General features: G+C 32.2%; 4 protein-coding genes and 3 long non-coding RNA genes across 25 annotated transcripts; 3 read left to right on the forward strand and 4 right to left on the reverse strand.

Annotated features, from left to right (window-relative positions):
- Positions 1-1,074: 1,074 nt before the first annotated feature.
- Positions 1,075-11,265, reverse strand: LOC100643007. The gene is made up of 15 exons (XM_048410078.1): positions 9,701-11,265; positions 8,815-9,556; positions 8,397-8,585; positions 7,825-8,060; positions 7,428-7,639; positions 6,790-6,866; positions 6,450-6,646; positions 6,110-6,270; positions 5,562-5,730; positions 5,096-5,289; positions 4,886-5,015; positions 4,610-4,799; positions 4,388-4,530; positions 3,527-4,047; positions 1,075-3,423 (listed from the first exon to the last, which is right to left on the reverse strand). The coding sequence occupies exons 1-15, from the start codon at positions 10,499-10,501 to the stop codon at positions 1,953-1,955; spliced, it is 5,433 nt and encodes a 1,810-aa protein (XP_048266035.1). The 5' UTR covers positions 10,502-11,265; the 3' UTR covers positions 1,075-1,952.
- A 3,051-nt stretch (positions 11,266-14,316) lies between these two features.
- Positions 14,317-15,845, reverse strand: LOC125385945. Its single transcript, XR_007225722.1, has 2 exons — positions 15,704-15,845; positions 14,317-15,607 (listed from the first exon to the last, which is right to left on the reverse strand). It is a non-coding gene; the product is annotated as an uncharacterized LOC125385945 (long non-coding RNA).
- Positions 14,985-21,773, forward strand: LOC100651693 (cytochrome P450 6B5). Of its 4 annotated transcripts, none has more exons than XM_012313557.3 (6): positions 14,985-15,399; positions 15,714-16,929; positions 17,287-17,857; positions 19,179-19,400; positions 20,414-20,665; positions 21,153-21,773. In XM_012313557.3, exons 2-6 carry the CDS (start codon positions 16,594-16,596, stop codon positions 21,317-21,319), a joined length of 1,548 nt encoding a protein of 515 aa, XP_012168947.2. In that variant the 5' UTR covers positions 14,985-15,399; positions 15,714-16,593; the 3' UTR covers positions 21,320-21,773. The 4 variants fall into 4 exon arrangements, with proteins under 4 accessions (XP_012168947.2, XP_020720866.2, XP_020720867.2 ...); XM_020865207.2 differs by having other exon boundaries at positions 14,985-15,337; XM_020865208.2 differs by lacking the exon at positions 14,985-15,399 and having other exon boundaries at positions 15,601-16,929.
- A 629-nt stretch (positions 21,774-22,402) lies between these two features.
- LOC100649222 (phosphatidylinositol 4-phosphate 3-kinase C2 domain-containing subunit beta) lies at positions 22,403-33,709 on the forward strand. 5 transcript variants are annotated; one of them, XM_048410073.1, is made up of 27 exons: positions 22,403-22,526; positions 22,643-22,806; positions 23,251-23,498; positions 23,583-23,792; positions 23,892-24,129; positions 24,224-24,274; positions 24,461-24,722; positions 24,805-25,025; positions 25,108-25,213; positions 25,294-25,452; positions 25,536-25,765; positions 25,838-25,937; positions 26,037-26,456; positions 26,542-26,743; positions 26,881-27,054; positions 27,123-27,383; positions 27,465-27,653; positions 27,769-27,994; positions 28,068-28,214; positions 28,300-28,548; positions 28,620-29,056; positions 29,129-29,285; positions 29,899-30,134; positions 30,249-30,449; positions 31,400-31,596; positions 31,675-31,922; positions 32,015-33,709. In XM_048410073.1, the coding sequence occupies exons 3-27, from the start codon at positions 23,251-23,253 to the stop codon at positions 32,186-32,188; spliced, it is 5,343 nt and encodes a 1,780-aa protein (XP_048266030.1). In that variant the 5' UTR covers positions 22,403-22,526; positions 22,643-22,806; the 3' UTR covers positions 32,189-33,709. The 5 variants fall into 5 exon arrangements, with proteins under 5 accessions (XP_048266030.1, XP_048266031.1, XP_048266029.1 ...); XM_048410074.1 differs by having other exon boundaries at positions 22,403-22,806; positions 23,895-24,129; XM_048410072.1 differs by having other exon boundaries at positions 22,403-22,727.
- Positions 30,246-31,156, reverse strand: LOC125385946. The gene is made up of 2 exons (XR_007225723.1): positions 31,025-31,156; positions 30,246-30,926 (listed from the first exon to the last, which is right to left on the reverse strand). It is a non-coding gene; the product is annotated as an uncharacterized LOC125385946 (long non-coding RNA).
- A 1,698-nt stretch (positions 33,710-35,407) lies between the features above and the next one.
- On the forward strand, positions 35,408-43,192 carry LOC100647988. 10 transcript variants are annotated; one of them, XR_007225718.1, is made up of 7 exons: positions 35,409-35,499; positions 35,580-35,684; positions 35,761-35,826; positions 35,923-38,105; positions 38,573-38,606; positions 38,694-38,899; positions 38,993-39,864. It is a non-coding gene; the product is annotated as an uncharacterized LOC100647988 (long non-coding RNA). The 10 variants fall into 10 exon arrangements; XR_007225716.1 differs by having other exon boundaries at positions 35,408-35,499; positions 35,580-35,826; XR_007225719.1 differs by having other exon boundaries at positions 35,408-35,826; positions 35,923-36,966; positions 37,042-38,105; positions 38,993-39,863.
- LOC100651931 (sialidase) lies at positions 43,031-59,084 on the reverse strand. 3 transcript variants are annotated; one of them, XM_012313553.3, is made up of 4 exons: positions 57,467-59,084; positions 56,849-57,382; positions 44,111-44,256; positions 43,031-43,402 (listed from the first exon to the last, which is right to left on the reverse strand). In XM_012313553.3, exons 1-4 carry the CDS (start codon positions 58,314-58,316, stop codon positions 43,187-43,189), a joined length of 1,746 nt encoding a protein of 581 aa, XP_012168943.2. In that variant the 5' UTR covers positions 58,317-59,084; the 3' UTR covers positions 43,031-43,186. The 3 variants fall into 3 exon arrangements, with proteins under 3 accessions (XP_012168943.2, XP_012168942.2, XP_003399212.2); XM_012313552.3 differs by having other exon boundaries at positions 56,849-57,298; positions 57,383-59,084; XM_003399164.4 differs by having other exon boundaries at positions 56,849-59,084.
- Positions 59,085-60,948: the final 1,864 nt, after the last annotated feature.

Consider the following 60,948-nt stretch of genomic DNA (forward strand, 5'->3'; position numbering starts at 1 on the left):
TCTGAACAAGCATTGATACAAGCTAAAATAAATTTTTCAACTGATTTATTACATTATTAATGGACCGTACTTTATATCGTATTTGTACTGTATTTTTATAGAATTACGATTTCCAGGGAAAGTTGTAGCTTCAAAAGTAAGACAAAAAGAAGAGATTGCCTTGCGGTACGTTGTTTTACGACACAAAGCCTCGTAAAGAGTTCGTACAAGCGCATAATGGCCGTCGTTTGCTCGTAAGTTAATTCTCGGCTGGACGTTATCCGGTAGTAGGTGATGTACGCGTGCGTTTATAGTGCCACGGGGATTACTTCCGTTCAGCATAGACACCAACCGCAGAAGACAGCCGCTTACGGTGCTTTTCATTACATCGCCTGCGCGATCGCCCGTGGCTCGTCCCGTTTACGCCTGTCACACGGGACCAGCGAAGTCTTCATACCGTAGACATCCCACGAATCGGTCAAATATCCGTTCGCTCCCCGTAAATTCATCGAAAGATCACGTCCTCGTCGTATTTCATGTTTACACAATTTTATCGGTTCCTTCGCGTAGATGCGGGTATATGTTCCCTTAGCTTCATTTGGTTTTTCTGAAGGGGAAATACGTGGGTATATTTCCCATATCAAATTAAAAAAAAAAACATATTTATAAGTAACAGTACAATGAAAGTAAATGAAAGTTGTAGCGTTTTAGAGTATGTAATTTTCAATCTATGGAAGATAACTGTTAATATGTTAATATGTAATATGCCAGTGGTCACGTTAAATATGTATAAAGTCGTGAAAGCGCAACTAGAATTCATTAACTAAACAGACTTTGAGTTGATTACATCATATGTTAGAATAGAATAAAATATAAAATAAATAATAAAATAATAATAAGAAAATAAATCTTAAAATAGAATTTTAAATCTTGCGACTGATTTGTCTAATACAGATTCAAATAAGCATTTTTTTTCTATTTGTTATAATAATAATTATAATATTCCAAATGAAATATTGAAGCATTGAAAAAATATTGAAACAAGGCTGTAAAAAATGAAATTTCGTTAAGTTAAAAAATTTCATAAGGAAGACACTTATTTAGCATAATTTTATTACTAGTATTCTTCGCATCCTTTACAATAAACAAATTCCATCAAATGTAAGAAGATAAGGAACGTCATAAATACCGAAGAAATACGGAATTTTCCAATATTACTATCTCATTCATTTACAATGCTAATATATTTATATTTAACGAATAATTTATTATACTCTACGGAAAATGGTCTCATAATTTGGTCTTGTCATTCGCAATGCTTTTAACATGTATTGTAATTCCACGATTACATTCGACCTATGTGTTTTGACGATAGATTTAAATACAGATAAACGATCTTGAGCTTGAAACCAGAAACAGGAGACAACTGCAGAGAAGATGTACAATCGGTCACAAAATTCTACATATCTTACTCAATTCTCATTAAGACATAAAATGAATTTGATCAATATATTAACATATATCTAGAAGAAATTAAAATAATAATAACATTTAGCTCACAAACTCTTGGGACGAAATTTTAATTTTAATTTTATCAACACCAAAAGTTAAGATTTTATTTAACTCGTACACGGTTTCTGTGTAGCTAATGTATTAGAAGCTTTATGTGATTTATAAGTAGCGGTGTACGTAGACTTCTGTTTGACTGTAAATCGTTCCACCTCTTTACACGCATAAGAATAAAACGATTGTAAAAATACGTTCTTTCTATTCTCTCTCACGGAACGATAATTAAATCTATCAATCATCAACTCCTCAATGATCCATTTTTCCTTTCAAATCCTCACTCCTTCCTTCCCAAAATCCAGTCCGCTTCGTTTTCCCCTTCCCTCTCAACCAATCCAAGCAGAATAATTTACTTCGTTATATTTAATTTATAATCATTTTTCTTACTCCATAACTCACTCATTTCATCAAGTCTCTTCTCTTTCCCAGCTCCACTCTGTCTCCTCCGATTTACTCCTAGGACCGCTTCTATAAACTTGCTCCTCCTCCGATGGCCAATTAGATCTCAGAGAATCCTCCTCAACATCCGATGACTTCACACTATTTTTCTTAGAACTCTTACTCCTCTCAGTTGAAACTGACTCCGTTTCTTCAGACCTCGAACTCATTCTCGTGTTATCATCAATATCACTACTACTATGAACCAGCATAACCGATTCTGACTCATCATCAGCAAACATGCCAGTGTCTTCATACTGTTCTCCACTAAATTCCTTTCTAATTTCTTTAGTCTCCTTAGTTTCGTCATCTTTCGATTTCATTTCTGTTTTAGATTGTTCCTTAGATTCTTTAATAATGTATGCAGCGCTATCTTCCTCAGACCTAGACTTCTGCATCTGCCAAGCTTTCTTAAAAGGATGCTCTCTCTCCTGCTGCACCAATTTTGGCCTTTCGGGAAGAAGATACTCAGGATCTTCTTCACTAGCCTGGCTTTTAATAATCGACTCTCTTTTATACAAACCAGAAGAAGACCTAAGCAAACCTTCACCCTCTTTCTTTCCAACAGTCAATTCAAACTCTACAAAGTCAAAATCTTCCTGAGGTAACCTAGAAAGGTCCTGAACAGATTTTCTCTTACTATCTTTTGTTAGAACGAAGTTATAAGTATCAATATCGTCGTCTTCTTCGATGGAAGTCACCTGACTACTACTGGTATAAGATTTTCTTGTGGAATCCCAAATCGCTTCTTCTTCGCTTTGGGTGTCTTCTCTTGGAGGTGGAGCCTGTTCACGATATTCTCTTCTTCGTCGAATATAGTCGTCTTCAGGTTCACTTCGTTCTTGAGAAGAACCTAATTGAGCAACACGCGAACCTACACTAACCGTCCAGGAATCCATATTGTCATCTCCTGTTGGATCTTTTAGCAATGCTAGCTTTCCCTCCGCTGAAGATCTTCGTAAAGAGATCAAGTTTTCTTCTTCAGATGCAGGATCTCGTGTCGCCAATTTTTCCATGAATTGCTTTCGACGTATTCTCAACTCGCTCTCCCAATCCTCTTCGTCGCTGATCCTTGGTTCTACGTGTCTCTTTTCAATTCTTCTCTGTTGAGGAAAATGTTCTTCTTCGCTTTCTGAAGAAAAAGTTTTTGAGACTCTTGGTTGTCTTTGTATAGGCTCGCGTTCTTCGGATTTTCTGGGAAGTCTTTTGGAATCTTTAGGTAGGTCCCAGGAACGATAATCGTCTGATTCCCTGATCACGGATCTTCCTCTGGACTGCGATCGCCTGTACCTCGGATCATTTTCGTCTTCTTCTTCATATTTGGTTCTTGGATAGTCTTCCTCGTCCTCGCTGTCCCGTGTGGATAATTTTTTAGTGTCGAGGCTTCTTGACAGAGAGCGTCTGCTTCGTTTAATTGATTCTTCTCGCTCTTGTTGTGCTCTAGAAAGATTTAGAGTAGAAGTTATGGTTTTGATCGTATATAACTGAATTTATATTGAAAAAAGTTCAATATAAAAATGTTTTCCAACAAATGAATAGTCACCTTAAAGCTTCGTTCTCCTGATAATCCCTTTGACTGCTTTTGCTTCTTCTTCCACGATCTCTATAGTCTTCAGCACTATTTGAGAATCTTTTGTTATCGTTCTTTAGCCAATGTGACAGATATTCGGCTTCAGATGGTTCATGACTAATAAATGATCGTCTTCTGCCACTTGACTTTTTTAAGATAGGCATGTCTACTCGTTCTTCGTCTTCTATGCTCTCATTGGAGTATTTTGCACCACCATCTACTATGTCTCTTTGCCAGTCCCAGCCTGTTGAAGTTACTTCTTCTTCTTCGAACATTTTCTTTTCATGGAGTTCTGATTTTGGAGCTTTTGAGGTTTTCGAGATTTCTGAGGTTGAAGACTCGACGATTGCTGATTTCTCTGATATTGATACTTCTGCGTTTAGGGAGTCTGTACTCTCCATAAGCACGTTCTTGATCTCTTGCATAGGAATATCGAAGAATAAGGTTAGGATGATAGAGATGATTATGACTGTTGCTGCTTCCAGAAGATCTAGCTGGAAAGGTACACTTTATTTTAGTATCCTAGTTATTTTAACCTATTAAGTGATTCATCTTTTAAATACAATAGTTCGGAAAATTCATGAAATTGAATGTTAATTGCAACAAATTAATTGTAATTGTTTGCAACAGAAAATTTAATGTTTTTTCTCCTTAAAGAAAAAGACATAAAGACGCATTAAGAAAGAAGAAGTCTCTATTTTTTTTTTTAATTTTGAAAGGAAATATAGAGATTATTATATCTAAGAGATTAGAGATCTGAGTGACGAGTTAATTCATTTTACTCGGTTAACAAGAGATGTGGATGCTGTTTTTCGAGATTCATGTTATACATACGCCTCTGTGAAGATGAAATTCGCTAGAGTGTCTGGTGGTCCCAACATTGTAGAAAAATACTGCGAATTGTGTTAGATATACAGCGTACGATATTCTGCTGAAGAGTAATAGCCAGTAGTTCGAAAGGAATCTATTTAATATACCTATAAATAAAAATTAGCACTGTTAATAAATAATCGAAATTGTGTGTTAACGCCTAATATTCAATAATTTAAGAAAGACCTCCGTGATTGGTGTAGCACGCAAAAATGAGCCAACATAAAGCCAAGGTCCAAAAGACTGGACTGATCACAACATAATTGGTTGCTTCTTCAGCATCGTACACATAGTCCCTTCTGGCTAAGTGCCATGGTGAAAATAACGACCAGGATCCCAAGGCCATCGCGATCAACCATCCCAAGATCACTAACACCTGAAATTAGTACGATACATCTCGTTTATTTAATGGATCACGGTATTTTGAATTGTAGAATAAATCTTATCAGCAGTCTACTATACCTTGTGGATTCTGACATCTCTTCCTGTGTGCCGTAATAACACACCAAGTCCTATACCAAATATATACGGCGTTGCTCTATGTAATGGTAATGCGTAAACTAAATTGGCAGTCCTGTAAAGGTGCTTCAATCTGAAACCAAGGGCTTGCGCTTAAAATGATTGAATATAAAATGAAGAAGCTTATATTGAAAATTGGCAAGATATACTTACGACATTCCATGGAAAACAACAACGGAAAGATAATTGCTCATCGTTGCTACATAACGGAGTGTAGCTGACAATAAGACGAAGAAAAATATTACAAGAATCCCAATGATAGGCCTGCATTCTAAGAAGAATACCAACATTGGGGCTAATAGTGACAATTGCATGTCTAAAGCCAACTGGTGGGTATGGGTTGCACACTATCGATCAAGAAAAATTTGTTAAATCGAATGAGGTTGACCGAAGTTAATCAAGTTGATGAAACACAAAGACTAATTTTATAATAGAATTCAAATTAACGACGATTGGTGCACTAGTAACATTGAAAGAACACAAGATCTAATTGTAGATGAAAACGAAGTTAATCTTCTAGAATAATTTGGAATGTTTTTGTTTATGATAATCGATAAATAGGATTATAATTGTGATTATGTTGCGAAGTCCTCGCACAGTTTCAAAACGACTTATATACCATCTCTTCGAAGGGGAAGAAATTTTGTATGTATAACAAATTCGTCCACGCGTTGCTTTTGCAAAGCTCTGCATTTGGTACTATGACGCTATTCCATTGTGGTCCCGATCCAATGTGCTCCATTATGAATGCGTACCAAAATACCACTGCGAGTAACGCTGGGGTGAGTCTAAAAAGTAGCATCGAAAGAATCAATATACTTTAATAAAAGAAATTAATAAAATGCAAATTCAAGAACTCGGCGTTAAAATTCAAATTGAAATATTTGATTTTATTATCCTTTTCTTATACAGTGAAATATTTGTAACGATTTTGGTTGAATAAAAATATAACTTGGAAGTCAAATACAACTTTTCAAAATTTTCTGAAATAGCGAAATTATATAGAAGAATATTTATACGCTGATATAAAGAAAAATTTCACTGTTAATAAATTAATAAATGAATTTATTAGTGAGAACATGAAATAAAATATCTGACATTGTTTTAATAGTCCTTTAATAATCTTTATAATAACTTTAATAATCAAATGAGTCAACCATAACTTACCTGATATATCTGGCAATAAAACGGCAAAACCATCGAATCTCGCCCCGTGTTATAAATTCGTGCGCCATGTTGAAAGCAGCTAGGACACCGCTAAGCAATAAAAACGCGTCTGTGTAAACCATTGACACCCTCATTATCGAGCTGATAGGAGAGTTCGCTACCTATTTTAACACCAGACATTAAACGCAAACTTCAAGGACACAGAAAACCAATGAAGAGAAATGTTAATTCTATTTCTTTAGTTCACAAAAACATGAATTTTCATAGAAATCCGCGGTATTATAATAAGGAATTATTTGTTTTAATACGTTTGAGCAAATATGTAAATCTTTATCCTTACCTCTGTGAGTTCGATTCGATTGGAAAATGGCAACATCGAAATCGGTATGATTTGATGACCAATGTAAAGCATAATCGTGACGAGTGTCCTTATTCCATGAATGCATGTAATATCGACATAGCTGGATCCTTTACTGAATAAAGATTTGAGGGTTCTCCGTAAGGAAAAGGACATTATTATTCTCTCCGAATAGTTTCCTGTAAAGACCAACGATCGTGTAATAAAAATTTGTGACATCGTACGTAGAATAAAATATTTGAAACGAAACTACTTAAATAAATTTAGAAGATTTTTTAAGCCCATTAACTTGCAGAAAATATAGAACGTTATGAGAACCTACTTTTTCCTTCCGACACCACTAAATAATCTCTCGTGGTTGCTACAGCGACGAGACAGACGATCATTGCGTAGAAATATCTGTAAAGAAGATTGGAAAGAAGAAAAAAGAAATTAAATATTTCACTTTATTATTGTTATAATTTTTAATCAGATAATATGAGAATTGAAGAATTTTGTAATATCTGAATTTTGTGAAGGAACCCACAATTATCAATAAAAAGAAAATTATTTTCATTTTTGCCTATTTTGAGAACGTAATGTAAAAATGGATTTCTGTAGTTTTAATAATTTTATAAGAACTTCTATAGGAAACATATTTATGAAATAATCTAGTAGTTCTAACGTTTTAATAAAATTGTTTTAATGGTCTCTCATAAGAATAGAGCTCGATTGTGAATTCCTTAAATTAATTTAATTCGATAATTAAAAATATACTGCGGATTTTTATGCAAATTTACACTTTTGTGAACTCAATTGGAGAAATGGAAGTTAAGCAGAGATTTATTTCACCCACAGTAAGTATAACGAGTATAATTTGATGATTTTTGAATGTTATATGCATTCTGTACATTTCTATACCTTTTAAATTTCACATAAATGCATAAAATCCGCCATTTAATTATAAATATAAATACATACAGAACACCGATCGTCTCTTTCGAATAGCTTCGTGATTTTTGTTTGACGTAGCACATGTTAGGATTGACATCTACCATGAATGTAATTCCTACGGTAGAGTTATAGTCGTTCAATGCTTCCTCGACAACGATTCGTGCGTCTTCAGCGGAACACGCCGCTGGAAGACACACTGCCCAGTTCACCGTCGTGAATTTTGGAATGAAGTGACCAGGCTGAAAAAGTGAACGTTCATCATAATAGAATTTCTCGAAAGTTTGATCATTCATTAATCTTCACGGTATGAAAAAGTAATACGAAAAAGTATTCACTGGTATTGAAAACAATGTGCTTTTGGTTGCAGCGAGAAGATCAATATCGTTGATAAAATGCAAACAAAAAAATAAAATCATTCACTTACATCATACATACTTCCTCTTATGAAAGAACGTGCCTGCATCATATTAACCGGAAGCTTCATGTCCGGATGAGATGGATACAAATCTATATTGGCCAAACAATATTTGCCCTGCACCCTTATCGTTTTTTCATTCAATTTCACGTGCGCCATCACACCCAAACACTCGTCAAAATCTCCAAGTTGGTTCACGTTCCCTCGCAATAGACCCGATGGAATTTTTGCGCTCGAATCTAACACTGATCCCATAGAGACAATGAAACACAAACGGATAAAATATTGACAATATGATTCGGAAAATTTCCAGACGAAAAATCAGAGGAAGAATAGACTCAAACACCATGTTCAACTTTAGATTAATTATTTCATTTTCGAAAATATAATACGTTGACTATTGGGCCGAAATCACGTGACTTTTTATTCTGACTGAAATATTTCTTTTCAAACTCGTCGACCATTCCGATGCCATTTGAGAATTATTCATGCGTGACGCCAACGTAATGTCATCAATACTCAACGTGGTCGAATAGATAAAATTTGTTAGAACGAACATATGGAAAAAAGAGGTGACTTACTTTGCAACGCCCATAACTTATAACCCCGTAATTGTCGTAAGAAGATTTTGCCATGCTGCTGACATTCGGAGTTCTCAACGGCCGTGAAATTTGGCACGAATGTCGGTACACGTAGTATCGCTTCGTTCAATCGAGCCAAAGTGAAAGAAGCTTCCACGTGCATTTTCGTTTTTACTTTCGACTCATCTTCTGCAACACAATATCATACTCATTTTACTCCAAAAATTCGACAAAGATTTCTTTCTGCGATGATTTTCTCCATGGACAACTGGATAAAACACGATTTACATTATACTGGATGAAACGATTTATATCGACGTAATTCCAATAACTACATTTGATCTTGTATTTACAAGTACTGTGTCTTCCGCAAATTCCAAAGAACAAATCACGACATTCAATCTTTCACGATACTCACTATCGGATCGCTTAACTTCTGTAACTTTAGCCGGAGCTTGAGCACTCGTTGTTTTCACTTTTGCCGGTTCCCGTGTTTTCGACACTTCCGGTTTTACCTTCGTCCTTTCTTCCGTCTTCACCGGAATCTTTGTCCTTTCTTCCGTCTTCACCGGAATCTTTGTTCTTTCTTCCGTCTTCACCGAAATCTTTGTCCTTTCTTCCGTCTTCACCGGAACCTTCGTTTTCTCCTCCGTCTTCACCGGAACCTTCGTTTTCTCCTCCGTCTTCACCAGAACTTTCGCTTTTTCCTCTGTCTTTACTGAAACCTTCGCCGTTTCTTCTGTCTTCACTGAAATCTGCGCTTTTTTTTCCGGCTTCACGACAATTTTCGATTCAGGAGATTCGATTTCAGCTTTCGTTATTTTCACGGGTTCCACTTTCTTCGTGGCTTCAACTAGCTTCGATGGTTCTTCCATCGACTTCTTTTCATATAATTTTTGAATCTTCTTCACGCTTTCCTCTGGTTTCTTCTCTACTTTTGGTATTTCCTTTGGTTTTTCTGTAACAATTGCTATTTCTGCTGACCTAACCTTATCTTTGTCCGCGTGTCTAACTTTTTCTAGTTTTCGTGGTGGAGGTAAAACAATTTTTTCTTCTTCGTCTTCGTCTTCGTCTTCGTCTTCGTCTTCGTCTTCGTCTTCGTCCTCGTCCTCGTCTTCGTCCTCGTCCTCGTCCTCGTCTTCGTCCTCGTCCTCGTCCTCGTCCTCGTCTTCGTCTTTGTCTTCGTCTTCGTCTTCGTCTTCGTCTTCGTCTTCGTCTTCGTCTTTGTCTTTGTCTTTGTCTTCGTCTTCGTCTTCGTCTTCGCCTTCGTTTTCATCTTCGTCTTCGTCTTCGTCTTCTTCAATCTTCTCTTGCTTCTTAGATTTCATTATCTCTTTCAATCCTTTTTCTAAACTCATTTTTCTCTTCAAATCCACTTTCTCACTTGTCTTCTCATCTCTCTCTATATCTTCTACAAGTTTCTTTGCAGCCAGTTTTCCATGAACATCTCTCCTATATTTCTTTCCATGTTTTTCTTCTTCATCCTCATTTTCGTCCTTTTCATCCTTCTCTTGTTTCTTAGATTTCAAACCTTTCTCCAAGCTTATTTTCTTCTTCGAATCCACTTTCTCGCTCTTCTCTTCATCTTCCTCGGTATCCTCTACAAGTTTCTTCATAATTACTTTTCTATCTTCTTCTTCATCACTATCATCATCATTTCCACTTTTTTCCTCCTCTTCCTCTCTTTCATCCTGATCCTCATCGTAACTCATAATTACTTCGTCAGTATCTTCTTCTATCTCCACGATCACTTCGTCATCCTCATCCTCTTCAAGACTCTTCTCTATCCAATCAGAGTCACGTTCACCTCCCTCATGTTTCATATACTTTTCTTCTTCTGTTACTCTATCGTCATCCGTTGACGTCAGCTCGACAGGTGGTTTCCTAGGAGCACTGGCAAGCCGCGAAGTGTCGTGCCACTTTTTGTTCGACGTGGCCGTGATCGTCCTCTCCTGGCATCTGCCAAAGATGGAAGTGCAGGTGGCGCGATGTGGTTGCTCCGTCGACGATGGATGATCTCGAATACGGAAGCCATAGCAACAACTATAGAGAAGCAACACCAGAGCCAGTAATCCAACGCACTTGCCCAAAAGGGCGGCAGCCATGTCACCGCAACCTTCGCATGGAAGAACCCACGATTCACCACTGGAAGCTTCAAAATTTGCTTCTTTTCTTCACTTATAATTACAGATACAAACACCTATTTCGTAACAGTTCTCTTTAATCTTCGCAAGTTTTTCAACCTTTTAATTTGAAGGATTTTTAAAGTCTTAATTGGATGAGTAAATCGCACACTAATTTTGACACAATTCTTCTAATGGCCACAGGTTGCTCAACTTTCTCGTTTTGAGGAGAAGGATTAGTAGGCAAGTAAATAAATTACTAGAGTTCCGCAACGATTCAACTTTTTTCGATAGACGCAGTAACGATCGTTTCTAATCGTCATCAATTTGCCAGTCTTTCGTATAAAAGTACTCGCAAACGAGCTTTCCTGTATCTCGTTTCAGACGACCAATTTTTCTGTTGATCGAAAGAATTTCCCCGAATTATCACCAATTCTCCAATTGCTCATGTCGAAGGACTATCAAAGAGATCTTTTTGTTTTTCGCCGCGAATGATTCTAATAGTCACCGACCTTTCCGTGTCTCGTCATAAGCGTACGAGTTTATTCGCTTATCGAAACGATTCTCTATAATTAACACCGATTTTTCCTTGTTTGGTCTCGAAAGACACGTTTTCCCGTTTATCTATGTGTAAACTTCCCTCTCCTTGCCACGAAGAACAGGTAACCCGGAGAGAGCTTCGAAAGACTATCGAATCATCCGGCTCGAAACGACGCGGCGGATCACGTCCCGGGCCAGCGATCTGCCTTCGTGAAAATTAGAACGCATGGCATCGTCCCAACCAGCTAGGAGTTTTATTTAGCATCAACATTTCGGAGTCTGCTGAGCCACGACGCGGCGGCCAGCGAAACTCTTCTGCACGTGCGCGAATAATGGTCGCCTCCGTGCGTTCCCTCGCATTTTCCACTCTTCAGAATAATCTACAGTTAACTGTTCCAGGTCGTAACTTAGTTATCAGTGCAGTTAGACAAAATTCTCAAAGGAGGAAGATGAATAGCTGAAAGAATACTTTTGTAGAACTTTTCATACAAGTGCAATGGTGCACATGCATACCACAATTGTATTATTTTTTTCAATAAATTGTATTATTAATAATAATATAAATAGTAAAAGTTCCAGGATGAATTTTGCACAGAAATGTTGATAAAATATTGTAACTATTTTTTTTTCGTTGTAAAGTTGATTAGTGTGGTTTGTGTGTGTTCGATTGCGCAATGGTCCTCTCAACTTGAAAAGTTAGGTTTCACCGAGGTTTCCCACCGTACAGTTCGAAAATAATGTTTCGTGGCGAGTCGAAGCGACGCCCACGATCAGACGAAGGTTACTCGAGATCGCCTTCGAGCATCTGGTTACAAATTTTGCGATAAAGTAGCGCGACGATGCGCCGTCTGGTATGCAGCCTTTGGGAGCCATCCAGATGTTGAGAATCGAGGATCATGAATTGATCGAAATTTAGATCTGACACTTGATGTATTAGCTTTTTTTGGTAGAAAAAAGGATAAGAAGTTTTGGAAAAATTTTAAAAGAAATTAAATCGCTCTTCTTCATTTTTTAATGATGGCTTGATGATGGGTTCAATTTATTGACATACTTGCATTGAAAAATTTTGCTCGAGTATTTGAAAGTATGCTTGACTTATTGTTAGAGAATTACATGTACAAAATATTTCGTTGTTCAAGCTAAGATGGGAAAAAATAAATAAACGAAATACGTTTCTCTTTTCGTAGAAAATTTTTTCTACGTATTTTTGTTCGAAATTATCTTCAATTTATTTCGAAAAATACAGAAAATTTTCGAAAGAGCTTAAGAAACCTATATGTAAATTATGATTCATGCTTGGTGTCTCCAAAAATTTTCTAAATATTGCTAGTTGCTAAATTTGTCACTCAATAATAATATAGACGCACATCCTTTAAATACGTAAGATTTAATTTGTTCAAAAAATTAGATGAGAGAGAGACAGACAGACAGACAAGTCGATGTCGTTATCTTAAAAATTGAATAGTTCTTAATAATTCTTAAACTCCAATATTAATTCTAACGATATTTACTCCATATTAGACAACTTGCATTTAGCGTACAATATCTTCACGATACACTTGTAATTCAAGCCAACTGTTACGTATTATGTTATATAATGCACTGTTGAGTACGATTTTCTAAATGAAATCGGGAAATATAATTTAACGCTACCTGTAAGAACAATAAACTATAAAAATATGTATTATATATAAATTTATAATATTGTAACGAAACTAATGTAAAAATTATTGTATTGTTGCATATCGTAACTTCTATAAAATTACGTTTGTTCTCCTCTATAATGGTAAAAGGTTACTATAATAAAACACAATATTATAATGTTTACTATTAAATTAAAATTATACGAATGATATATTTGGAATTTTCTAAGTTTCTTACATTTTTAGTAGCTTTTCTACTGTAATTAAAATTTAATTTTTATAAATAACAAGAGCGAAACTTCATAATGGAATTATACGTAACTATTGAAAGGATTGAAATACAGAGTACAAGAGAACAAGAAATTTTTTCAAACAAAAAAGAAGTAGCATAATAAATACATGCATGAAATAAAATACATAGAAAATTCTACTATTTTGAAACTTTTTAGTAACAAAATTCTGAGAATTTGAACTGAAACGAATAGCCACATCACGGAAAATAGATAAAACACTAATAAAATATGAATCTTCTTACTTATATATGATATAGTAGAAAACTAGACTGTAACTTATATCTTTTATCGATATCTTACCGACATTTCCCACATTTTTACGAATACAGGCGCGGTTTAGTCAATAAAATTGACTTGCAAATTTCGAAATCATATTCATTATTTGCAGCAAAACTTGTGAATTATATGCCGTCACTAGATTTATTTTATAACTCATTTGCATTGAGATTGCAGAGAAGATGACAAACCTATGTAAATCTTATACAACCTTGTTCGAAGTGTATAAAATGTAAAAAAAGGGTATAATATATTAACAGTTATTGATAAACATTTACCATATATAATCAACAAGTTAAATAAAAACCAAAACTCATTAATAATTTTATATAAAGTTAAAAAAAAATCAAAGATTATATAATGCGTAATACGAGTTCTGTATTATTTACATGACACGAATCGTGTGTGAAATTGAGCGCAAAAATTAAACATATTTACGATAGGATAGATTTGCTAAGCTTATGTACATAGTCCGTAATTTTTATGATGTAATCAGTCATGAAATGGTATAGATTCAATCTGTTTACGTGCAGAGCAAAATTTGTCATACTTTTAAGGGCGAATTTCAATTTCAGATTTATGAAACATACCAAAGACAACCAATTTTAACTTTTAAGAAACCAGAAATACACTTATTCAATTTCAAATTACTTTACATTCATTTCATAAATCGGAACATTCTTTCTATAAATATTACCCAGCAACAACTTGTTCATAAAACATACACGCATGAGCATTACATCTATGTAGAAACCTAATCTAATCTTAATTTACAGTATTAAAGAAAACCTATCATTTCGTCTAATAAATAATAATAACACGAGGAAACAAATTGCGAATGAAAAAAAGAATCGGCTGCATATTGTGGCTACGAGTTTTCATTCGTGTTGCTTTTAATTTTTTCTTTTTTTTTCTGGTAACCTAGTCGCATACATCATAAGGAGATAGAAGGTAGAGAAAGGCACGCAGGAAGGAGTCGAACCAGGTCCCCCATGCTCAACCATCTGTTTTCATTCTAAAAGCAGTGGAAGGAGAGATCACAATCTCGTAGTAAAAGTAAGATCTATTTTCATTTGTTACAGATTGTCGACAGACACGCGTTCAAAACGAAGTAGACTACGTTATCTCTGCATATAACGCATTCTGAAATTTCCGCATGACTTCACGCTTTCGCGGATTAGTCTTTCTCTTTTAGTTGCATTTCTTGCCACTTCGTATCATATTTTTACGTGTTCGTCCTTATATGATATCATTATGTGAGTCAGATTAAAGTAAAACGTTGAGTTATTTAATTTTATTTCATATTTTACATCCGAACGATAAAATAAGAGCTACAGTTAATAATCTCCCCTATATAAAATATGAAATATAAAATACAAAATAAATAACTTGATTAACTTGTTATATTTTTTACATTTATATATGACTTGATTGGTACTCGTTCAGTTGAAGATGCAAGATTGCATAAAATGCGTATGATATGCAAAATTACTAAATTTCATATAATAATAATAATAATAACAACAACAACAATAATAATAATAATAGTAATAACAAAATAATACAATATTATGGTATCAAAACACTGGAACATTAATTGATACTAAATCACTTAACGCTAAACTTTTAACAACTAAAAACACTCCTAAACACCAATTCCAAGATAAAGATGTTAAAATTACAAGAAAATCAAATTTTAAAAGAACAACGATATTAGCGAATCATAACCATGTTATATAACCATAAGAATTTCTCATATAATAACATCAAAATTTTAACCGTTATGACAGCAATATAATACAGAGTTTTTAAAAGATCATAATTGATAGCCTCGGTTTATTAACGGTGGCGATGAATAAAAAGTCTCGCGCAAACAGAAGCTATACAAACTTAAGATGATATCGATCATTTTTAAACGGAAATTCGTGCGTAAAAACGAGCATACATCTTGGGGCTAATTATCCGGGTAGCAGAGAGAGGGAACGAAAAGCTGTTGAAGATAAACGAGCGGCTCTCGACCGGAACACGAGTTTGGATACGAACCCGAGCCGGAGCAGGAGCACAAGGTCTCTATAAATGCGTGCGTGCGTACGTTCATGATTTCCAGTCGGTGGGAGGTTAGCTTTCGGTGAGAACGATAGGCGTCCCCTTCCCTCTTCTTCTTTTCTTTCTTTCGCTCTTCTTCCTTTTCCTATTCTTCTTGTTGTCCCCAAACTTGTGCAGTATGCCTTAACCTCATTAAATCCGATACATCGTACAATCGTTTATAGTTGCGTAACTTCGATAGTGAATTGTTGTGAATTTATGTGGTTGATTACATTCTTCCCGCTTAAAAACTAACGTTGTTTTGTATGCGTGAAATAGACAAAAGTGTAAAATTAATTCAAAGTGATAACCAATTGTAGTTTGTAGGAAATTTTAAAATTACATACGTTGTTTCAGTGATCATAGGAAGCATAACATCTCGATTCGACGTTCAAAATCGACGTGTAAGTCGATAAAATGCACACGCAGTAAAATTACAGGAATCGATTAGTGGAACGATATTAATATTCGAAATGGTGTTAAACGGAACGAATTAACGCTCGCTTAGCATTCGAACGTTGAATTCGACAGCCTGATAATCACGTGCTCGCACGAAACGTCAGTTGCGCGTGCGAACAGTGAACAGTTGAACGAGCGTTCATCACTGACATTTCACTGGGAGAAACAAGAGAGTGCAAATACTGCGTTCGTGAGTCAGTCGACAAGTGTACTTCTATAAACAACTCCAAGGATTCGATCGGAGTATCGAACTGCGTAATTTGAGAACTGCCACGACAAACGTCGAGTAATCCTTTGTTTTATACTATTGACCTCGCGACGATAACGTTGAACCGATATCCGCCGCTCCAGACGTAATACATTATGTATACGACTGTTGAATCAAAAAAGGGAAGAATCTTTTAACACGGTTCATAAAAGTATCGGAACACTTGCCATACACAATTGCTATGTATTATATTGTACGCGTTATGTGCAACATTTTCCTCATAGCTACCTCGTTACAATGCTAATGAGATTGTAAAATATGAAAGTATAACACACATAATACATTCGTAAAAGATTGCTACACCTATTTAAATGTTTGGTCTCGAATATACATATAGTGCACGAAAATTTATTTAAAAAGCAGAAAAACAACGAAGATTATGAGATGACATGTAGCGAATATATTGCTCAATTTTATAAATAAAGAAGGAACAGAAGAACGTCATAGTTATTGATTTGGAAAAATAATTTTATATTTGTATTTCGAAAAGAACTCTGTAGCGAATTCAAAATGTGGAGTATTTTGGAGAAATTTCTATTACCAGGATTATTGCTAGGTATTTTATATTGTTTTCTTACGTCGACATTCGATTTTTGGAAGAACCGTGGCGTCCCTTTCCGAAAACCTACAGTATTATTTGGAAATTTTGCGTCGTTGCTATTGTTCCAAAAATCGTTACCAGAAGGTATAAAAGATATGTATGAGTGGTTCAGAGACGAGAGGTATTTCGGAGCGTTTCGTGTTACGTCGCCTGTGCTGATCCTACGGGACCCAGACCTCGTGAAAGACATTTGCGTGAAAAGCTTCGCTTGCTTCACGAACCGTGGAATACCGGTAAACTCACAGGTAAAAGGAAAATGTTTTGTTATGTAAATTGGTCGTGCCCATAACGGGTTCTAACCATGATAAGTATTTTAAATATGAGAACAAATTTCGTTCTGCTAAAGCTAATAGAAAACTTGAATGAATTTAAAATTGAAAATTTAGTTATATTTAACGATAACAATACAAAATAGATTAGAATCTTATTATTGATATAGATTATTTGTAAAAAATGCAAAATTGAAGATCGTCGTACGTTGTAACAAGATATACACAGAATATTAGAATAGATCTGAAATAACCATAAAATACATAATATATATAAATACATAATAGAAAAACATAAATTACAATTAATTTCAATGAATAACCGTTTCCTAGGACTCGTTATCTGCCCACTTGTTCAACCTAGAAGGAAAAAGATGGAAGAGCCTGAGATCCAAACTGACCCCAGCCTTTTCATCCGGCAAATTGAAAAGAATGTTCTACCTGCTGGCCGAGTGCGGCGAGGAGTTTCAAAAATTAATCGACGCGTCCTCCGAGACCCATCGTCCATTTGAGATTCGCGAGCTAGCGGCAAAATTTACGATAGACGTCATTGGCAGCTGTGCTTTTGGCATACAAATAAATGCTCTCACCGATGAGGAATCCGAGTTTCACAGGGCTGCTAAGAAACTCTCGAAACCAAGTTACACAGCTACCCTCTGGAGAATGCTTAGAACAGCCATGCCAAAATTGTACAAATTTTTGGATGTTCAAGTGATAGATCCTGAGGTAAGCAAATTTTTCAAGAATGTAGTGTCGCAGATGATTAACGAACGAGAGGAACATGGTATTAAGAGACACGACTTTATGGACCTGTTAATTGAATTGAAAAATAAAGGAACATTGGACGAGTGTGGAAATGGACAAGTTTGCAATGACGAAGATGAGGAAATTACTGAAGAGATAGGTATGTTGTTAAATATGAAGATTAATGGTGTTTAAATTGTGGATGTTTATGTATTTATGGGAAATAAATGAATAGTATAGAAAATTAGATAAACACAATGTTTAGAAGTACAACATAAATATAGAAAATGAAATAACTTAGAAAGCTGATAAAATGCACGGAACACGCATTTCCTCAATTACGTTCATAAAAATGCACATTTGCATAAACATTCACAACCGAATGATAATAGGTAGAATTTGAAGACGAAAAACACAAAAACTCTTGCGAAATCGTAGCAAGTAGCAACAGGATAAACTGTCGTATGGGTGTATCGGCTTGCTCCTATCGTTTATATAGATTACTTTATACGAAGATAAATCGTACGCTTTACGAGAGAAATGTTGTCGTTCGCCTTAACATGTGGTCTGGTATGTGCTTGATACTGCTGCACCGTTTCACTGCGACACACATTTTTTTGGCAGACCAATGCCAAGTAACATGCACGTTTTTTGTACAACTATGCTTGTTAGAAAGTTGTTATATCAGTTAATATTTTTTGTATAAATGAACTTGGCACTATATAAAGAAATATCGATAAATGTAATGTATTCGCTGCTGTTAGCGTTTGCTCTATATTGGCTTCTATCGGTTCTGAATAACTTAATTGTATCAATGAAAGAAGAGAGTTACATAATTGATAAGAAGTCTCCTTCAGTCAATAAGTGAACTATTTGCTGTACACTTCCAGTACTTGTAATGACTAACCACAAACGATACCATTTTGTAAAAATTAATCAGGATAAGATTGACAGTAAATGCTTTATTCATATAGCCACTGCAAGATTCACGTAATGTCAGTGAAATGTAGCAGCTCCTTTAATGAAACGTTTCATTAACTACGTATAAGAGGAGCTTTATCAATTCGTAATTAAAATTCACAGTTAACGTTGGTTACATCACAGTGTTACGTATATCAATAGCTTATTTATTAATTTTCTAACAAAATTAGTATTGTCTAAAATAATTAGAAGATTTTATATTTGGAAAGCAATCCGAAATTACTTTGTTAATTTCTTATTTATTTTTTATTTACTTTGAAAATGTCTAAAATTATATTTTCCCTATACATACTTATCCATAAATATTTCAAAATACGTCGTTTCATAATAATCTAATTCATAATTATGCCGATTCACGATTCACAATTAGCGATCAAAAATTACAAAATAGCTTTCTTCTTACGATTAGGAGTGTCCATATTGAAAGTTTATCAAACTGGTGACCGATAAAGAAATTTTTTGTCCACATGCTTTATCATGTATAGTATCGTTATTTATAGAATTGGACGAGAACAGCATTGCAGCGCAAGCGTTTGTGTTTTTCGCTGCCGGTTATGAAACGTCCTCGAACACCATAGCTTTCTGTCTTCACGAGTTGGCGTTAAATACAGAAATTCAGGAAAAAACGAGACGCGACATACAAGACGCCATTGACAGCAGAAATGGCAAACTGTCTTACGATGCTATCCAAGACATGAAGTATCTTGATATGGTTATTGCAGGTATAAATGCATTTTCTTTGACCTGATTGCACGTAAATTGCATACCTTGAAATGTGTCATAAGATATTCTTGTAATGATTACTCCTATTATTTGCTGTGTTGATATAGTATGTTGCTTGTCATCATTAGTTTCTGAGAAGTCGATTTCTTCAAGTTACTTATCTCTTTGAAAAGTTCGGGAATATCTATCTCAAGATATTACTAGAATTTCAACAATTTCTCGATCTTTTAACAAAATGAATTAATTATTTTATCAAAGTTACTTTATAAAATATTACTAGTACAGAGCGTAACCATTATAAGTATGCTATAAATTTTATTACAATTATCCTTGTTATAATTACCAATTACTTAGCGTACAAAATTTGTTAAGATCAGAAAATTTAGGTGATAAAATAGGCAATAGATCTTTATAACAGATTTCAAATTTTATTTAGATTTTATATTCCATATAAATGTTTATGTATGCATATCTTCATCCTCATGATTGTAATCTTTTTGTGTTTTACTATGACCTTCAATTGCACTGTGTCATTGATTAAGTTCTTATTCCACCCACAGTGAGATATAAATAGAACGATTTAAAAAGAGACGAAGTTGGCCTTGTTTACTTAACACCTCCACGCGAAAAGCAATTGTTTTCGTCATACACGTTATTTCGTTCGTCATACACGTTCGTGCTTAAATTGAGCAGGATATTGATTTAACTGAACAAATGAAAAAAGTTTTTAAAATTAGGAGTTAAAAGAACCAATTGAAATAAGAAATATTAAAGAAAAAATTGTTTTTCCTTCAAGGATTTTTGTTAATTACGGAATATCAAAGTTATAGGTATAATACTGCAATTTATTATAATAAACTAGGAAATAAATGCTGGAAAACAAACTATTTTATTATAGAATTATTATTATAATAGGATTTCATTATTAAATGATTATTTATGTCCAAAATTCATCTAAGCTTTTAATGTAATATTACTGAAAACATAGTGTAATCTACTAAATTCTTCTCAGAAACGCTACGGAAATATCCTCCAGCTTCAATGCTATCCCGAAGATGCGAGCACCAATACCAAATACCAGGAAGTAAAGTTGAATTACCAGTAGGCATTCGGGTGATCATACCAATTTATGGATTTCACCATGATCCAGATTATTACCCGGATCCAGCAACATTTGATCCCGAAAGATTTACAGAAGAAAATAAACGAACCAGACATCCTTATACGTATCTTCCATTTGGCGAGGGACCTCGAAATTGCATAGGTATATTAAATATTATATTTCAGTTAACTTTACTATTTAAAAATAAGCTGAACATTCAAAACTGTATAAATAATATTTTTAAAAAATTATTTTTGAAATAGTGAACATCATAGACTACAAATATTTTAAGATGAAAAATTGTCCACTGTGTAAATTTAAATATGAAAAGCAATAAAAAAACTATCACAAAATTCCATATAAAAAGATATCTTTACTTATCAATAAGAAATTTAAAATTTAAATGCTTTTTTTACTGTTTGTCAACTCATTTAAGTCATTATTATCAATTATATAAATTATACATCAATTTTGCATTTATCACGCAATATGGTAGCATACTATAGTAAGATACTAACATGATTTATTGCGATCTAGCATAGATCACAACTTGTAACAAATCATTAGTGATGAATAACCTACAATACACTATATCAAATGACGTCAGAAAGATTACATTGTTATATTAACGGCACTGCATTTGTTTCAGGTATGCGGTTCGCATTGCTACAAATCAAAGTGGGGATAATTTCGTTTCTCAGAAAGCACAGAGTGGAAACATGCGAGAGAACGATAACGCCGATAAAATTTAGTAGACGAAGTCTCGTGACAACTAGCGAAAAAGGATTCTGGCTTAAAATCATACAATACTCTTAAACTTGCAAAATTTAAAAAAGGACACCACCAATGTCTGTTGTGTACTTAAAATACCTCAAAGAAATTATCAATATTATTAACTATCTTAGTATTAATGCGGCCAGTAGAACAATTTTAATCTCACTTTTTATATTTTATTTTTTTTTATTCTTATATTTCATGAATATTTATTAAAAATTATTAGTGTTACTTTCTACAATAGTTAATTTTCAGTGATATTTTAGGTTACCATCAGTAATATATTTATAATTATTAGTAATTATGAACGGGATAATTTACTTTGTACATTCTTAATGGGTCGTATTTATAGTTAGTGTTATTGCACTGTTTTTGAAAATGATATTGTTACACAAATGAAACCTTTATATTTTTGTAAACATTTTATGCATTAAACATTATAATGTATTAATATAATAAATATCATACGTGTATTAATACACGACAAATATCTGAATCCGTGTATGTGTTATTGTTATAGACAATAAATAACCGATGTGCGAAAGAGATCAAATGTTTCGTTTAGCAGATCGATTACAAATGAAGACCGATTTTGGCAACCTATATGCATAAAATCGGGATGCATGATCCGATGTATTAACACTATTTGACACAATTTGACAAATTTTCAATTTTTATTTTCTCGAAAATAGAGCACCATATGAAAAAATGTTATTCCATATTTTCGGCTTATTTTTTCCCACAAAATTATCCTCTTCTCTATTATACCACAACTACACATCTTGTATTAAAAAAGAATAAAATTAACGGACATAATCTTTCGCATAAGAAGGTTCACATAGAGTTATACATATTACTAACACAAACTTATATATACTTATATATACATATATATATATATATATATATATAGATAGATAGATAGATACTCCTAACTGTAAACAATCCTACGCGTTCCATGTATAAATCAGCTTTAATCAAATAAGGTTCGCCGTCCAGGTTAAATAGATTAACCATCCAAATAGTCGATACACCGGAAAGAGTTAATGTAACCTAACTGTATACCGTCACCACTTTCAATTACATCCGCACCATAACCAGTCTTTCGTTACATCGTATCGTTGTATTGATTGTAAGACGTATCGTGCACGTATATACGATACATTCATTGTATGTACATACGATACACTTATTGTGTCTTCTACTTCTACTCTACCAGTACATTGTCTATCCGTGGCAGCAGCTTCAAGTCAGTGCACTTTTCGATTTGTATACACATAGTATCTACGTGTGTACAGTTAGTACAGTAGGTCGTTTGTACACGACAGCTAATTATACGATTGAAAATGTCATTTCCTTGATTAGGTGACAGTGCTTTTTCTCAGACTGTATTGGTCTTTTGCTTGAAGATTTTTCAACAGCGAGACACTTCGCTGAAAATAATGCTAGGGTGAGCCGTAAATCTGTTTACCTAGACGCATAATACTCCTGGAACTTTAAATTGATAATGCAGCCCTTTAAATGATAAGGTCTATACCAACAATATGTTTCTTTCACTTTTATTAATTCATGTGATACATAATTGCAGCCAATATTGAGAAATTTCTTTTTTATATACTTTTTTTATCTTCTTCATCACATAATTTTAATACATAGAACTGCGTTATTAAGATACATATATGTGTAAATTAGTAAGATATATAATAATAACATAAAACTATGTTATTGTATTAATAAATTAATGTTATTGTTTAATTTAATTTCGTTAACAATGTATGAAAATACTTACGTGAATGCACTTCATGTATAGGTTAAAGTATATTTAAAATATATGTATTATGTTTATATTATTAGTAGCTTACTCATACTAGTTTGTCATATTTACATCTTGAATATATATACATATATATATTAATTTTCTTCATGCTTCCGTCATTCTATAATGTAGTAACAAGTTTTTAATTTAATTTTAGATGTCACACTACAGTAGAAATACAAGTACTCAAAGATCTGCGGTGATTGATTATGAACGTCAATTCCAAGAGGATTTAGAACTTGCTCAGGCAATGAGTTTGGAAAGTCTGGCACTAGAAAAATTTAAATTACAAAAGCAACGATCAGATTTTAATAATATTCAGCAACAATGTGTTCCACAGAGTGATGGAAACAGCACTGTGCATAGTAGTTCATCAGAAAGGGATAATACACCACAAACCGAAAAGTAAATGAAATTTGTATCATTTTTATTTTACCATATATTTATTGCACAAATTAAAATGAATTTATAATAACAAAAATTATGTAGATTTCAGTGTAGAAGTAGACCAAGGCCTGGTTCCTGTAATACTAATCAATCTAGAAATGCTGTGATATTAGCACCGCCACCAGTTCCATCTAGAAGAAATTCAACAACAGCCACCACAAGTCAAGAACATACTGTTGATTTGATTACATTTACAAGTCCAGTGAAGCAAGATAATTTAAATGATTATTGTTCACCTCCACCTCCACCTTCGTAAGAATACAATTAATCACTCTGACAAATTATGAATTTTATAAAAACATTGGAGAATTATTAGTTAATAGTTATTAATTAATAATTATTTTTCCATAGCAGAAAAGCGACTGTAGAGCCAAGATGGGAAACTCATCCCTCATTATTGAAAAAACAAGGGAGAGTGTCACGTAGCATTAGTTCTGCAGGTTATCATTCTCGAGACTTCCGATATCAATCACTTTCCCCAGGGCCTAGATCTTCCACTGCACCTTGTACACCAGGAACTCCAAAAATTAGTCCTGTTATGTCAAGATCTAGTAGTATTAACAGTAATGTACCTGATATAACGCCACAGGTAAATATCATAATATCTTCATCAGTATTCAGTGGTCAGTGTGGAATATGTTTTTTTTTTGTTGTAACAATAATTTTGTTAATGATTCTTGCAGCCTGCATGGAATCTTAATGATTTAAAAAATTTTTTTCTTACTCATTCTCAGGTATATATTATGTATAAATCTTACGTTCAGTTTAATATCTTCAACTATCAATTTAATAATGTCAGGTATAAAAATATTAGTTTTAAGTTTATCTGTAACTTATTTTTTATAGAAATTTTTTAAAAGACAAACATTCAATAATATTCATCATTTTTTTAAAGAATAAATTTTAATAATTTTTTGCAGATACCTCCATTACCTATGAATTATAGACCAAGTATTACTCCTTCTATATGTGGTGTCCAAAAACCTACATTTTGTATGGATGACGAACAGCTGAATGTATTAAAAGTGATAGAGAAGAAGCCAAATAATAATCTTATAGATTTGAGTTCTTTTGATCAAGTAGATGATAAAACAAATGTTCGGGTTAGTGTACTAGAAGCATTTGATCCATTACTTGTTAAGATTGAAGATCAGAATGATAGCACACAGGGACATAAAGATGGTAATATTTTGTTGAAATTTTATAAATAAAATAAAGTAATTGTATAAATATCTAATAATAATAATATGATGTGTTTAAGCAGAAATGCAATCGCAAGTGAGTGGATCAGTGTATGATCCATTCGATCCTTTCGATTACATGTATAGCACAAATGAAAGTGTTAATTCAGATCCAGTATATGTTGCTGTGGAAAAGTCTGCTAAATCTCCAGCAGTATCTCCAGCTGCGCCACCACCACTACCTCCTAGAAATTCATCAGCTTGGAATACTATTGAAAGAAGAAGGACTTCCTTAGATAGAAGAGTAAAATTATTTCAAATGTTTAATTACTTAAATAAATAATTAATAACTAAAGTTTTAATAATCTTCATCGTTTATATTACAGAAACGACAAACACGCTTGTATGAAAATGTAACAATGAGAAAAACTAGACCATCACTTTATGATTGCGATCTTAGAGCTTTCTATGACATGATCAAATCTGTTCGAAGTTAGTAAAGTATAAGTAAACAATTTAGTATTTTTATAGAATTTACAATACATGTATATTAATTGACAAAATATGTTTAGGTGAATTTCCGTTCAATGATCCCAGTACAAACATTGGACATGTAATCAGTCCAATGATGGAAAGTTTATATCCTGAAGGCACAAGTATAAAATTAGTTGTACATCCACAGTTAATGGATTCTGACGAAAATACTCCGTCCATTTCTTTTACATGCGATGGTAAGTTTACACACATAAAATTTATAATAAAAAAATTATGAAATAAATTTCAACAATTTAACACATAAAATATCTTTTTTCAGTAAATTGTAGTGTTGAGCATGTTATTCTTAATGTCGCTTGTTCCTTAGAAGATGAAGATATAGTAAATATAGAGAAATATTGTCTGAGAGTATGGGGTTTAGCAGAATATTTTGCATCTAATACAACTTTAGCTCAGTACGAATATATACATCAATGTATCAAATTAGAAAAAGACATTGAATTAGCTATCCTAACTAAAGCGCAAATAAAACGGTCTATAACACGAACAGTAAGTATTTTTTTGAATGTAAGGATATCTTAATTAATAATTAATGTTATACGTACACAATTTTGTTTAAAGCTTCAAGATGATAATCGTGATCAATGTCTCAAGTTAGAAGATATTCTTCCAAATGAACCAGTACAACCTATTTCGTACGATACACTTCTTATTTTATTAGGTATGAAAACAAAAAATAATTTTTATGAAATTAAATTTTTATGAAAAAAATGTGACATATTTAAGTAATAGTTACGCATTTTCATATAAAAAATTGTAGAAACTGTAGAAAAAGAAATGGAACGCGTGGAAACTGCTGCCATACAATTAGCAACTACTAATCATGGTTCCAGCCTTTTACCACAATTGCAACCCCGTAGTGTTGTCCAAGCAGTAAAAGCAGTATGTGCATTAATGGGAAACATAGAGACATTTGAAATTACCGAAGCTGTTGATAATTTCGTAAATGCATGTTGTCAATTTTTACCTCAAGTTCATACAACAAATATAGAATGCAAGAAACCAGAAATTCTGCATGAAGATGGTGATTATTCCGTAGTGACATTAAGAACAAAATTTCCAGATGTTATTGCATCTCATTGTCGAAAAATTCGCGATGCAATTCAAGATCTTGTAGAAACTTACTGTCATGCATTTAGGGTTGATTTTGAATTAAATAGCAGGGGAGAAGTTCCAACAAGTAAGAACATTAGAATTATAAAATTTCATTTTGACAGATAATGAATTATAGAAATGATTAATTTTATTATATTTTTGTATAATAGATACATTAATATCGTCTGAGGTATTAGATACCATCCTAGTTCGTGTTGGAGCATTACATAGACTGCCAGGATCATGGAAACATGACGATTATATCATCGCAGCTCAAATATTTCACGGAACAAGACCTGTTGGAAATCCAGTTTTATCTGAACCTATGGCAGTCAGTTCTAATTTTCATCCAAGAATTTTATTTAATTCATGGTAATAAAATTAAAAGCCACTATTAAATAACATTACTATTACTTTTAATTAATAAAAAATATTACTATTATTTTATTACTTCTATTACTATTAATAATAAAATTAACTATTAGTATATATTCTTTTTTGTATAAAAGGCTAGAATTTCGTGGGATAAGCGTATGTCAAGTACCAAGAGAAGCAAGATTAGTGTTAGTTTTATATGGCCGTACATTGCAACCTACTGATCATGAATCTAATTCATCAGCAGAAAATACCATGCAAAAAGAAGAATTGGGATGGGGAGCTATACAATTTTTCGATTATGAAGGGTAATTGATTACATCTATTAAAGTGAGAAAGTATTTTACTATATGTTTTTTTATATTTTTACTTACAGAGTTATGAGTCAAGGAAGCTTTTTCTTGTCACTTTGGCCAGCAATTGCTGATAAAAGATTAGGCCCAGCCCCAGCAGCTGGGATTCATCCTCATGGAGATACGCATGCTATTATTGGTGTAGAATTACCTGATTATGGTGGCAGAGTATTATTTCCTACAGAATTACGTGATTATGATGTAGAATCTCTTGATTTTAATTCATTGGATCAGAACACACAAGAATTGTTAATAGATATTACACAGCAAACTACATTTTCAAGGTATACATATATTTTTTAATTACAAATATTAATAATAAACTATCTATATATCTATTAATTAATTAATTAATTTTTTAATAGACCACTTGTTGAAGAAAGAGAAATTCTATGGGAAAAACGACATTATTTGCATAATAAACCTGAAGCTTTACCTAAAGTACTTTTGGCTGCACATAGTTGGGATTGGGCATGTTTGCCTGATCTTCATGCATCTCTTAGAATTTGGAGTCCTTTACCTCCTGTCCAAGCTCTGCAATTATTGTTACCTTGGTATATATATATTTTAATGTTTTAAATATATATGTTTCAATGTTCTAAATATATATATATATATATGTATGTGAGATTGTTGATAATTGTACAACTAATCAAAGATACTTTATAGTTTTCCAGATATGAAAGTTAGAGAAATGGCAGTTGGATGGATTCGAGAACTGAGTAATGATGAACTCGTAGATTACTTACCTCAATTATTACAAGCGTTGAAGCATGAAACATATGAAACGTCCCCTCTTACAAAGTTTTTATTAGAACGAGCTTTACTTTCTCCACGGGTAGCTCATCACATCTATTGGTTACTAACGCAAGCGTTACCAGGACAAAGTCCTCAAGTAATTCAGATTGGAATAATTTTCTTTTACTTTAGAAATTTAAACAAGTATATTTAGTATACTCTATTTTCAGAATTCTGCTGAAACTACACCAGAGGATGATAAAAATATTAGTTCAGCACGTTATCATAGAAGGTTACAATTGATGTTACGAGCGTTACTAGCCGTCATTGGGGATGCACTAAGAAATAGTTTTCTTACGCAACAATTACTCGTTAAAGTAAAATTTTTCCTTTCCTTCTTTCTTTAACGTATATTTTTGTATAAATTAGCAAATGTTAATGGTGTAACTCATAATATTGTAGAATTTATATGAAGTAGCGGAAAATATTAAGCAAACGAAAGAATCATTACGACTAGATGCGCTCAAAATTGGTTTACAAAATATACATTGTCAATTAATGGAAGATGATGGCACCTGTTTACCGTTGTCTCCTAGTAAACAAGTATTTGGTATAAATGTACAAAGTTGCTCATACTTTTCATCATTTACGCTTCCATTGAAAATCAACTTTATTAGCTGTGATGATGTAATTTGTCCAGCGATTTTTAAAGTATGTTCAGTTAACAAATACCTACTGTTATAATTTATTATGGTTTATTCTATACTAAAATAATCTTTAAGGTTGGAGACGATTTACAACAAGATATGTTAACTCTTCAAATGATGCGCATAATGGATAAACTTTGGTTAAAAGAAGGTCTTGATCTTAAAATGGTAACATTTGCTTGCGTACCTACTGGATACAAACGTGGGATGATAGAAATGGTTACAAATGCAGAAACATTGAGAAAAATACAGGTTGAGTTTGGCCTAACTGGATCATTTAAAGATCGACCTATTGCCGAATGGTTGGCAAAACATAATCCTTCAGAGTTGGAGTATGAACGAGCAGTAGAAAACTTTACTGCATCTTGTGCGGGTTATAGTGTTGCTACCTATATCTTAGGAATTTGTGATAGACATAACGACAATATTATGTTAAAAACATCAGGTCACCTGTTTCATATTGATTTTGGGAAATTCTTAGGTGATGCTCAAATGTTTGGAAATTTTAAAAGGTAAATGTATCCTTATTTATATGTATTCACTACTTATAAAATTAAATTATAATCTTTCATGTTTTTAATTAGGGATAGGACACCATTTGTATTGACATCTGATATGGCCTATGTTATAAATGGTGGAGACAAGCCATCAGCCAAGTTCCATCATTTCGTGGATTTGTGTTGTCAAGCATTTAATGTAGTGCGGAAGCATGGAAATCTAATTCTTCATCTTTTTGGATTGGTACGTCTATTCCTGTTATATTGTATATGTTAAGGATTTTGTGCCATTACAATTTAAAAATTTATATCGAAATATTATTAGACAGTAGTCTATTCGTTTACTATAAAAGACCTAATTGTTTACAAAATTGAATTAAAAAGGCAAAAGGATAGTTTGAACTTTTTTTGCTGGTAGTATAATTTAAACCATTACTAAGTTATGACAACAATAAAACCGCAACGGAAGGACCTATCCACGCGTTTTATCAGAAAGTGGTCCGCCTATCACGCTAAACTATATACAGTCCGTAGTTAATTAGCGTTTATCGTCTGAGGTTCCGTAATATCGAACAATGCAGCAGTTTTAATCATTTATACGTAAAGCAAACAAGCGACAAACAATATATTAATAACAAACGGTTATAATATTAACTTTAAAAATATCATAGAAGTTATTGTATCACAAATAATTTTAACAAACAAGAGCATAGGTGTTAAAAATGGATGATTTATTGTTTCAAAAAAATAACATGACTGATTTATATAAATCACATATTATACAACAAAAGCTCAGTGACATTGAAATCAAAGAATTGGTGAACAAATCTAAAATGAATAATTATACAAATTCACAGATGACTTCGTCTGGCATTCCTGGTGTGACTGTGGATGCAGTTAGTTACGTACAAAAAGCTCTTCTTCCAGAGCAAACAAATCCTGAAGCAGCTGCAACATTTGCCCGAATGATAGAAAGTTCACTTAAAAGTTGGTTTACACAGTTCAACTTTTTTCTACATAATTTAGCACAACTTAGATTTTCGGGCGACCATAATGATGGAGCATTATTATCTTTTATACCACGTACATATACGTAAGTTTGTTAATATACTTTTTAATATTTGCTCCTAAGTGTAAATTTAAAATTTAAAATTATACTTCTTAAAGTACATTGAGTGTTTGAAAAATGTCTATATGTTCACTGTAGAATGCAGCAGGAAGGTCAGTTAACAAGTGTTCAAGTGCATGGCTACCAAAAACGATATGATCCTGAAAAATATTATATGTATATCTTGCGTATACAACGAAAAGGTCATGCAGATCCTACTTATTTATTCCGATCATATAAGGAATTTTGTGAATTTTATCAAAAATTGTGCATTCACTTTCCTCTTGCAAAACTTGCTAGGTAAGTAAAGTATATTTTATTGCAATTTTATGTTATGACACGATTTTTATAGTATAAATTAAAGTACATATTACAGTTGTTAATCAGCAATAATATATTAATAATAATTTATATAATATCATATATGATTCATATCTGTAGAGATTAAGCGTATATAGTAATTTAATTTATCTACATCATGCAGAAGATTTTATGTCTAATAGTCTAGATTATTCGACATATTGAATCCAATGCAAATAACTTTTTACTTTATCTTATTTTTCTATTGTTAGGATGAAGACTTGGATTGTTTAATATCAGTGCTAATAGTTTTCTTGTTATTTATATTGTTATTTATGTTTTTCTGCGATTGTGATGCAGTTTGTGATATTCTTCGATAAAATTCAGGGGCAATCGATTTTCTAGACGAAGCTTTTTGTATCAATATTTGAGCACGGAAACGTTTAATAATACCCATTTTTAATTTGATGTTCTTTTCTAAAACAATGCAGAATTAAATGTTATGTGTATATATATTTTTTAATTTGATAATAATACATACCTAGTATAAAATGTATATAAGGCATAATACATACCTTTTTAGTATAAAATGTATATTCAAACACTTCAAACAAATGTACAATCAATAGTACAAACTTCAATAAGTGTAAACATAAAATGACAATGCGTTTTATTATTGCTACTTGAATTGTTTGATAGATTTTTATAATATGATATCAGAATTTTGTGCTATCTTATATTTCGTATTATCTAATCAGATTAGTATCTTCGATATAAAAAAAAGTTCCTTTGAAGTCAAATTTACAAGAATAATTTAGATGTTACTTTATCTTCGTGAGTAATCATAATTAGTCATAATTCATAAAAAATTGATATAATTTATTTGTAAAATATTTATTTATAAAAATAGCATTATATGATTAATGTAAATAGATATTTATTTTACATAGCTTACCAAGTGGTATAAGTGTTGGAAGATCTAACATAAAGCAAGTTGCTGATAAACGACGAGCGGATATTGAGAAATTCCTTGTAAGTTTATTCAAGATGGCACCAGAAATTTCTCAAAGTGATTTAGTATATACTTTCTTTCATCCTTTGTTGAGAGATCAACAAAATGCAGATATTCATTTACGTAAAGTAAAAGGTATATGTTTTTTTTTCACAATATGGCTATCTAATATTTGGAGATATTGTAAATGTCATTATCATCTTTTTTTATTAGTTGGCAATTGGTGGGCTGAAAAACCTGTAAGAGACAATGTACAAAGCGGACAAATTAAGATGTCTCTTCACTATACACGTGGAGCATTTTATGTGATGGTCTATCATGCAAGAGGATTACCCAAAGTAGCAAATTGTCAGGAACCAAATACATATGTTAAAGTTTATCTTAAACCTGATCCTTCAAAAAAGACAAAGCGAAAAACAAAAGTTGTAAAGAAAAATTGTCATCCTTCGTTTATGGAAATGGTAATGAATTTAAATAAACAAATCAGTAGCTGTTGTTTCTTTTTGGTTGAGTTAAAATTCTCGGATGTATAATATGTATATGTTCATCACAGTTGGAATATAGAATGGCTCTAGACGTGATTAAAGAGAGAACTCTGGAAGCTACAATATGGAATCATGACACATTACAAGAAAATGAATTTCTTGGTGGAATACGCTTACCTCTTGGACGTATCGATTTAACAACCGAAACAATTGAGTGGTTTTCGCTTGGAAGTATTCGATGAATGAATCGTCCAATGAACGAATTAACAAATTGAAAAGGAGATTTATTAATGCTCACAATTTGTTCTCGATAAGAGTGAAGAAAATGTAATTCTAATCGCACAATACTAATTATAGCATTTCTATACTATGCACGCAATAGTGCAATAAAAAAATAGTGTTTATGTATCACTTTAAATGACATTGATACATGCTTTCATGTTTAGGGAAGACGTTTCTTAAAAAGTTAGCTAACGTCGTACAATCAATTATACATATAAAATCATATTCAATTGTAACATTGTAACAGCACATAAACAGAAGAGGCATATTTCATAAAATTATTCTGCCTTTGCAAGAAATTGCCAAAATTTGACAAGTAATAGATTTCTCGTCTAGCATATATTTAGTCACAATATTGATAATGAATTTGAATTTTGTTTTACAAGTATTCGATGGAAATTATTAAAAAGCATAGACCAGTAAGTTTACAGTAGGAAATTTTATTGGCATCTTAATAAGGATTTGATAAACAGGTTCTTATGAAAGATATTTTATGCTATTTCTACCGAGAGGTACTTTCTAAGTATGATATATATTAATAATTGTAAATTAAAACTTTATTGTGTTACTCTATTGTAACAAAATCAAATACAAGATTTCCTAAATAGCGAGATGTAACAATATAGATCTTTATAAGTGCGTAATATTGCTCGATTATAAGTTATTTGCCTACAGTGAAGAAGGGAGACATTTTTTACTTTCGTATACAAATTTTAAATTATATATAAAAATCAAAATGTGTCTATATAAAATAGCAAAATCTATATAAAGGAAAAATTGCATATGTTTGTGTGTATTTAAGGGATATTTTATCCTGAAAAAGGAGAATGAAATTATGTAAATATGCTTTAAAATTTATAAATGTTTTTGTAATCAGTCTACGTATTGTGAATATATTTTATGTTGGTTCTTTAGATAAAAAGTATACACTATAACGAAAATGAAAGTTTGTGTTAATACATTATCGACGGAAGATTGTTAAATATTAATTTGATTATACATGTAATACATTAATATTTTTCCATCACTTTTATTTTATAGAAGAATTTTATTACGGAACAGTTTGACTATCATAATTTATTATGAAACTAATAATATTATAAAGTGCAAAATACAATTAATATAATTCTTCTATTATTATATTTCTTCTAACCTTCTGTCATTAGTGTATTAATGTAATTAACTTCGATCTAATCTTTCGTTATAAATATGTTTAAAATACAATGAGATAATTTAATAGTACAAGTTGCACCGTTTCTTCGCAATTACAAAAATTTTTAATAGTATAATTGTGAGAAAGGAATTGCGCTAATAAAATGCTCAAACTTTTTGCTTCTGCATTATAAAATGCTTTTGCATGTGCTTTCTATAATCTTTATATTGTGACATAGAATCATGTAAATTTGGATAATTTATTTATATTTTGAATTTACTTTTGTTTCTTTAATCATGTGACATAAATATAAACAAAAATAATTCAATATTGGATTTCAATCATTTCCTTAATATTTTCGTGACCAGCCAAAAAATTAGAATCTTTTTTACGTCCTCCGTAATTCCCCACGGCGAACATAGCAATCATTATAAAAGATTCGTCAGTGCCAATATCACTGATGAAGTACAGGATGGATGTTACATTTATGATGTCGATTTACCAACGTCTTGCTGGCCTTTCGATATAATTGCTAAGAATTTTTGTATCTGTCACTGCTCTGCGACACTCGAGGTGTGCGAGCGCGAGCCTTGTTGTCACCTTTGATATCTGCAGCCATGAAAAGCAAAGTTGAATCTTTACATAAGCCAACCTTTCCCCTACGATGAAGGTCAAAGTATAAAATGATCTGTTTCACTGGTTCTTGAAACTTTATTTTTTCATTACAAAATCTCTATTATTTACATTGTGCTATTTATTTAGATTGTTTTATTTATTTAGATTGTTTTATTTATTTACATTGTGTTATTTATTTACATTGTGTTATTTATTTACATTGTGTTATTCATTTACATTGTGTTATTCATTTACATTGTATTATTTATTTACATTGTGTTATTTACCTACATTGTGTTATTTATTTACATTGTGTTATTTATCTACATTGTGTTGTCAATGTATTAATGTATTACGTAGCATATAGAATTTGTAATATTTCAATTAGTCTTACTAATCTCGTCCTTTACTACCACATGTAAAGTCTTAAATACAATTTCTCATCAATAATTCAATACTCTATAAATTGCTTAATTCTATTCCTTTTTTGGCATTAAGCCAAAACAATTTGAAACTATAAATTCGATACCTACAAATTTGATATTTAAAGCTAACTACAGTTTGGTTTTTTGATTTACTGGAGATTCCTCTATTGCAGCTCCTTGGTGTCACAACAAAACCGATCCTGTATCGCACAAAAGAATAAAGTTTATTAACAAATTGCGAAATGTAATAACACATAGCGTAAGATTTATTCTAGTATTGTTGATTAGATGAGTTTGATTGAATAAGTTTATTCTAATATTAAGTTTTAAGTAAATTGTGTGCGAAAACTTGATGAATCATGAAATTAATTTCAAACAATAAAATAAAAATTGATTTGTAATATTCGGATAATCAAAAAAATTACCACTCCAATCTGTTGTATCATAATAAGATTGGAGTACAAGTACGTATTGCAGAAGTATAGAATTCTATACTCAATGCGCAAAATGTTCTGTTCTCTACCTTATTTGTAATTTCATAAGGAAACAGTATGAAACATCAGATGACCGTCAAAAAGATTTTTTTTTTTTTTTCTTATTTATTAGAATATTTACAATCAATTCTCGTTGAGAATTTTCAGTAACTTAATTTGGCGTAATATTATGACATCGATTATAATAGTTTTATATTGTTGGTTCTAGTAGAAACTAAGGATTTAATCTAGAGGGTATTTTCTTTTTAGTCTGCGGATTTGGTCTGCGATCCGTCGTGTCTAGTAGTTGGGTGACTAATGGGTTGTGGTGGTTGTTGACTCTAGTGTTATATCTGCTTCTGGACTTGTGTATTTCATCTTTGACTGTAGGTATCTTGAGGTCACGGTGGATTGTTTCGTTGGTAACATACCAGGGTGCATTTAATAGGGATCTTAGCGTTTTCGATTGGAAGCGTTGGAGTATTTCAATGTTGGAATTACTTGCTGTTCCCCATAATTGGATTCCGTAGGTTCAGACTGGTTTTATTACGGCCTTATAGAGCGTAATTTTGTTCTGCGTGCCGTCAAAAAGATGACACCAAAAAGTATTGAATATCAGATCTATTCTATACCTCGTTGGTGATATTATCGATCTTTTTATCATTTTCCACATTACCGATTATAGCGCAGAATAAGATTACAACATTCACAGCGGAGAAAATTGGGACTAAATACATGAAAACTTAATTGTTTCTAAAAAATAACATGTGGAACAATATATAGGAAAAAGGTATTGTTATAAATTTGATCATAAATAAGATATGAAAAACTTAAATCTCATATGAGATATTTTACCGGAGAAATAGAAATACCGACCGGGTAAAACAGTCAATGGATCCATAGGATTTTTCCACCGCTTGCAATTCAGAGCGGTGAGTTTATCAATTATGTATATATATATAAAATATTATAGAATTTCTTCTCATTTGAAACATTTAAAACCAAAGTAATGTTTTTAAAATTTTCAGTTCAAAAACAGAAGTGATTATGTAGCGAAATCATAAAGAATAACGCTATAAACAATTAAAATAACCTAAAGTTATACAAAAGTGTCATTCCGAGGTTATGATTTGCTCTATATCAAGGAAACGTCAGTTCCGATACCTTATTTATACGTATATAAGTATATAGAAACGCAAGGTGTATAATCTCGTAAAATTTCAAACTAACCTAAAACAGGGGAACAGTATATGTTTTCCTTTAGGAAAATATTCAGGTCAGGGTGCTACCTGAGCGCTCAAAGTAAGGGCGCGTATTACTGCAAAAGGATTTCAGATACATACGCAGGTCGGACGTTTTATTACAGTTTTCATCCGCAGATTAGCCCCTTTGGAACCATCGATACTCGATTCAGGACCTTTATAGCCCCCCATAAAAGTATCTATTTGGTGTTTTCGACTGGACCGACTGGACCGAAACGCAACTCGAACAAAAAGCTATCCCCCGGAATTTCTCGGTATACGTGAAACGTTGTTACGTCTCGGGGTCCAATTACGTTAGGATCGCCGACGTACCTTTACAATTTCAAAGACGTTGCGCATCCCTTTCATTTCCTTTTTTATCTTCCTCTACAGATCCTGATTTTTACTATTTCATGGCGCGATACTGTAGAACTTAGTATATACGTATATATGTATGGATGGGAATGTTAAAAGCTTGTGGTTATACGATTAGAATTGTATGTGTGAGTTTTGAAGAAAGAGGAAGCACTTTTTGACTTCTTTGTGTGCTTAGTGAAGTTTACGGAATCGTGGATTTCCACGCTTAGATCTTTAGGTTAGACTGTTCCTTTTTCCTTGTTTTGTATAGTAAAGATTGTAAATCATAGATATTGTGGCATACAGAGAAGAAGTTGTTGGAAGCAAGCAACATGTATATAGTTTGAAGTTGTATTGAGTTAAAAGGGTTTGTAGAGAATGGCCGTTTGGAGATTAATAATGAAACTACGCTTGGAGTATATCGAAATAAACATATGCTAATTTAAATATATTAAAGAGTATTTAACACTTATCGTACATATATTTATACGTAGTGTTTAGCCATGTATACGATTTTCTCATAAGTAATGTTTTTCTTACGGTTGATAGGTTTGCGAGGAAAATAGCAGGAAAATATCGTGACCGTAAGAGATAGAAAAGAGACACAACGAGTAGGACGAAAAATGAATGAAATACACTAGAGCGAAGTCAAGTAAATTAATGAAGATGAACAAACATATCAAGAGGAAAAGTACACGAAAACATAAACAATATTTAGAAGAAGACTGTTCAAAAGAACAAGGATATAAAACCATAATACAACGTAAAAAAGGAATACACAAGAAACAATACGTATATGTATATACAAAAAAATGAAGAACGAGAAAAAAACAAATATGACGAGTAGAAGATGGAGGACAGAGAAGAGAGGGAACGAGTACTCGGTAGCGTGTAAGCCAGCAGGGGTTGGTTTCAGGGGATGAAGCGTGGTCGGGGTTGGACATCGATCTGGTAGTTAAGTTGAGGGCTCCCATGGGACTCGTTGCCACCTTCGCAGCTTCGTCTCGTCTTGCTTTATTTGCTCCCTTTCTCAGTATTCACTGAATACACACTTTGGAATCGGTTACCGCGTTGCCTGGCCATTCACATAAACCGCATTACACGTTTTTATGCTTGTATTTATGTACGATCTAACGAGAGCCATTCAAGAGCCGTCATCGAAACAAACCAAGGAACTTTTCCGTATCGCAAACAAATCGCCAGGTCGTAAATGATATGTTATTATTCTATAGATTTGACGATCTCCAAGAGCGTTTCACGATCGAAAATTGACCTCGTTGAATTTTAGTAGTATTCCAGTAATTGCTGGTCGTTAATGATTTGTATTTCTAACGTATTTATAATGTATTTGTAAATTTCCGTTAACGAGCAGTATATAAATGAATACAAGCTCAAATGTCGCGTCAGTCGTGTGCCAAGAGTGTACAAACATGTTTCTTGTAACATACGATCGTTCTTATATCAATTTAAATGTGTACATGTATTAATTTCTACATTTTATGACCCTGATCTTCGAGTTTTAATATAACAGAATTTAAGAGTTTTAGAGAAGAGACTATTAATCTGTACGACAATCGTTAAAAATGAATGGTCCTATATATATTGGTCTGAAGGTAACAAATATTTGGATTACACGAATTATTTATACGGTTGTTAATACCATGTGATAGTGTGTAACAATATTAATTGCTATATATATTACAAACAATTTAAATATTCCAATCCTATTCGTTATCTGACCCCTGGTTGCAATAATTTAAATTAGAGAAATGAATGAAATTAATTTATAGCCGGCTAAAGAATAAAATGTCTCTTACTAAACTTTGTAAACGTAATACCGTGTACTTTAAAATTACCAATGTATAATGATCACATATCAAAATAATATTAGGCTTAACGATCACATAACATTCACAGTATATATTATGATAATTAATTATTATATAAAATAATTTAAGAAATGCTTACGTAAATGTATTTTCACATAAACCATATGAGATTTTCCGTAAAATACATTATGATTATTCTTGCTATTTCTTTGCATAAACATCCTATATTTATACTAACGTCGTAATTACAGATTACAAGCTTGCAAACGCTCTTAAAAGCACACGGTACGTAAAACCGCGGAATTCTTATTTTCTGTTCTTCGCAAATGTCGTTCGTTTCTTTTATTGTCGTTAAAAATTCGAAATATTCAGGACCGAGGAACTCAAAAGGTGTAGCAGTAAAGCCAGCATAAAACGCGTTAACACGGAAAGAGTGGAAAAAGGGACGAGAAGAAAAACAAGTCCAGACGCGGAGTCTCGAGATGGTAATAAAAATGAAGGATTAAAATTGGCCATGATCAGAAACAACAATGCATGCTAACATTTCTCATGTTCTAAGGCATGCTTCACCTACGTAGGTAGGTACATTCTATAGAATTATACTATTACTATATTGTTCTCCTTATATGATCCAAATATCTTATCTATCTTTATTATATGAACATCTGAAGAATCTTAAGAATCTGAAGAATTTCGAGAATCCTAGAATTTGATTTAATATATTCCATCATCATGTCGCGAGAGTTTGTACAATGTAAATTTTCTATTTCGGAAGTAAAAAATAAGGGAATAATACTTTAATTTTGGAAACTGAAGAAAATGCTATGTAGGATATTTTAACTGATTTATAAATGCGATAATTTATATATGTATGCATATATATATATATATATAGATATGTGTATATATATATATATATACATACACACACACATGCAGTGGTGCTAGTATATAAATAAAAGAAAAAATTTTTATATATACTAAATTGAATGTAATTTAGTCATGGCAAATATAATTGACACATTCGAAAGACAAATTAAGTACCTCTATCCTCTGAATGATATTTTCAGAATTGGTTACTAAATGCGAATTTGATATGATCGAACACTTAGTTATTTTATATTTTTCAATGACGTAATTAATTGAATTTATGAGTGGACATTTTCTTTTAATTATTCGTACGCTCACCACTGTATATAGCATAAGCCGATGAATTAAAAATGAAAAATTCCATGTTTTATCGCATTTATTTTTCGATCTTCTATTCTCCCGATTTGCGGCGAACACGATTTCGAACGATTTCCTAATGAATTTACGATAATATGGCACGTATGTAACTGCACAATTTTCTCTCTGATTCGGATACGTAAAAATTAGAAATGACGGGCACTAATAACAATACACTTCGTTAATTATATCTCAAAAATTAAGAATATAAAGATAAGTTTGTAAAAAGAAGTATTCCTTGAAAATAATTAATTCAAATAATAATAATAATAATAGAAATAACAGTAGTAACAACAACAACATTAATTATTATTATTATTATTCTATTATTAATAATAGTAATAATAATAATACTAATTAATAATATTAATAATAATATTAATAATATTAATATTAATATTAATATTAATAATAATAATACTAATAGTGATATTATTAATTCAATAAATATCTAATTAATTCATAAAATTATTAATAATCACAGTCGATAATTAATTAAGATACTTCGATATCATGGTGCTACATAATCAATAAGAATAATTAAATTATAAAGAAAAACTTTGTTTTGTATAAAAACATGCTTAAGATTAATCTTATTGCTGTTAATTGAAAAATCGATACTACATGGTAGATATCTTGAGTTATAATTCACGAAAGTGTTAATTTTGCCGTTTCTATTAATCCGGGTGAGAACAGAAATTGTACATTGTAAATTGTTTATCATATTCTGTCGTTTTCTGCATGCCAACATGTTAACATAATGTAAAAACACAAATTTGTACTGATTTCAAAATGAGTTCATAAAGAATTCTAAATTTGATCAAAATGCATGGTGCCTGTTTAAAAAGAAACTACGCTCTTTATTATAACGAGAAAATTTATTTATCAAACTATATATAATAAAACGGGACGGAAAGTCATTTGTTATTGTCAAAAATTAAAAATTCTCTAAAGTCGTTGCGTTGAATTGTATCACAAATTTAATATATTCGATATTTTTTAATCGTAAAATTGCACAAAGAAAATTGTACGAAATAAGTGATTGAAAAAGATCAATTTACACATGAAGTTTGTTTCTTCCCACACTAGAAACGTTTTTAATTTCGTTTCCTTCTTTTTTTGTTTGGCCAGTATATCAACAAATTAATGCGCACCAAAGGGGTTGTCAACGTCCTAAATTCTTTTCTATTTACAATTCGTAACGAGATGACATGTTACAAATACATTAATAAAATGTTATTGATGTATTTAGTATAACTGAACGAATAAATTAAATGAAACAAATATGAGATCTTCGATCTGTGTAACTTCTCATCTTAAAATTTGAAAAAGGTGTTTTAAAATATGCTTTAAGCATAAGATATACATAAGGTCGTCCAAAACTACCTATCGTTATAATCATGAGATAATGATTATCTCGTTAGAAAGTATTTGGACAGCCTCACAATCATATTTACAACAAAGAAGTTCTCGCTATATAACGCGAATTATTTGAAAAAAAGATCGAAGAATTTTTCGTTCATTCGTCTAATATCATCTTACGATTGGCGAAAAAGAAATGAAAATAAAAAAGAGTATCCAAGTTTTTTATAGGAAAAATAAATAAAAAAAAGAACTGGAGGACTTGACGCTAAACGTTTTAGCTTGTCTAATTTGTACAAGCGATATTTAAAAAATTTTAAAGATATATATACAAAAACGATCTTTTATGACGCCTCTTAGAACGTAGCATTAGATTGATATACAAATAACTAAAAAAAATATGTATATATATGTAATATGATATATATATATATATATAATATAATACACATACACACATATATATATATATATATTTATTTATATATATATATGTGATATAATATAATATACATATATACATACATATATATATATATACATATTTTTTCACCATCTTCTTTTTTCTGATCTTTTAATTATAATTTTCGTATATGATTCAACGTATTACTCGGAGTGCACGAATATGCCGATATGCACAGTGGTTCGTGATTTAAGGCAAACGCTGGACGTTCCCGACACCATTCGTGTTTTGTAAAATATCAGAAATTTGATAATCTAAGAACTGATTATAGCCGAGGGTATGCCTTAAATACGAACAAACTGTCATATTTTGCAAAGCTTTTGGAAAAAATGGCGCACGATTCGGAAAAGCGTATATATATATATATATTTTATAAAAATTTTGTATTCCGTTCCGTCCGTTGAAAATTGAAATAATTTTGTTTATAAAAAGTAGAATGCGGATTTATATGGAAATTCATATTTATGCGTACAAACAAAAATTTAACTTTAATTGTCAACTTTGATATTCGTTATAATTTTGATTAAATAAGGATCTTTTTCCTTATTAAAGACCACGGCAAATTTTTGAAGATTTTGCCACTTATTTTTGCAAATTTGTAAATTTCTGTAAATTTTTTGTTTAATTTGAAATTTAAAAATCTGCTGTTTAATATAATAAAAGATGAACGCAAAACGTCAGAATTGAACCTGAAAGAGCTGAATATGGAATCTTCGAATTTATAATATCCGATTCCAACAAATATCCAAAGGATAAGAAAGAATGTACGAAAATCTAATATCTCCTACAGGTTCTAATCTTGACAATCCGATAAATAATTGTTCTTTTTTTATTTTTATAATTAAACAGCAGATTTTATTTTATATAAATAAATAAATAAATAAATAAATAAATAGATTTTAGATGGCTTACTATAACTGGTAATTTTTATACGCTTTTTGAATCATTGTTAATTATTCGATTTCATCTTATTATTCAATTTTCTATTAAATAGATATAGAAAATTTCTTTCACATTTTTTGAAAAGCTATAATTTCAAGGAAAATATACAAGTATCTGTTCCAGAACTGTTTAGGAACCTGATGAGATACTAGTTTTATTTCTATCGAATAAAATTTCTTTTATTATAAACGATTGCTTCTCTTTCAATGTTTCATAAGCGTATAAAAATTACAGATAAAGATTGTGAAGCCAACTAAGAATAGAAGTAAATTAAAATTAATTCAACTTAAACAATGAATATCATATTTAACGTTATAAATATAATTATCGCTACATGTACATAATATATGTACGCATTTTTCGTTAAAATTTTATTATAAAATATTGTCATAAATATATTTACAGAATTTCCATGAAATTACATAAAAATCCGCATTCTACATACTATAAACACAATATATTGCATTTCATTCATCAGTTCTATATTCCATAGATATTTTCAAATATCAATTTATTTATTTTTTATAACCAGGAAATTCTAGTTATTATAAAAGTCTTTTTCTCAAAAATATCACATTTTAGATTTTAACATTCGATTATTACATTTGATTTAACATTCGAATTATTTAAATATTCTTTAATATATTTAAAATCTGATGAAAGAAAAGTCTTTTACATTAATTTATTAGTCAATGTAATTAATTTTTCGCGAAGATTTTATGCCGGTCACTTCAATTCATGCGTCCTCTTACCAGCATGCGTTAGATGGAGTTTCCGAAATTGGACGAAACTTCTGTAATCGACGGCACTAGGTCACAACCCCTCCGCAAATGGGAATGGCTACTTGGGTGGACAGCAGCTATCACGCACCTTAAATGACTGGATGCGATGGTCCGGGACGAGGAGACGGCGGACTGCCTTGATAACCAATCATTCCACCCATTTCGGCTAATCCTCCAATCGTTAGATTAGCCATTGCATTATTCGGTACTGCATCTGCCGCTCTTAACTCTTTCTGTTCCAATTCTTCGCGCTTTTTAACTTGTTTTCGTTCTTTTGCGCGACGATTTTGGAACCAGATTTTGACCTATAACAGAAGAATGGTGGTACTTTTAGATTGTGTGTTTAGGAATATAGTCGGGAGATAGAAGATGCATTTAAGTAATATTTAAGGATAGAAGATTCGAAACTATTTTTCTAGACCTTCCGAAATACAAGTAATAAATATTTTATACGAATATTGCCACAATACAAATGCAGTTTTATTTCACTAATGCCTACTGATCCAATTAAGTTTGTGTTTAGATGTTAGATAAATTTTAACGACTTCGCCGTTTATTATATATTGAGAAATGATTAAGGCGGTTTCATATTACAATAATTTCAGGGAACCAGCAAAATCAAAATCAATCAAAGTTATGCGACTTTCCTAAACGTACTATAAATTCATATATAGTCCACTATATATATATGTAATATTTATAGTAATAATTTTTCGTGCGTTTATAAAATCGAATATAAAATCCATAAGTTTCTTTAGATACGTTGAACATATAATTTAACAAAGAAAATTGTACTTACTTATGGTATCATCATATGGTAAGTATACGTATACAGCCTATACTAGTAAGTCCAATACTATCTAATAATCTAATAGAAAATATTACCTCCTTAAAAAATACAATTTACATGCCGAACCTGCCTCTTTGTTCCTGCAAACTCTTTGCTTTCTGCAAGTCGCGTTTTATTTTAATATTGCAAATATTTTTATCTATTATTTTTGTAAATTTCTCACTTGACGTTCCGAGAGCGCAAGATTAGCTGCGAGTTCAGCTTTGCGGCGAATTGTGATGTAACGGCTATAGTGAAACTCCTTTTCAAGCTCCAACCTCTGATGATCTGTGTAGACCACTCTGTATTTGTCTTTAGTTCGGGTTTTTCCTGTAAAAAGTACGAAGGCGAAGATAAGATCGACATTATTACACGTTTAATATCTGCTTCCCTAATTCTCTTGTCAATAACGCGTATAACGAAGATAACGCTTTTGACGATCATACAAGTAGACACATCTCGTACTAAAGCCCATTAGTAATGTAAGTAAAACATGATTTATAGAAAAAACTATTTTTTTAAACTACAACTAAAGAAACTACACACATGACACGTGTAAAGGAATCCTCGAAAGAACGATAAGTCACGACGTAACTTCAAAATGGATAATACTCGTCCGAAATTTCGATAGAAATTATCATGTATTCAATTATAGGAAGATTAAAGATTACATTAAAAATTAAAAGTAATACATATAGAAAGTCCATATTTGCATAAAATATTAATAAAGAATTTTCACAAAATTAGGAAAAATATGTAAGTTTAATTCTAATGCAGTTAGAATACTAAAGGAGAAGAAATTTTACCTAATATCAAACGGTTACATTATCTACTACATGCAGTGACAGGCATATCAATTCAGCTTGTATTAATCTTTTTAGAAGCTTAATCAAGCATACTACTTAGAGGTTTCTTACAGTAAGCGTTCAAATACTTTAGCGAGCCATTGTATATGAATGACAGAGAACGTTCTGTGGTTCATTACTATATAGCGACGAAGAATTTGAAGAAAATGAGTGAGAAAAAAGATACCGATAAGTCTGTGTCGTTGATGGTGCGAATTCAACGTGGCATTCGAAAACGATTACTATACACCAGAGTACGAAATACACAAAATGAGAAGGAAACTGAAACGCAGCGAAACTGACGGAGAGGGCGGGAAGAGACGCAACGGGAGAAAGGAAAACGATTAGATAAGGCCGGTGGCCGGCGAGATCAAAGGCGTGCACGTTAATCCACCACTCCTCGATAACAGTGCTCGAGGCCTTCGAGACATCACGAATAAGCTTCGACCTTAGACTTTTCGATGGTATATACATGGATACAGCATGGCTGGCACCGAATCACCGAGATTACTATATAGTAACTCTTCGTTTGTGCCAAAGAGAAATTAATTTCTACTACCATACATGTAATACTCAAATTTGATACTGCGTTTTCTTTCACAAGTACCGCAGACTCTTAAAAATCGTAATAGTTTAAATCCTAAAAAAATGAAAATTTAAAGTCACTATATTTAAAAACCATTCCTTATAAAAACAATAACTTCATTTTTATGAGAAATGTCCCAGGATTTTATTTATTTGATTTTAGAACCAAATCAGCGACGTTATCAAATTAGCGATGCTATTTGAGACCAAGGTATTGTTCTCTCTTCATATTTCGTACTTTTGTTATAACTTTTCAATAAAGCTTTAAATGACGTCTAGATATAACATCTTTTACTCGATTACAGGTACCCGTAGAATACACTGACAAAGTTTGATTGTATAAAAGCCATTTATAAAAGCCACTAATTTCAAATTTTCTCTTTTTTCTGTTAAGATTATATTATTACGATTTTTGAAGAGTATTAACTATGTGTGGAGGAAAATGGAGACTTGAGTATTGTATATTTGAATGGGGTTGAAAGATATGTTATATACATAGGTATCATAGCTGTTCAAATATTAGAACAATATATTATGACACGTCGAATTTCTTACTCAGATTGCGCTCGACCGTTATCGTGTACCTATGAGCATTTAAAATTTTTCGCGGTAATGATAGTGAAGTAATGAAACGATCCCCGTCGCAAATATAAAATGCGTTTTACGCATAGTATATTTTTGGAAATTTGATAAAAAGAACGTTTTATGGAAGAGCTTCACAAAGTAAGAAGATTCTATGAATGATTTATACTGCCTTTCTAAGTAAGTAAGTAAGTAAGTAAGTAAGTAAGAAGAAGAAGAAGAAGAAGAAGTTCTTTAGAAATATTAATTTGAAAACTATAATGATACAACTTTGGCGAATTTTTCGTATCAGTTCGTAGATCCTATTTTCTTATACTTCGTATTATTTACAATAATTATATGTAGGTACTTAATATAGTATTAGGTTGTCCGGAAAGTGTTTTTCTTTTATAGACACGTCTTTTACAACGATGCATACAAACATGAAACCTAATCTATCAAACGTTGTGATCTTTATCTTGATAGAACAAAATGGATCATACGTAATTTGATAAAATAATATAAAACGGAAAATATTGTGTATCCATTATTTCCTTATAAAACGAAAGAAATTTTTCGGACGATTTAATATGTAATAAAATACATATAATGTGCAGAAGTCTAAGTATAAAACATTCAAAGTATGCCATTTCTTATAATATTCAATGGATAAGGCAAGCCCCTGTTTAGGTTCCATTTTTTAAATTAGTTTCATAAAAGTATGAATTTGCATAAACATGTAGTCCTTATTAGCATTCTTATTGGTCATGATAGAGACTATAGAAAACACAATTTAATCGAAGTTACCAATAACTTTCCACAAATTCGAAGAAAATGAGAGCATGTATACTTATACAATACCTTGTAGGTATACTACTATTGTTTTAAAACGATAATTAATATGTGCAAATCGGCGAATAACATTTGTAAATAATAAGAAGAAAGTCAATCGTGTATAAATATTCGAATATCATTTCTTTTTCGACAATGCGCGTACACGTATCGTTCGTCAGAATCGCAAATATTTGCCATGTTAAGCGTAATTGTCGATGAAACTTAATGCACAATAAACAAGCATAAAACATTATTAAATCTTATCGACAGACATTTCGTCGTTGAAGATTGTCATCGAAACGGAAAGAAGAAAAAATTCCAAACGCTATGGCATTATGTGTGCTTCAATTTCGACAGATCTTTACACGTACTTTTTTGATAAGTTCTTTTTTTGCAATGCATTGTTAAAAGAAAATTTCATTTCAAAAGGTTTAAAACTGAAAAATAAAATAGTAGATACAAAGACACCAGTATAATAAAACGAAAAAGTTTGCCATCCAACACGAAATTAATCCGCTCGATGTAATAGGTGAAAAGCCAATTTCTTTGCAACTGTTTGATTTTTAACCGTCCAAAGTTGTATACACTTGAACTTTTACATCCGAAAAAAAAGTCTATCGGAAATCCCAGAGGAGAAAACGTTGTTTGAAGGGGAGAACGGTCGGTTTTTCGATGTAAGAACCGCATAGTTGTGTGAGTCGGCAAGGATTACCGTCGGCTTTTTTCATCTCTCTGATATCGGAACTCGCACCTACGATTATCCGACTGGTTTCTTGTCAACACTCGATCTACTTATACTTTGAATAGCGTAATTGTTACACCAGGTCAGTCATGATAATTTCATTTCACCCATTGTAAGTACCTACTCTATTACGCATTGACATATATATTTCTTGTAACGCCGCGTGCATCATTCATCTTCCCCTTTCAGAAAAGAACTTCATAAAAATCAGTTCTGATACGAATTTTGACACATTTTTGACCTACTCGCGTTTGTTACTAAAGTGATCAAAACGGGCAATTCGTTATTTTCCATACAGATATTGTTATTTCAAACAGAATATTATAATCGTCACAAAGATGTTCATAGAAATGTTATTATTCGAAAGAGGAATATTACAGAACCGTCAATTTTCAGAGATTTCAATGATTCTCAATCAAATGGATAAAATATACGAGTCAAAACTTGTTTTTCTTCCTATGTATTTGTTCATGTATCTTACATTTTAGTTTCTTTGATACAATTTTGATACTTCAAGTGTAGCAAGAAACTCTGCAATTTCAAGAAAAGTACGAAATCGAGAAATACTGTGCGAAAAGTTTCTTAGATTTCTCCTTAGAAGTTTCTTAGATTTACTGTAAGGAAACGTATTGCTTAACGTTTCAGCGTTAGCCAGTTGTTCTTTATCCAAATAATTAATTCACAAGATTTGTATGGCACGTATCTCACATAGATATTCCTGTTATAAGAACTTCTCTACTATTCGATAAGAAAAAACAACGTGAACGGAAGAATGTAAATCGTCAGCACGATGTAGTACAAATGGAAGAATTTGAGCATCACAGAGGAACGTGTCGTGCAATATTTGTAGAGAGATTACAAAAGAATCTCTTTCGAAAGAATACGCGCCTACCTTTAACCAAGTGTGAAACATCTACTTTTCTGAATAATTTTACGAATCTCCTGAAAGTCGACTTTAGGTATTCGCTACGAAATCAACCCTTTATGTTGTAATTAATCTGATCCGTACAAGCATAACGTTTAGGACGTACACATATAGTTCAATCAAAACAAATCCACGTCATGATTTTGTGCCTCCACCTCGCTATATGTGTATTTTGATTGAGCAAGAGGGAAGAATATTTTGCGTACTATCCGGCGGAAAAGTGAGACGAGAAGAGAGCACGAGCAAGGGAGCAAAGAAAGAGGACTCCTGGGGCTCGTTGCTACCCCATTATAGCATTTGCTCTTCCATTTCGCTATGCGAAATGGTGAAAGCGCGTGTCCCGCTTTTCCTGTCGATGTCCTCGAGTTCTCTTTGCCACCCCCTTAACCGCGACCCCCATACCGCCACTCTACTTGAACCGGCGCTTCTCTACTCGCACGGGTACTATTCGTCAGTGACATCACAATTACCTCTATTGTGCCATGCAACATTTGTATATTACATATCAAGTGTCTTCTCTATAGTTAGCTATACAGTAGTCGCTTCGTTGATTAATCTCGTTACGCGCATACAAGATTTTTTTAATATTGTTGAAAATATTACTTAAAATATACAGGAGAATACGGTTTATTTAAATATGTGGAATATGCTTTAATCTTTGTGAGATACTGCTAGAGTTTGGATTTCTAATAAATGGACTGCTGATGTTTATACGAATTTATACTTTTATAGCTTTTTGTATCTTTAGAAATCTAGGCAACCTGTCTAGGTTTATATTGAGAATCATATCATTTTACAAGAATCCTTGGATAAATACTACACGTACTCGCTTGAATTGCTCGGAGAAGCAAGTTTACATAAATCCTAACCTTGTAACTAACATCGATAGGACGAGAAATTCTTGGTGGTCGAAAACAACGATCAATCACGGCACGGCGCGCGACGCTCAAAATTCCTTGACACACATGCACCTTTTCCAGCCGCAAAGGTCCAGATCAAAGAATATACAACGTAATATTTGTAATTTTCTGAATCGTAGAAATCGTTATCGCTGTGCAATTTTATCTCCGATAACGGCGCTCATACGAGTGCGCGATATTTATAGAAACCATGATTTGCAAAAATCTCATCTAACTGATCCGACGAATTTAATTGAATCATAATCTCGAGTGCCTCGCACGTGCTTCGTAATATGCACGACGATGGGTTTTAACCTGTTAAGCGAAAAAGACGAGTTAGCTCGTCACCAAATCGCTCAAACGTTTTTTGAACGTAAGAGTTTCTTTATTTATGGATTCCATGTTTTCCGATACGCATTTTTATTTCTGTGAAAAATCTCCTGCTTATAAGGGGATAGAAAGACAAAGGAAGGAAATACAAAGTTCTCTGTAATAAGCGTCAAACGTCTATTTTAGAACTTTAAGTTTGGATAAGCTTGAGAGAGGATTCTCTCAACGGCGTATCGAGTCAGGTCAAAATTCAGATATTTAAATGTACAAGGCTAAAGTAACGGTTAGTAACAAGGATACCTAGAGGTTCGGGGTATAATTATACCTACAGTGTACTTTTCGAATTGAAATTTCGCCAACTCTTTGTACATAGAAAATACCTAGAAAGTACTATAGAAAGTACCTAGTAAAATTTCTTGCCTTGTCCTTCAATTGATTATTGACACGACAAAGTTCATTAGCCGATTCTTAAGCTGCAGGTATAAATGGGTGAAATATAACATAAAAAGATCGGTTTAAGAGGATTAGGAAAGCAAAGTAGAAAGTAAAAATTATCCTGGTCAGTCATAACAGGTAACGAATGTTAATGAAAGTTCATTGTTGGCAAAACAAACCGTTTGGAGACGTTTTGACATAATAGTCGAACGTTTAGATGGACTTACGCTATAAAATTGCTTCCAAAAGTTTTATAAGTCAATTGATTTATATTCGAGTATATTTAGCGTGAATTTATAATTATAACGTGACCGTCATGCATTCGTGCGAAATTGACAATTAGGGGAAATACGCGGAACATTAAAAATAGAATATTAATAAGATTGAATAGGTAAGACCGACCTGTATTTGGATTTCATTTCTATAAAAATACAAATTTGCATAAACATTTTTATTCTATCTTCAGCTTCTCACGAGGTGACCAAAATGGCGTCAGTAATAAAATCCGAAGAAAACGCGTTCTCTATCACGATGACTCGAGCAGAATGCGGTCGTTTCGAAGGAGCACGCCAACTATAACTAATAATCACGAGGAAAAATCGCATACAGCCAGAAGCGTGCGAATATACGTATTCTGAATCATCCGAGTGTCGTCTTTATACGAGACAGCGGCTGCCTGCAATATAACCATAAAATCCGGGTAATAGTCGGTAGAAGGTATTGAAGGGACGCTGAGCTGTGAAACGGTCGAAAAATGAGAAAAAGGTGAAATTTAGCAGCAGGAAGGAAACAGGGCGAGGAAAGGAAAGTCGTGATGTCCTCACGGTTGTAAGGTGCTACACCACTGATGATTTGGCTGTAGTTATACTTCGAAGTGAAGCAAATACTTGGAAGTTTGCTTCTGTATAATATGATTCATGGATTCACAAAGTGTGTGGATCGCTAGCTGATTTTGGCCCAGTTAAATATCAAAATATGAAAGTTCTTTAAATGTTCATTAGAAGCGTCTTATTCATCGAGAATCGTTGGTTGCACAATTCAAAATTAATTCGGTTAGAGATCACGCGTGGATTACTGTTTTTGTCTAGTTTCTCCGAGTCAACAATCTATCGCGTCAATTGTGAAAGTCAAGTCTCGATAATAATTATGCTTCATGCGACCTTCGAATGGATCGTGAAAAATTATTGTTTTCCAAAGTAGGTGTCGATCCGTAAAAGTTTGGGAGCCTCACTATGGGCGATTTAAACGCCAGAGTTTACAGCTTAGAGAATTGAAAATACTGGAAACTTCGAAAATCGGATGTCAGAGAATTAGGATTATTTAAGAATGTTACGTCTAGTAGCAGTAAACTTTTCAACGATTTCGATCTTTAATTTAATTGATAAATTTAGTTGAAGAATTTAATCAACAATTATGTACATAATTGTCGATTTTTATTACTGGCATTATGCAACTATATGAAAAGCAACTGCGTTAAAAGTTATAAATATATAGTAGAAGAAACATTTAGATCGCTTATAAATTATCGCAGCATACAATTCATGCAAATGATTATATCATGCAATAATTCCATCATCGATATTCGTATCATAAACATGAAATGGTTAACAGATAATCTAATATATCCGCAATATAAAATTTACATTCGGCAAGGCAAACTTAACGACTATAAGTTTAGATGTACTTAATTGAGACATGCAAACTATCGAATAATCTCACTTTTCTTCTAAATATTCTGTATAAGTCTGGTTCTTTCTTCAATTCTTCGTAAAGCAACTTTTGAGTTTAAAAGAAAAGGCAATAAATAAAAATAAATATTGAAGGCTACAACGAAATTACAAATACAATTTTTAGAAAAACACAAGACTTTAATTGCTTGAAAATTAATTTAAGAAATTAATTTTAGAACTATTTTGGAATAGAAGCAAAAGTACGTATACAAATAAATTTCAGTTAACGGTTATCAAATATAAACATTTCAAGAAGCGAAACCGATATCATAATCTCCTGCGTCCCTGAAAAGTGATATTTCATAAAAGAATTAAGTAAAAAATCATATATATTTACAAGAGAAGCTAGTCTATATGAATAAACACTTTTATTCATTACTAATCAACGACATATTCACGAATAGCTAGAAAATAACACAGTGCACATCCGAATATCAACTATTGATATCGTACCGTCAATGATGCAGAGGTCGTGAATCGGAGAACTTGCATTTGCGTTGCAACTTGCAGTTATGTTGCATGCTGCAATAGTAGAAAATATTTGACTGTTTGAGCGTATAGATATCTTCATTCTAAGATTATTCCACTAGAGATATATGAAGCAAGTTCTTTCCCGTAGCGTGAGTTTTATTATGAAGTTTAAGAAAACCTCAATCTTCTTTATTATGGAGTATAAAAATTGTAGTCTTCTTCATTACGAATTTTAACAAATCCCTGTTTTTAATTATAATTACCTATGAAAATAACAATAATTTTAATAAAGATATACAACTTTTCAAGTGGTATTTCAAAGCTGTAAGTAATATCTAGAGACAATGTTCTACTCTCGTCTCGTTTCCTTTTAATTTTTCAGTGGAAAAGTTTTATGCAGAGAAATTTTCTAAGAGCTATAAATCTTCTCCATCATATATACATACATCACGTAATACGAAACTCAATCCATAAACTGTACACGAAGAATTAACAGACATTCGAGAGGTTTACCGAAACAATTAAAATCCACGTAAATCAGGAAACATGTATATGAACATATAAATATCTATGAATCTATAATGTCAATTGCAACAAAATTCAACGTGAAATATGTAAACGTATGGTGCCAAAAAATTTGATTAATTTTTATTTTGAAATTTTATTAGTAAGTATTGCGATGAAATCAGACTGTCGTGACTCTATCGATAAAGTTTGAAACAAAAGATCTGAGAATATAAAAGTTTTCTATGGTAATTTATCTTATCATGTATGTGATTTATCTTTAGCGTTGCTACAAAATGGAAAAATCCGCGTAATTTTAAAATTACGTTCAACTTCGTTGTGACAACTTTCAAACTCGCGGAACTCGGAAGAAAATTACTTGACATGTTTCGTGACTAACTGTGGATGAATTTTGAAAGAAACGAATCTTTTGTACTTGAAGATGACTGGAAAGAGTAGCGTTCTGAGTTTCGTTGGTCCGGTTAAAAATCGAGGCGACAGCAAGAGGACGGAGATTATCTCACAAATATTTGAGAGCAATTAGATGTTTGCTCGTCTGTTACCGTGTTTACATTGTTCACCGTATCTAGACCGCAGAGACGTGTTTATGTATAGTCGAGTGCGATGTGCGCCGAGTTCTCCACGATTCTTTTTTAAAAGTCTTTCTCATTTAACACTAATTCAAGTAAACTATATTAAGATTATGTGTATCGACAGAAATGATCTTTCGCGTATCGTGAAATAGAGTGAATTTGCTATCGTTCGATATCGTTTGATAGAAGATCGGCATTATATGAATTTTCAGTTTCGAGATATCTACGAAAATAAGCTCTAAACGTGAATTTATCAATCATTCTGAGAATTGTTACTCATCTAACGAACAAATAATATAAGTCATATATATATATATCAATAACGGGATACTTTATCATAATTCGTCAACTTTGGAACAAATCTGATAATGCACATGGAAACTGCAAGATATTTAGGATATATTTGACAATGATCGCAAAAGTATTTAAACAATCCATTATATTAATAAGTTTGAATATCCAATGGGACCATCTCATATGTTTAAAACGGTTGTGTTGTGTATCAATTTTTGTATTGAACATATGCTTGCAGTAAATTTCTCCTAGTTTCTTGTATGTATTACATATAATATACATGTCATATACTTATATATACTTGTCAATACATATAATAATGGCAGTCGTGTCTCATTATAATACTGTGTAATAAAAGTGCAAAATGTGTTATGAAATACATACAATATGAACATACAAATTTTTTATGTTAAATAAACGTTCAAATACTTTCATGAGACACTGTATGTATTATACTGTAGAATACTGTATTAATATATAAATATCATATCTGTTGACATAGAGACCCAACGTCCTAGGTTGCCATAGTTTGTTGTATTATTGTATTCATAACTTGACTTTTTGTTACAGGCTATATAGGTAATTATTTAAATAGGCATCTATCAAGAAAATATAAATGATTTTTCAATCGATTTATACATCAATAGAATCTTACGCTCTACGTTCTTCAATTAGCTATTAATTAACGCTACTTTTGAATGGTTTCAATTTTAAAGAACAATTGTTATAATTACGATTTTTATTTAATTAATAATTCACCGATAAATTTGACAAATTTCTTGCATTTCCTAATAGCTCGATTTTGATTATGTCAACTGATTTTAATTTATTTGACGTTGATTGATACGTAGGTAAAGTATTATTTGCCAGATATATAAATAATAGAATATTTTATGAAACTATAATTATATTTTGAACACAGTATTTAGTGTGTAGCATAAAATAAAATACAATAAATTAGAGTAGGAGGTAGCAAATTATATAATCTATACTTGATATTTTCATATCATTGTTAAGGGGTAAACGAATGTAATCATGTAGAAACGAAATGATATTTTAAAGGTATAATCGAAGCTCCATTAATGCGGCAACCTTATCCGTATTAACGAGAAACGTTTTAATTCGTCTCATCCATCATGTCAGTTATCATTCTTTTTAAATACCAGCAATTAGAATATTGTTTGAAGCAATTTGACTTTAAATCGTGAGACGTAAACTGGCAAGATCGTTCTAAAAAACTGAAATTCGTTGCATGAATTTATCAATGCACTTCCAGATACCCTTGCACAATAATTTTCCAAACAAATTGCATCAGCGAAACTTTTTACAACTATAAAATTGTTCTTTATAATTCATAAACTTCAATTCCGCAAACAATATTTTGTAATTTGTGAAGAATGTCTTAAATTTTCTTAACTACAGATCGCAAAATTGCACTGTTTTAACGTTGCTCAGAAACATCTTTGTAACGTCGTTTGCGTATTTGTATTAACGTAAATTGCAATTTACGATTTTATGTAAAATAGGGCAATTAATTTGCGATTTGTTTAATTTGTAAAATTACGCTTATAAATCTTTCCTTCATTAGCAAACTCATTAGCAACAAGTATTTCTACTATATAGAAATTTTATTACTGAGTTTACTACTTTATTATGAAAAAATTTATTAACGCTACATATATATATATATATACACACATATTTATTAAGATTTATTATAGTATAATAAGAAACTTACTACATTTATCATAATTCTAAAAAAAAAATAATTTACTAATTACTTGTAACTTGTAAGATTGCGCTAATACCTAGATTAATATAAAGTAAATTGTGCAAGAGAGCCGTGATCGAAATTTGTTCATCATTTTCTTCCTATTATTCGTTAAATCTCATTCAAGGTACGATTCTTACGCTCGTAAAGTATTATCAGTAACAATAATACGATGTCGCATAAATATCGCGTTATCTACTTTTTTCTTGTATAATGTTACCTACATCAATTAGTCTTACAAGTTTAATAATTATCGTTTTTGGTGTTCATTATTAGCGAACAACGTGATTCGCGTGTCTCTGCTCATTGTCTTTTGCTTAATTACTTTGTCGTAATTTGTTGATCAATGTTTGACCTTTCGCGGCATAATACGATATTTTATATCTGTAGATCTAACTTTGGACAATATCAATGTCAAATGTTAGCATAGTGGTTAATTTGATTCGACGTTTAAATAACGTCTTTTCTCTCAAAAATAATAAATTTCGAGATAGAACGATATCTGAATATTAATACGAGTACCTGATTGTAGATGGAAGATTTGTATAGGAATCGTTTGCACTGCGAAGGGTTAATAAACGATATATGGACAGAGAAAGTGAAGATCAAATTCTCCAGACTAAACTTTCCATTTAATTATTCTTAAGCCAAAAATGACTACCAATCTCGGATTCTGATTAGAGTGTTGTGTAAACAGTATCGTGTACGAAAAATCAATTATTAATACATTCGTGATCAGTAATTTTATACGAATTATAATGTAGGAAATCAAAACACTCTACAATTCAGAGAAAGAATTTGAAAATTTCGAGGAGGAATAAAAATACGTATTATATTTTGAGCGTTATTTTATACGATCAAATAGACGCAACGAACGTTGAATATTAAATGGAAATTCTCTGTTACTGCAATTAACGAACCAAATTTTCTTTTTACATATGCTACCAATTCTATAACCAGCCGACACCAAAAACTAACAAGTATATGCCTACCAATAATATATGACTAACAAAATATACCAATGTATATCCAATAGGGGAAACATGTACAAAACCGTATAGCAAAACAAAATCATATATCCATACTCGTTTCCGTAGTTAATTAAATAAATCCGGTGTAAATTAAAAATAAAAAGGATAAATAAAATAATTAAATAAATAAAAAATAGAATTTTGATTTACACAATTTGTTTCATAAAACGAAAAATTATCCAGAACCTTTAATATACAGTTTTGTGCGGATTTCCCCCAAATACGAGAAATAAATCGTATCCATAAATGAAAATAAAATGAACTTGTAAATAAAATAAAACAACTAAAGAAAATACATAAAGCAAGAAAGTAGAGCATATAAGTAATAAAATAAAGTAGATAAGTAAAGCAATAAAATAAAATAAGACTAACCAGGATTGGGGTGAGACTGGTAGGAAGTCTTCTTCATCCACTCGTAGGGACTTCTGATCTGCGCGGCTCTCATCGATGTCGCGCTATTAATACTGTTCCCACTATTGCTAGTGCTAGACGGTGTAATATTTTTACTATTCGTAACATTACTGCTGCCGTTATTCCTTGGTGGAGTAGACGAAGTCTCTGGATTACTAACTTCGCTCCCGCTGGCAGTAATGGGAGGGCTTGTTTCTTCAGTTATAACAGGACCACTTGCTTCATTACCCCAATCATTTAATCCTGCCAGCTGAGCCTGTTGGTACTGGTGATACTGATACTGATGAATGTGTGAGTACGGGTAAGCGTGAGGAGGCGGCCAATTAGGAATCATCTCTGCCGGATCCAAATATTGTTGTGCAGTTGATTGATAATGGACATGTGGATATCCATGGGGATGTGTATGTGCATGTGCAAGTGTTTGTGGAAGTGTATGTGAAAGTCCTTGCGAAAGTGTTTGTGTATGTGCATGTGCGAGTGTTTGCGGAAGTGTATGTGCAAGTGTTTGTGGAAGTGTATGTGAAAGTCCTTGCGAAAGTGTTTGTGTATGTGCATGTGCGAGTGTTTGCGGAAGTGTATGTGCAAGTGTTTGCGGAAGTGTATGTGAAAAAGTTTGTGTAAGCGTTTGCGGAAGCGCATGTGAAAGTGTTTGTGAAAAAGTTTGCGGAAGTGTATGTGAAAATGTTTGAGGAAGTGTATGAGAAAATGTTTGAGGAAGTGTATGTGGGAACGTATGTGCATGTGTATTTGGATGTGTATGTGCTTGTGCTTGTACTTGTACTTGTGTATGTGTTTGTGCTTGTATTTGTGTATGTGCTTGTGCTTGAGGTTGTGCTTGAGGTTGTGTTTGTGTAAGCATTTGTGTAAGTGTTTGTGTATGTCTTTGTGTATATGTATGCATATGTGGATATGTGTGTGGATGTCCATGTGAAGATCCATGTGAAGATCCATGCGAAGATCCATGCGAAGATCCATGTGAAGATCCATGTGAAGATCCATGTGAAGATCCATGTGAAGATCCATGTGAAGATCCATGTGGATGCTCATGTGGATAACTATACCAATATTGCTGACCTCCGTCGGCTGTGGTGTTTGTTTGTTGCGGACCATGTTGTGCAGAATTATGTTGCGCAGAATTATGTTGCGCAGAATTATGTTGCGCAGAATTATGTTGCGCAGAATTATGTTGCGCAGAATTATGTTGCGTAGAATTATGTTGCGTAGAATTATGTTGCGTGGAATTATGTTGTGTAGAATTATGTTGTGTAGAATTACTTAATTCAGAATTATTTGGTGCCGAATTATGTTGTACAGAATTATTTTGTGGTATTTGTTGTGGAAGTGGCTGCTGGCCAGGTACTTGTTGTTGGCAAAGCATCGCAAGAGAATTATAGTAAGATACCATTCCGATATTACATGTGTCTCCCATTTAATTCGATTATTCTTGTACACCCTCGACAAGAGCACTTTTTTTAGTCAATCCTTATTAATCAGTTGAGCAACGAATTTCGAAATTCGTATAGACTAGATTTCTTGTATCACAATTACGAGTTCTTTTTTAGTAAATATAGTTTTTCTTAGTAATATAAAACTTAGTCATATAAAACAATTATTAAGATTTGTTAAATCTTATGTAACATTAATTTATTAAAAGTTAAATTTATCTTTTTTACTGCGTTATATCGCTAGTTCTTGCCAATAAACATAAATTAAGCTTTATAGGAACAACTTGTTTTTAAAATTTGTGTCGTAGGTTAGAAACCTTCGTCATTATGTGCCTGTCACGGTTACATCTTATTAAATGAATAAGTGTGGTTATCAAGCAGTCCGTCTCATAGTGTCAATAATGTTGATGCAAGTGGTCAATCTGGAATTACCAGATTTATATGTCGAAAGAATTATTTCTGTCACTGTGACGAGTTCCACAGTGAACAGAAACCAATTCTAAAAATTTGATAGCTTCCTCATTGCGAAAGTTTTGTTAGTTTGACCTAGCTCGAACTTTTTAATTGTTTAGTTGATCACTTAAACCACGCACCTTTCACATCCAGAAACAATCGAAGTTTTCTCTTCAATTTTCGAAGCAAAGTAGAGATACACAAAGAAAATTTAAGTCCCGTACTATTGAGTATAAATTCACGACTAGACACACTTCTTTCTAACAATAAACGCGTGCGTGATGTTATAACAACGACGGTTTGCTAGACTGTGATCATCAAACTTGCGAAGCTATCAAGAAGTAGAGACGCCCGGGGTGGGAACTTCTCCCCACCACTGGTACCACACAACCAATCAACGCGTTGCGTGGTTACCGTTAGCTGTAATGGCGTCGCACGAAAGTTTCGACGGCCAGAGATATCGCTGGCAGATAAAAATTGCTGGAAGGCAGCTCTCACACCCCCGCGAATGTAAACCAAACGTGAAACACGCGAAATAGACAACATTTTTCGCACTTGTCGCCATTTAATAGCACTTGGACGAGGTTATGGAAATTTATCTGAAGGATCTCTGCATGTTTCCGTGTGATGGTGGGGGACGTTTAATGAAGATCGGTACACACGTGAGAAAGTTCAGTTTCTGGGCTTCATCGAGATTTTATCGTCGGAGGAGATGGATTATTTTAGGTTTTCGAATATAGAACGAGTTCGTGTTATATAATTGGTCTTTGGAATCAAAATTCGTCGACACGTTTGTTAAAAATGGAGGATTCAATAGCTTTCAGGGTTTCAAAGAGTTGCTATTGAAGTCAAGTTGCTATTGAATGAATACTTAAGTGAAACGTTGCTTTAACTAATAGTTATGTAGAATATATGTAGAAGATTATGGGCAACTATAGATACATAGTTGTTTATATATATATTAGTTATATATATATAATATAGCATATACATTTTAGTTCTACTTTTGTCCGAAACGCTATATAGTTTTGCGAACTTTCCGTTCTATAGTACAATAATATTATTTTAAAGAAAGATAGTGTAGATCAGCGGCGACCACGAAGTCCTCACACATGCAAATTGTGATCATATTATTCGGATATGTGTATTTATTTATTTATAATGAATCTCTTCCATTCAGAAAGATTGTTACTTGGTACATATTTGGCACATTTAGGATATAAATTTCCTGTCATGTCTTGGGAATCTGCGAGAACAATGTATTGTTTAACGAAGGTCTGTGGTAAATAAAATGTTAAGAACCGTTGGTATACATGTTTTATGCGAATTATGGAAATAAATTGTTTCTATTGGCGTACCCATCGTTGTATAGTACCTATAGGTACGTATTACTTTTCATTAAAAGAGTAACAGGTGATATATATATATATATATAAATAATCGTTTGCAATTCAATTAAATATTTCATATCTGCATAAATATAATTTAATAAAATTGAAATTAAATTGCATAGATATGTATAGGTATCGTTTAATATTTACATACGTATAAATCATATTCATTGAATATAAGTGTTTATATATGTACCTATAGATATTTTTCGTAGGAAATGAAGAGAGAGAAACGCAATGAGAAATTGCATAGCTCATCGCGTTCGTTGCACCAGGCCAGCAAATTCTGATACTTTATTGCGTGGTCGTAACAAAATCATACATAATTAGGAATGTATAACAATTATAAACTGCACTGCGCCGACTTCATAAATCACCCGGCCACGGAAATGATTTAAAGCCAAAAACTTGAACTTGTGTGGTTTCATAACTGTGATTAAAATCGATGATTATCGTTTATTACGTTTACATAAGGTATAATGTGAGTATTTAAAATGAGAATGAAACGATTGCATGTAATTCACGGACAATCCAACTAAATTATATAGGTACTATTTCCAAGCAATAATAATCGAGATATCCCTTGCTTATCAGTACTCTATATTTCTTTCAACTGACTTGGAAATAGTGTTCTTTACGTTACACGCGTGTATATACACACTCCCCATTGAATTAATCTAAGCTATATACGATTCAACTGTTAGCTACTATTGAAATTTATGAGCGCAGATCGTATCTTCTTTGGAAATTGATTTAAACCAAATTATAACAC

The sequence above is a fragment of the Bombus terrestris genome, chromosome 11 (genome assembly GCF_910591885.1).
Source record: "Bombus terrestris chromosome 11, iyBomTerr1.2, whole genome shotgun sequence".
Classification (NCBI taxonomy): Eukaryota; Metazoa; Arthropoda; class Insecta; order Hymenoptera; family Apidae; genus Bombus; species Bombus terrestris.

What these genes read in the sequence shown, in the direction of transcription:
- LOC100649222 (XM_048410072.1), top strand. Translation starts at nt 23,251, where the DNA reads ATGTCACACTACAGTAGAAATACAAGTACTCAAAGATCTGCGGTGATT. An exon ending in AATACACCACAAACCGAAAA is followed by an intron (nt 23,499 to 23,582) that starts GTAAATGAAATT and finishes AAAATTATGTAG; the next exon opens with ATTTCAGTGTAGAAGTAGAC. An exon ending in CACACAGGGACATAAAGATG is followed by an intron (nt 24,723 to 24,804) that starts GTAATATTTTGT and finishes GTGTTTAAGCAG; the next exon opens with AAATGCAATCGCAAGTGAGT.
- LOC100651693 (XM_012313557.3), top strand. Translation starts at nt 16,594, where the DNA reads ATGTGGAGTATTTTGGAGAAATTTCTATTACCAGGATTATTGCTAGGT. An exon ending in GAATACCGGTAAACTCACAG is followed by an intron (nt 16,930 to 17,286) that starts GTAAAAGGAAAA and finishes ACCGTTTCCTAG; the next exon opens with GACTCGTTATCTGCCCACTT. An exon ending in GGGACCTCGAAATTGCATAG is followed by an intron (nt 20,666 to 21,152) that starts GTATATTAAATA and finishes CATTTGTTTCAG; the next exon opens with GTATGCGGTTCGCATTGCTA.
- LOC100651931 (XM_003399164.4), bottom strand. Translation starts at nt 58,316, where the DNA reads ATGGGAGACACATGTAATATCGGAATGGTATCTTACTATAATTCTCTT. An exon ending in CCAGTCTCACCCCAATCCTG is followed by an intron (nt 44,257 to 56,848) that starts GTTAGTCTTATT and finishes TACTTTTTACAG; the next exon opens with GAAAAACCCGAACTAAAGAC. An exon ending in TTGCGCTCTCGGAACGTCAA is followed by an intron (nt 43,403 to 44,110) that starts GTGAGAAATTTA and finishes CTTCTGTTATAG; the next exon opens with GTCAAAATCTGGTTCCAAAA.
- LOC100643007 (XM_048410078.1), bottom strand. Translation starts at nt 10,501, where the DNA reads ATGGCTGCCGCCCTTTTGGGCAAGTGCGTTGGATTACTGGCTCTGGTG. An exon ending in TAAGTTATGGGCGTTGCAAA is followed by an intron (nt 8,061 to 8,396) that starts GTAAGTCACCTC and finishes CTATGGGATCAG; the next exon opens with TGTTAGATTCGAGCGCAAAA. An exon ending in AAAGAGACGATCGGTGTTCT is followed by an intron (nt 6,867 to 7,427) that starts GTATGTATTTAT and finishes TCTTCTTTACAG; the next exon opens with ATATTTCTACGCAATGATCG.